Raw genomic sequence first — 71,727 nt, forward strand, 5'->3', positions numbered from 1 at the left:
AAACTCCGCACAGAAGGGCTCCCCCACCCTGGATTCGGACCAGGAACGAACTTCGAACCTCTTACTGTGAGGTGACAATGCTAACCACTGCACTACTGTGCAATTCTTTTTTTGTTGACCACCGTGTAGTTTTTGCACGCAAATAAAATTATCTTTGGTAGCATAACATTAGTTCTTCATGGTTCTCTCCTGAAACTTGACCGAATGCTGTCAGACTGGTTTCAAACAAAGTGGATCTGACGAATTAAGTGTCGACTTGCTGGAAATGAACAGCGCTAACGTACGTTGAATCAAGAAATAAATCAATTTGTGGCTCTCTTTTTAAATAATCTTTGGGTTAGGGGGAAGGTATCAAGTATTTTGAAGTCAGGCTCAAGTCTAAGTGAAATCACAAGTCATAGGTGTTAAAGCTCAACTTAAGCAGCAAGTCTTTTTTGATTTTGTCAAGTTGAGTCTTAAGTCATCAAATTAGTGACTTGAGTCTCGAGTCCCAGTCATGTGACCTGCGTCCAGAACCTCTGTGGAATGGAGTATTTTTTATTGTGGTCTCACAACTGTGTCAAACCCACTGCATGCATTTGTGTTACAACAAAGTAAATCTTCTTCACTCACTTCAAAATGTGGACCTTTTGTTGTCTTTTCTGCAGTTAAGAATGACCCTGTACTGTTGCTGCATCACTGCTGGCAGGAAAGATCTTAGAAGTGGCCAAAGGTTTAATGTTAAAGGCATTTGTAAAGTTAGTCAAGACTAAGGGGAAACAAACATGATTAAAATATCTAATGTCAGCCTTGCCCACAGGTAGAAACTAAAGGCTGATGTCAGTATCTAAGATGAACAGTGAAGTCGTGATGCTTCTGTTGTGCTGCGGGTTACTGTGTGCTGCTGGTCCAGTGGCTTCCTGAATCCATGATCACATTTGTTACCACAGACTTCACAGACAGCGGCATGAAATATTGTAAGCAAACTGTACAAAAGCTGACCTTCTTTAACTCTTCACAGTGAAACACAAAACTTTCTCAAAAGTCAACACCTACACCAGAACAGGAGTTGGAGCACGGGCTCTTCGTGAAAGTCATCCTTCATACTGACTTTAAAGTTATGTGGATGAAAAGTTTTACAGAGAATACCTTCAATCCTGACTGGAGCTCTTCACTTTAGAGTCTTTATGTGTCACTGAAGCCTGATAAACAATGCCTCAGTGCTCATCTGTGACCGTAAATGAAGATGTATTCAGTGGCTGGGCGGGCAGAAAGCGCAGCTGAGGTGTTGTAACGAGAAGTCAAAAGCATGTGGCGAGTTTGAGATGAGCCCTTCCACTCACGACTTGATTAAAATACTGAGTCCATCTCAGTCAGCTGCCCATAGTGTGGCTTTCCTTTAGTCTGTCTGATTGTCTGCCAGCGCTCATGCGAGCTCGGGTCTCGCTTCCATTTCTCCACGAGACGCCGTGCGTGCTCGCATGTACTCGCTGGTCTGAGCTGCCCCTGGACACCCATTGCCGCGGCGCCATCTCCGTACCGCCAGGAAGGTGTTTATTCCATACACACCTGTCACCAGGAAGCCGAAGATCTGCGTGGAGACAGGAAGTAGAATAACAATGTCTGAATTTGAATGGGACCCAAAGGACTGAATACAACATGGCCACACAAAGTTGATTTAGGCACAAAAAGCAGACTAAAAAGCTCACTTGATTATAAGTGCATGAATAGACACACACAGATAAATGACTATGATCATGCTTGCTAAAAATACAGACAGTGGTCTAGTGTTAATAAATGTGCATGCGGGTTTATTTTGGCAGCTCTCTGCTAACTAATCAGAGAGCATGTGACTCAGATCAGATAGTAACTGGAGCTACCAGGCAGCAGCAGTCAGATATTTCAAACAGAACCAGGAAAAGTTCCTCGGTCTCCTCAGCTCACCCACACACACAAGATTAAATAGTCTGATACCTAAAAGAGACGTCTGCTGAACTCTTGGCTGACACTATTCAAAAGCATCTATATATTTCTGCTTTGAGAGGAAACTTCATGCCTGATAAAAGGGAGTTTGTAAATCTCTGGCAAAAGAGGACGGCTCTGACGACTCACCACTGCTGCTATTTCAGCTCCAGTGTTGTGGTTGATGCAGGCCAGCACAAGAGATGACAAGAAGAAGAAGAAGGTGCTCGCAGCTGTGTTAACCAGGTCCTGTAGGAAGACACAAGAACAAGCAAGATAACATCAGACTACAGATCAGTACTACAGCACAGTACTACATTTTCAGGACCTGAGTACAGAATATTTCATGATGGGAGCAGCTGATGCAAAGAATTTAACTTTAACCACAGTCACAATATTTAATTTTCAGTACCAATCATGGACTGTACAAAACAAGTCGACCTAGCCTTTGTGACATCACCCACTGGTTTATGGACTCTGGTTTTGAAGCCTTGAGTTTGGCATTTTGGCCATTGCAAGTGGCCATATTTGGACGAGAGGGTGGAGCCGTGGAGGAGCAAGGGGTGGATCTGACTGAGAACCTGAGGAAACCACCGTGGTAGGAAGCCAAGCCCTAAGACATACCCTGCTTGGGGTATCATAATTTCCATCATAATTGAGGTATCACAATTTCCAAAATGAAAGTCATGCTGTACTGAAGAGGGCTTAGACCTAGTGATTAACACCATAAAGTCATTAGGAAATTGTTTTCTGAGGTCATGAATCAAGTCTCTCATGGGATACTACAACTGGACTGCTTTATGCAACCAGTGGAGTTGTCCTCTGCTGGCCATTAGAAAACATGCAGGTTTAAGGCACTTCCCCATTGGCTTCACTTTTCAGACCCACAGGTTGCCGCTTAGTACTGATAACAAAACTTATTTAGATACCTTGTTTAAGGAATACAAATATGTTTTACTAAAAAAGTATTTCTTCATTTCACAACAAGAAAAAATCTTGAAATCTTGACAAAAACATATAGTCTGAAAATGGTAAAGAAGAGAGCAATATATGCCATTTTTCAGTACTTGTTGCTTTATATACATTGTCATTACCCAAAAAGTATAAAGGTCTAGTGTGTAGAATTTAGTGGCATCTAGTGGTGAGGTTGCAGATTGCAACCAAAGGAAACTTCTTCCATGTGCCAAGCATTTAGGAAAACTACATTCTGGGAACCCATCAGCTGTATTCAGCGTCGATTTTTTGGCATTCCGGTTTGATCTGAACGGAGGAGGCGAATTTCCGTTTCCAACTTCCTTTTATAGATAAGTAAATATGCTGAACCACTGCGATGGATTCAGAGTTTGCTGTGACGCCAATTATGTTCCGCCTCGTTAGTTCACCGCACGGACCGTTGAACCTGGCAACAACTGCAGCCGGCTCAAACATGATTGGCGAATATCACGCGGGCTACAAACAGCCTACAACCGGAAACCAGGGCTCTTCCGCTCTTCTTCCGGCGGCAAGATCTCCGGGGTTTGCCTACAGACTCTACATTCACTGAATGTACAGTCTGTATATAGAGACTAGGAAAACTATGGTGGCCGATGCAAAAATGCAAAAATGCAAATGGCCCTATCTAGAGCCAGTGTTTGGTTTGTTCATTCTGGGCTGCTGTAGAAACAACAAAGCGAACTCTGTGGAAGAGGACCCACTTCCTTTGTAGATATAAAAGGCTTATTCTAGGGCAAGGACACGCATGTCCAAAGTCCAGTCCTGAGGCCAACTGTGTCTCGCGGAGAGATGTTGGTTAATATTAATATTATTGGTTAATCAAGTAGGACAATATTTTTTCCGTTGACTTTACCATGGCAAGACTATCATATGGTTTGTAGACATACAGCAAGTAGGACAGGCAGAACTAATGTGTTTTCATAAACACATGGTACAGTAAAGAAGCAAATGTGCATGACAAGCATATCATGCTAGGTACAATACATAGCCACAGTAAAGAAGCGTAAATTCGACAGCAAGGGCCGCCGCTTTCAGGAACGGTGGAAACTTGAATACACTTATAGATGAAACAGTTGCGTTTGTCTCATTTGTATGTGATTTTTTTTAATAGCCTGTATGATGTGCGAAACAGCTGGCTCCCATTCAATTAAGTTTGGAAACCCCCTTTCTAAGGTAATGAAAACACATTTTTTCAGGTGATTACACACTACTGAAAACGTAGTTATGAATATTATATTCCATTTCTGCCAATATAGCTCTTTAAGTCCTACACACTGGACCTTTAAGGTTCAATACCCAGCCCCACCTGAAGTATATAGCATATATAAATTCAAAGAATATGTAGAGAAAATATCTTCTAATACAGTGGTCTTTACATAATCCTGCAAACAGCTGCCTCCTGCATTTTACATTTCAGTCATTTTTATTTTTCCTCACAGCAGGAGATGTTTGCTGCACCAAAGTGTATCACTGAAGTATTAAAACGATGATGAAATTTAAATTTCAATGCAAAAGTAATGCTGCAGATCAGTTCAATGATGATACCAATCATCTTTTGTAGAGTCCACAAACATCAAAGGTCTTTCTGCAACTATTTAAACCCGCATTCGTCTGAGCAACAAGTCTGATGCCACCTCCAGGTAGGACATCCTGCATAATGTCGTACCATGTTGAACAAACAAAGAGTTTGCTCACACTCTTCGAACCAGCCAGACTGCATACTGACGCTTCTCCATGAGTTTAAAACTGCAGGAGGGCAAAGAATCCAACAGCACATAGTTAAAAGCCACCTAGCACCTCGTATTACACACAAACACACATAACTCTCTCCATCCCCCACCATTTTACACAGGAGAATGAAAGAGATACTTCCCTTTCATGTTTTACTCTCCTGTTTTCAGCAGCTCAGGCAGGCAGCGAAGGGTTAATAATGAAGTGCTCAGCCTGACTGGGGCACGGCCCTCGTGATCACATGCGTGATTGTGATCACGGCAGACATGGTCTCTCATATGACACACAATGCTCAAACAATGGCGACTGGAACAGACACTACACACAAACGTGCACACACACGCGCACACACACAACAGATGAGGCAGACAGCTCAGCCGGGCAGAAAAACTTTGCAAGTGATCCTGCAGTTTAATCAGTAACGTGCTGATATGGAACCATGACACCTCCTTCTAACTGGCACAGTTAATATGCACCAGCATTATAATCCCCACACACATTACTCACAATACACACACACTGCTGTCTATCTAGCCCAACCGGTCAAACAGGAAATACTGTGTATTCACCCGTCAGTTCAGCTCCTGCAGTTGACCCTCAGCCTCTCTGTTTCACTCGTTTCCCAAATTCCAAGTTTTAACCAGGCCAGCACTCTGTGAAACCTTTAATAACACGAGCACAGACACAACCAAACCACTGGCTCTCCGGCTTATTATTGGCTCATATCTTTGTTTCAGAATCTTCTCTATCTGCCGAGATTCAGAGTATTGGTCCAAACTAGCATGGTTTAAAAACAAAGAAATTAGTTGAGCTTTAAGCTTTTCCCGAGCCAGAACTGAACCCAGAAGACCCCAAAAATAAATGCTTCTCCCAGTCAGGGAGTCAAACAGGCAGACATACTGTCCATGACACTAACAAGGAGAGGTGTAATGCACTTGTAGCAAGCAGTTAGATAATATTCTCAGTTAATATTGACCAACATTGTCTAGAGGAACAAAGTCTTGTGACTTTACCTGTGTAAACTATTAAATAAAGAGTTGCTTATTTTGTAAAAAGAGTGCTTCCTGTGCCATGTATGTGCCTAGTCTAAGAGAGAGTCATCTTACAGGCTCACCACTGCCATCAAAAATCAGTAACAATTGTATTTTCCGCTTCTATATCAGGTTTGCGCACTAAAAGGAGGTGCTTGTTCAGGGGTAAATCATATTAAAACACACAATGTTCCATGTAACTGTACGTTGTCCTCTGTTTCTGTTTTGCTCTTAAGATAAAAGCTACGAATACTCAATGGACTGCAACTATGGAAACCCTAGAGGACAAAGCACAATACTAATTATAAAATCTCTTCTCCTTACAGTCGCAGCGAGTCCCACTGGGCTCCCAGAGAGCTTCATGCAAAAAAAAAATCTCTCTGGCTTTCATATCTACGCCTGATTCCTTCTGAAAAGACAAATAAAGATAGCAGGGAAGTATTTCATGTCTTTTGTCTGCCTGGGTGGCAGACTTCAGCTGTCAAAACCCAGAAAGCTTTTATTGGATTCCGCTTGTAGGTAAAGTAAATACAACATGAGGAAAGCGGTCTCTGCTCTGAACTGATGATAGATTAATGACTATAGCTAATAATAACCACAAACCTCAGCTGTGTGTGTGTGTGTGTGTGTGTGTGTGTGTGTGTGTATGTGTGCGGATTCAGCAGAGAGATGTAGATCATTACCAGCAGAATAACCCAGGGTTAAACATAGAAACAAGGTTATACACATGCAAACACACTGTACATACAGACAACATACAGGAACTGGAAGTTCAAAGAGTCAGGTTAATCCTTTGCTTGCAATATGATCCTGTACACAGTGGTACTGCATGGATGCTGTGACACTGGTGTGTGTGTATTAGGGATGTAAACAAATACATTATTGAAAGATAAGAAGATAAATAATGCTCATTGAACAAAGACAAAACAAACACCCATAAATCTGATCTGTCTGATCTTGGTTCATACCCATCATATTCTGACCTCATTATGTCAAGTACTACACCACAGTGAGAACAGGAATGACTTTCTATGATGCAGATTTGCCAAAACATGAACAAACAGGCTATAAAAGACAAGATGCAGGCAGTCTCAAATTCAACGCTGCTTGGGGTTAAAGTACAAATCAAGTTTTTTAAGCGCATGGTTAAAATATTGTGGTTTTTGTGTATTTTGTTGGCAGCTAAACCTACACGTACGAAAAGTATATATTAAAGTAGCAAACAATTTGACAAAGAAAACAATCTTGTTGACATCTAACATTTTTAGTCAATAGACTGCTTCAGGGATGACATTATTTTGTAGGCTGACCTGGAAGATAGCATTGCCCTGATTCCCTCGACAAAAAGCCAATGGGATATTTTCGTCCAATTTTGGATTACTGCAGAAAATAAGCTTGGTGGCAAACAAAAGTTTACAATACTAACATGTATTGTTCAGCACCATAATGTAATGTTAGGTGTAAATGCAATCACCAGAAGTAAAAAGCTAATGTTAGGCTATAAACAAATTACTCCACGGTTGCATGGCTTCAACATTAGGTGTTTCTCAAAGTCAAGGACAGATCCTTAAATGGCTGACTTTCAAGGATGCTACATCATCAATTCTCGCATAAGGACTGTTCCAATGTCAAGGATCCTTCAAATTCCACCAAGGACAGAGTCCTTTCTTTAGAGAATTTTCAAGGGTGCAAGTGTGTACCCACAGTGGGTATAAAGTACCCATAATTCTTTGTGCATGATTTGGTGAAAGTAAAGCCGGGGCCTCTTCAATGAAAACTACACGGCAGAGCTCGGCAGGATTTAGATATATATGTCATTTCTTTGGATTAATATCTCTAGGAATTTATAATCCAGAAATATATTTGCCCTTAAAGTCACGAAAGTCACAAATGTAAGCAGTATTTTTGTGACTTTCATGACTTTAAGGGCAAATATATTTCTTTGGATTAATATCTCTAGGAGTTTATAATCCAGAAATATATTTCAAACTAACCCCCTCAGTCCCCAGAGGGTTAATAACCCACACCTGGGGGCACTCCCAAGCTTGTTCCAATGAGTGTTCCCCGAATGCTAGGAAGGATTCTTGCCTTGCCTCTGTAGGATCCTGTCCTACCATGGAAGGATCCTTGACTGTGAGAAACACCAACTGTCACCACAATGAGGCTGTGATGACATTCCGCAGTCTCATTTAGCCTCTTGTTAGCAACCATCTTTTTTAAGACACATGAAACCTTCAAAATTCACATGCGGGGTATTTACTGACGTATTTTATGTTGTAGAACAAAATGTGACCGTCTCTTCAGCTTGTGTTAACCACAGACATTATTTCAGGCATCTCTCCGAGAAAGCCATTCATAAAACCCATTGACTTCCAGACGAGGGAACCGGGAGCACTAAAATGCTAACTCGTTTCCGCAGCTGAAGACTCATTCCTGCACCCCTCTATACAGATCTTTTATGTGAAACAAACTGAGACAGACAGTAGCTAATGTGTGAGGCTGTGACAAGCCCATTCATTCATAACCAATTCATTCATGCATTAACTCTGATGAGGTCCTGTCTGTCCCCACAACAAAACCAACCTGAATATATCAGACACACTGGCAGGGTAAGCAAACCGTTGCTCTCCTTTCAAAAAGAGAATAACAACACTAGTATCTCTCTCTCCCTCCCCTTGTGAATGTTGTGCAGTGTGTGTGTGTGTCCTCAGCATTGCCCCATTTCTTTCCCAGAGCCCCTCAGCATGCCCGACAGTTATTTGGCTGTGAGAATTAGGACAACAATACACCGTGTGGTCTGCCGTTATCTCTCTTTCTAGCCGGTTGAGCAAAGCAAGCTCAATCACGCAAAGTAAAGTTCAACAAGTCACCGAGTGGCTTTACAACAGGATCCCAGGATTGCAGTCACTTCCTTGTTGAAGGGGTGGGAGAAAAGGTCAGGACCTGTGTTTCCCCCTCCGTGCTGCCAAAGTCATCACAGAGGGTGAATTGGAGGGGATGGGATCACATAGCACATAATTGTACGATCAAAACCACATTATAAAACAGCTCAGAGGAGGGATGGCTGCATCGGTCGCCGCTTTGGAGTTTGGAAACAGGGAGAGGCAGCAGAAGGGTTAACAGTTGGTTAACACTCTGAAATGCTTACTCATAGTGAAAATCCCAGGGGCCTAATGTGACTGGAGCTGCTTTGAACTTGACAGACATAAACAGCGTGGGGTTCGGCCTACAACTGTGGAGTGGAACTGAGCATCATGTGCTTGTTAGCCACAACAGTTTGCAGTCGGGGCAGACTGTGAAATCAAACTGATGCTGCAGTTTAATCACCAAATGTAGACTGCAGAGGCTTTTTGTGTTGTCAACACAAAATTCGTTGTCCTCCAAATATAGACTCCTCTTCACTAGATATGAAAGACTGAATATTTTTGCACATACCAGCATGTTTCCAGCAATAACAGTGAGCCAAACCGCAGCCCACCACAACCTCTTTGAAGAACAACCTCCTCTGTGAGTCTAATGGCAGCCCACAACCAAACTTCTACGCAAGCCTGCGCACACAAATATACATGTTAATTGCATATTTCTACACTATTAATCACCTGAGAGGAAAAATAATTAACCAGTCAGAGCTGACATGAGGAGGATCAGCGAGCTTCAGGAGAAAAGAAACAGAATGTGTAAGAAGAACAGTAGGATTTTAGGTTTTATAGACTGCCACTCTGAGACTTTAAAAAGCATTCGTTTGGCGTCATTCAGCCAAAAGCAGAAGCCAAAGTCACTCCCTCTCTTCATGTATGAGGTGGAATACCGTACCAAGGATGCCATAAAGCAATCTGATAGCTATGGTTGGATTTGGACATCTGGCTGAACATCCATTACTACTCTACGTACGCTGTGTGGCCTCTGGAAATACAGTTTAAGACATTTTTTCCACTCCCCTCTGTAGAGGATACTTGGCTGCAGCTCAGAACACGCCAACGTGTGTATGTAGGCAAATACTGAGAGCCAACCAGTATCTGCTGGAGAACACCCACCAGGTCATTTGCTTACAGCTGACAATGCATATCCTGCTGGTAACACTGAAACTGTACGCCTCCCCCAACTGGCTCCATACTCGCTAAAGTTTCACGTTTCATTGGTTTAATAAGCTCCTTCTAAGCCTCATAATAAATACAAGACTACACACTTCAAGCAGACGTCTATTTCAGACTGTTCTCATGCACTGATCAGACATATACCTACAAAAAGTAAAGCACCACAAATCTTATAAAACCCACGTAATCTGGAATGCTACGATCATGTGACCGATGTGCTGATGGGTGAGAAGAAGGAAGTAAAGACTAAAAGTCAGCGTAAGGAGGCACGTTGGGGTAGTGGAGGAGTCAAACAACACAGGACTTTCCCCAAGAGACCAGTGTTCATGTCCCATGTGAAACAAAGTGAACTCTGAGCAATTTTAAGGTCACCTGGTTTGTTTTCCTTCACCACGCCTACATAATTTTCCTTGCCTTAAGAAGAAGAAAAAGAGGAGGAAGAAGAAGATATACTTTATTAATCCCAAGGGGAAATTCTGTTTTTTCACTCTGTTGTCATATACAGACAGGCCCGAAATACACACACGTACAAACAAGACATATACATGCATTAAATGGAGAGATGTCAGATTAAGGGGGCTGCCCATGGACAAGTGCCCCAAGCAGTTGGGGGTTAGGTGCCTTACTCAAGGACACCTCGGCGGTGCACAGGAGGTGAGCTGGTACCTCTCCAGCAACCACTCCACGCTCCATATTTGGTCCGGACAGGGACTTGAACTGGCGACCCTCCAGTTCCCAACACAAGTCTCTATGGACTGAGCAACTGCACCCTAACCTAACCTAACCTAACCTACTTAACTTTACATCCATAATATCATTCATTTTTTGTAAGATATCATATGAACTGGTGTATAAGGACACGTTTTCTATGTATAGCTGTGCAGGTAGATCAGCTCATAGAAGAGAGGAACTGCATTTAGAAAGACTTGGTCTGATACATAAAATAGGTTCAAACATTAATGTTACCATGACATTTATGACAATTATGGCACTAAAAGTATGAGACGAGGGAAATAAAAGCAAGAGTGACAAGCAACACTGTGACTACACATTTTCTGTCTGTTAAACTTTCACAGTTTAAATAAGAACATAACATCGACGTAAACATAGAGTAACAAGAGTCTACAGTCATGCTGGCAGCTGTACCCCTAGGCTCAGAGGTGCCTTAAATTAAAGCCGAACCTCAGTATGTTAAAATGCAAACAGTGCCGATGCTATTATGTCCATGTTTGGCAGGAATAATGTTTACTATGTTCACCATCGTAGTTTGGCATACTAGCGTCTGAACATCTGCGTAATTGGCAAAAAACACACAGTACTACTGAGGCTGCAAAAGTGAGTACAAGATAATTCAACTAGCCAATTTACCACCCACTCAGAGAAATTCAGCAAAAAGTCAAGCTTGAAGGAATACTTTGCAGAGGTCCTGCAAATGTTTAATGTTGTTATAAGGACTTAAAGGAATACTTCAATCAATAACGCACTTTTTTTTATGTTGAACTGGTGAGGAAAACTTTGTTTTTCTCACATGCCTCCACTTTGAACGAAGAATCTGACACGGGAGAAAATTCTTCATGAACTGGAGTAAAAGGGCTTCACATTTAACAACAGCAAAACTCTATCAAAACACCCAGTAACAAACTCTCACACAACTCGTGCAGTATTACTCAAGTCTCATTTATCCGGTTGTATGCTCAGTACTTCCCAAACACATGCATTTTTGTTAAAACTTTACCATTATCATACTTCCATAACTGTCTCACGCACAGATGATTTATGTGCCTGGGCAAGCATGTAAACGCACGTGTTTGCTCAGGCATGCTACTCATATGGGTAAGGGTTTTAAAATTGTACGGTTTAAGCAGAAATGCTTGGGAAATACTGAGCATACGCCTGGATAAATGAGACTTGGCTTATAATACACAGGTTGTGTAAGAGTTCGGGTGATTTGATATAGTTTTGCATGGACCCCTCTGACTTCGATTCAGTCAGGAATACTCGTAATACTTTTAACCATTTATTGCGACAAATGTAAATACAGCTTGGTGTTGAGGGCTTCGCTCTTGAGGTGCTCCCTGGATTAGACATGCAGCATGCTAGAAGTCCCATAGTACACAAGAGTGGGCCCAATCAAGATGTTAAATACCATTTTGACCTCAGAGCTATGTTAGGATTCTGAATTAGAAAGGTGGAGGCTGGGGTGGTGGAGGTAAAGCTTTGCCAGCAGCAGCAGCAGCAGCGGTGTGTGGCAGCATTAGTGTAGCAGGGATCACTGAGTAGGAAGCCATACTCAAATGGACTGCCTTGTGTGGCAATGGGCTGTGATTGGCGTGTGACTGATTAGAAACAACGATCCAATCAGCTGGCTGTCAGCTGATTACAGTATGACGACGTATGATTCCTGCATGCACTAAACTAAGCTTCATTTCATCAAGAATATTCTTGTTTTTGGATTCTCCATTCACCTTGGAGGCACACAAGAAAAACAAGTTTTCTTCACCAGTTCAACATAACACACAGTGCGAAACTGACATACAAATGATCATTTTGTGGGTGAAAAATTCCTTAAAACCATATGAACTATTTGCAGGACCACTGCTTTTCAATTTGCCATTATAAGATGAGGCATGCTGCTAGATTGTTGACAACCTGTCATCAGACTCTCTGACAGAATATGAAACAAATACAATAAGGAATTACCTTGACAATAGTGTTTTTGTTGTAACCAAATACTTCCACACACTGTTTTTGCAAATTCACTGATGCCGTATTCCATCCAATTGTAGTATTATGTTCAGTATAGAGACACATGTAGCCTGATGATCCAAGCTCAAACTCCCCAGCCTTGCAATCTCTTCAAAGCTCAAGTGTGGAAACTTTTCCAATGTGTCAGATTCTACAGTTTCCAACTCTAGTCGCCCCTGTGGTTGTGTAAGAAAAAACACTGCAGCAAAAAGGGAACGCTTTTACCTGCTGCCATTTTCACTCTTGTCACATCCCTATCAACAAGCTTTTGTTCTAAATCATTCAAATGCATCATGTTTCAGGTCCTGAGACACTTCCTGTCTGGCTGTACCTACCGTGAGGCTCCAGTTGACGTGGGGCACCTTGGTGTGCAGGTTGAGGCTGAAGATGAGGAGGAGGACTCCTGTCACCACGAAGGCACTGCAGCTGACAAACTCGAAGAAGTAGACCCCCCCGCAGGGAGAGCACATCATGATGGTCTCTATGCAGATGAATCCAATAAGTGATAGAACCTGAGGTGAGGAAGAAGAGAAGGATATGTTGAGTATACTGTGTATTTTAAATGGAACCTGGATAAATCTCAGTCGTATGAAAGTTTGAGCGAGACACTGCGTAATATAAAAATGACAAAATAAATGCTTACACCGCTCTTGAGCTTAAAAATACTGTAGGTTGTGCCATTTCCGTAGCTTTATGTGTGTGCCTGTTAGTGCTGAAATTCCAAGCTTTCCAGATGATGAAGTGATTGTCCTATGAATAGACCAGAGGCTGTGAGCCCATCTCATGAGTCCCACTCCTGGCAGCCTGAAGATGCCTCCCTCCAGCCAACATCCATCAACAAACCACAGTATGGGAAGAATTCTGCTATTTAGGTGTTCCTCTTGCCATCTAGACCCCGACAAAACCACACACAGATTACCGATTGGCTCAGAGCGGTCCAAGACCCAGAGACATAACAGAACCAGGAGAATGCCACTGTGATATATTACCGACCTGAGGCAGCCGAATTCAAACCAGTTTAGACCAGATCTGCTTGGTCTACCAGAGCGGGACAGGTCTGACATTTTGTAATAAATGTTGATACAATATATATTGTATAATAATAGGTTTGAGCTGAGGGGATGATTGGAGGTTTGACTGTGAGAAAAAGTCCATGGCGACATTTTGAAAGCTCAAGAAGGCAAATGGCACAAACACTTAGGGCCATTAATATCTAAGCTTTTAACTCTTTGTATCAGACTCACTATGCACTGTATCTGGATTTTTATTGTCAACTAAGGTATGCTTTTTGTCTTATCTGCATGACTGCATGCTATCTATCCTGCACCACAATAGTGTTTGATCACATGGGATTTACAAATGTTCATGCAAACTGGAAGGGCCAGTTTGTTTTGCATGAGCAGATGGGATTTTACAAAGGTGTTAAAAGGACGTGAAGGTTTTCATTTCCTTTTCTTTCTCCTTCATTTGCAGAAGGTGCCTAGAAGTTGCATACAACCCCTGTTAGTGTAATTTCACGCAAAGTAAATCAAAAGTGTCATGGCTGATTTAGAAAAAAAAACAACAAATGGTATTTAGTCCCAGGCTGAGTGGGAAAAACTGAAAGGTTGTGCAAAATATTTTGTTGACGCATGCTTTCTCTAAGACATAGGGAAAACCATCACATATGTTTCTAACAGTTCATGTTAAGATCACCAACCGGTTCACAACACTGAGAGAGCAGAAAACACAGGCGGTGTAAAGTTTCCAATAAACTGCAGCAGTCATTTCTTCCATGAACAGATGACTGAAGTGCTGCTTCATTAGCTGCTTCTTCTCCATCAGCACGACACTTGAGTGTCTCACTGCTCTAGGTCGGCTTTGATACAAGGTTGCGAGTAAATGAATTGTCCTCTGATGATATTGAATTTTTCAATAAAGTTTATAAAGTATCAGAGAAGCGTGTGAATTGCACAAGCGGTGGCTTGGTGATTAATTCTGCTTTAGTTTCAATTTGTTTTCACATATTAGTTGGATAATTAAAAGAACCCCCGGCTGCAGAGAGGGCAGGTTTTTGTAATGCAAAGTTATTATTTCAGGCAACTGAGCTTGGGTGAGCGTCATTTACACTCAAGCTCACATCAAGCAAGCTTTAAGGCCCACAGTCATCATTAAACAAGGGTGCCACCAGTTTGAAATCCACTTCCTCTGTGTCATTGGGGCAACAAAGTCAGGGGAAATGGGCAGGCATGAGTTAAGGGATGTGGTTAGATTATCTAAAGAATTTGGTGGGCAGAGAGAGAAGGAAGAACATTAGAGAAATGATCACAAGGCTGCTACATGTGGAGGAGTAACTGTCATGGGAATGGGGAAGAGCAATGGAAAATCACATGGACAAAATGATCTGACGACAAAGAAGTGGGGAAAACTGACTGTCGTAGATGAGACTATGCCATGCACCAGTAGTTTAAAACCAAAGGTACTGATAGAACACATTATTCCCTAACTCCTTGTACTTGTCCCTATAATACATGACATAACACTAAGTGCCCCAACATGAACCCCTTCTCAAAAGACTTTTTAAACCTTTACAAATGTTTTACCACCATAACAAATGACTTGACACGTATAGATGGACACAATCGACCAAGCATAAACCCACCGACACACATAGCACTGGCCTGTAAGCTCCCCATGCAAAGCTATCTTCAAACTGCTTTTGATATGGAGATGAAGTAAGAGCTGTCACCCACGGTTTGTGTATGTGTGTGTGCAGAAAAAGAAGATGCAAGAAGAACAGTGATTCAAAATCGCAAAAACTGAAAATCTACTTAAAAGGAATGGGTATTTACTAGTTTATATTCTGCCTGTTTTGGTATGCCTATTCGGGACTGATGCTTTTTTGCAAGTAATGAATTCTAGTTGAGATTGTCTTTCCACCACAGCTAGTTCCATCTCATTACTTGACACTGCTGAAAAAACGCATTTGAGAAGCAAAAACCCGAACAGTCTCATTAGCAGAAGACCCCCCCCTCCTCTTTCCTGGCTCTCAGCAGCTCAATAGTCGGCCCTATTTGTTCACTTTAATGAGCACAGTCTACTGTTTCTGACAAGCATAGTGTTGTTGTGTGGTGACTGGCACTGGTGAACTGTCAGCAGAGAGCTCTCCTGTTTGTGACAAGACGCTTTGTCCAATCTTCCAAATCTCCGGCTGAGACATCACCTCACAGGAAACACTTAAAGATCCACAGTTAGTGGTGGGACTTTCTGGGCGCCTCACGATTCAATTAGATTCCGTGTCAGAGATGCAATTAATGCCTGCTGTTCACTGCAGGTCTTTTAAAATAATACTTTCAAAAGGCTAAACTCTGACACCCTCTCACATCTAAAGACAACGTGAGTTTTTAGTCATGCACTGTAAGATTTTGCAAACACTGCAGATCTTGCAGGATCACATTTATAAGACTACAACTAGATTACTTTTGAGATGATTTCCCATTCTGCTATTGGTGGAAAATATTACGCCAAACTACCTTTAAGAAATATGAGAAATGAACAATTCCTTAGGTTTCTGCAGAAACATTTAACTCTAGAAACACAAGATAAAAGGCGTCATATGTCAACAGTATTCTTGTCAATTCGGCATCTATGTAACCCATAAAGTCGCCTCCACTTGCCACCAGCCTCCGTTGGTTAGCTGCCCTATTGGAGACCATAGTAATGAGAGGTGAACCTTTTCAAAAAGTAAAACTTCTCACTAAAGTAAGTGCTGGTTGGTGGATCAGATACATGCCAACATATAAACACAGACTCTTGTTGACTTCACAGCTCCACCTGTTTCTCCTCCTTTTACACAGTACAAGAGAACCGAGACTTGTTCATGTTCTTTCCACCCCAGAGTCCCCTCCATCTGCATGAGCCAAGACTGAAAACTCACGACAACATTCAACATGTTTGATTTTATCGAAATGTCAAGATAACAAAAAGACTCAATTAAGACAGCCCTGAATGAGTTTTATAACCACTTCACACCAAAGATCGAGATCATGGGAGCACGCACCGACTGAAGTGAAACTCTCATGATTTTATTGGGACATTGGAAATTTGTCTGCAACAAGGAAATCGCTCGAAAAGTTGTTTGGTGTAAGGCCAGCATAAAACAAATATCGATGCATCTTGAAGCATCTTTATAGGTCAGAATTTTTTATTTCTAGACATAATTTATTTTCTCTCCTTGTGTGACTGCTTAGTAATTTTAAAACATGGCATATTAGTAATGATACTAAATTAAAATAAACACCTGAATTTACTTCCATTATCTTTATCAATACAAGTAAGTTATTTCACCATTAAATTGGTTCAGCCATTAGGAACGTACAGCCCAGTGTTATAAAATTGTTAAAAGATTATTATAATGGCAAGAATTTAGTTTTAAATTTCTAGGGCAGCCCCCTAATAGTCGACCAAATGTTAGTCGACCAGGTCATTAGTCGGCAAGATTTCATTAGTTGCTTGGTCGCAGAAAAAAAAAACATTTTTTAAAATGTCAAAATAAATCAAAACCTGTATGTTACATTAATTCAAGGGGCTGGTACCTGCGGTTATTCCACAGGCTAGTTAATAACATGTCCAAAGTGTGGGATCATTTTGAGAAGGTGAACGACGAACCCAAGGTGATATGTAAACTCATCTTCATTGGTCGACTACAAACATGACGTATCATCTGAAACATGGAAGTAGCTACATGCCCATTAGCCCACAGCGTCATTAACAGGCGGCTCGCTCAGTGTGTGACGTGCACTTGTAGATAAAATATAGGCCTATATTAATGAAGGTTCATTAGTACGGTTTTGTATTTCTCTGTAATGTAGCACAGTGTTAACAATGTTACTGATACTATTCTTTCTCACACCTTCAACTCAAACCATTGTGTTGCCCCGCCCAAAATATATCATTTAATAATTAAATTAATATCGTAAATGTGCGGGCGACTAGTCAACTAAATGACGACTGTTGGTCGACTAGGAAAATTCTTAGTTTGGGGCAAGACAGTATCTGTCAAGAGAGAATCGTGATGCATTTTTTAATCAATTTTTCCCCCCACGCCTAACATGCAGTGATGCGTGTACACAACAAGTCCAGCAGTCACACTGATACACTGCAGACAAGAGAAAGCAAAACCACCATCAATACGACAAAGGTTTCATTTTCTGCAGCTGCTGAAGCCTCATTAGAGCATGTAGTTGGATAGCAATCTGTCTGTGACTGTAATACAACCAAAAAGGTTACACCCAAACAGGAGTGAGGGGCTGCATGGGCTGAGGGGTGATGTCATGTCTCTTAAAGAAAGCATATTGCTTTCCCCGAGTCCCTGTGTAGCAGGTGTCAGGCAGCCACGGGGGAGGAGGCGGAGGATCACAAAGCACCACACTGGATAATCTTGTAAGTAATGATTTTATGTCAACCTTCACCCCTACACACACTATTCATCCTGCATGTGCAAGCGCACAATCATACACATCAACTCTCTTTCTCCTCTCTCTCCAACATGCACACAAATCCTTATCTTTGGGATTAATACACATTATTAGTTGCCTTTAAAGGCCTCTTGAACTCAGATCCCCTTCTTATACACCATCTGTTCCAGGCAGAAATTAATGGAGGAGAAAAGAGGCCTTGCTGTGGAGACTATGCAACATTATATGCTGCACTCCGAGTGCTATGGGACCTCATGCACACACACACGCACACAAAAAAATTACCCAAAATGTTGAATATGCTTCAGCAGCAGCCCACAGTCGTGTATGTGACGGAAAATGTAGCCTGAATGTAGGTTCTATTTCACCCCAGAGGATAAGGTAAGTGTGTTGTGTAGGCAACGGCATACATGTCTCCCCACATGCGTGCACAACGTGCTTGTTGTCTTTACATCTCTCTACAAGCTCTCAATAAGTAATGTTCCAACCAGAAGAGAATGGAGCATATGGCGTCTCTCTCAGAGCAGGAAGTGCTCACTGACATTTGGGAGCATCTGGTAACTTCATTACACAACATCCACAGACTGAAAAAAACACCTTATCATAAGATTTAATTACCACTCCATAGAATAGGACTTAAAAAAAGGGAAACATGGGTTTGCATACCACCATAAGAGCATTGTTATTCACCATGAAGGCATGAGGCTTGTTGGGAAACAATGAGGGTTTGATTAGTGTACTGTCAAGTCCTATAAGGTATCAAGTTCCCATCAGTGTAGAGGGGCACAGACTGAATATCAATTGGTCTTTGTTGACCCAGTCACAGCAAAGAGACAAAGACAAACCTGCTGTCAGGATGGACACACCTCGCTCAGGTTACAACTTACTGGGGGTTGTCTCTGGTCAGTGCGCGGCCAGGAGCAGCCGGCGTTTCCATTCATCCAAGGAATGACAAGTCAACTGGCTCTATAAAAAGCCTCTGCAAATGCATTTTAGTGATGTGGTGTGCAACAACAACACAGCTTTATTAGCACTCAGCACCTTGGTCTGCGCATAGGGAAACAGAGAATTTCTCAATAAACAAGGGTCAAATGTTAAAAATGTCTTCCAAAGTGCAAACAAGACCTGAATGTAACTCACTTTAGCAAAGATATAAGGAAGTATGAATATCACCAGAGGGGTTTTGTGAGGCATTTAAGGCCCACTAACTTTTTAGTGACGACAGGCAAATCTGACATCATCGCACAAGCTTTACATTGAAGCCTTAATTCATAAAGCAGAACTCCTTATTCCTCTGTGTGTGCAAAAATCTGTAGTACAATTCAGCATGTATTGTACCGAGCCAGTCCTTTCTGCATTGATGCTTATCATTACTCCATTTAACTTATTCCTCTGCAAAGATGATCCATTAACAACGCATCTGCCCTTTGAGCCACACAGCAACTCCCCTGTTGAAATAGTGATATGAATAACAGGCACAGCACCTCCTTCCTAGTGTTTTCCAGATTAACTGTGTCACTGTGCTTGTACGGAACAGAGCACGCAGTCATTGTCATCCATCCACTCTAAAAAAGATCATTAAACGGCCTCAGCTGGCACGGAGCTAAATGATTAGAGGGCAGAACAGTAAAAATGTGAGCCAGTGAAGCTATTACCGTTTGGCTGCAAGCCTTATGGGCCTCCTCTAAGATACTAAATGTAAACTTGGATGACTTTCAACGGTCCTGTCCTTGTCGGTGAAGGAGATACGACTAGCTCAAACTGGAAAGTCAGTATCAGCGCTGAACAAACCATAGAAAGAGCAAACAAAAGGAACTTAGATCATGTTTATACACCTGTATTTACCTTAGCTGTACTATACCTGTTAGGTTTTACAGCATATAATATATGTGGGAACCTCCAGGCACAGAGATGGGTGTGCCCTTGCTTTGTTCTTTATTGTTTTACAAAGTATATCTGCAATATTTGCATGATATCTCTATCTTTTTTTGCAGCTTTTTCATTCTATGTGTATCACTGCCTTTGCAATGTTGTGTGAAGGCTCAATTTACTATTACGTTGCACATGTGGGCACTGGTGGTACGTGTTCTGAAACAAAGACTCACCTGTGGAGCTGGTTATTGAACCTAGATACTTTTAAGGTGTCGCATATTGAAAAATGGCATCAAAAGTGTTGTCAAATTTAAACTGTATTTTATTGAGGCAAAGTTTTGAATGGCTGTTGAGAAGAAACTTAAAGCTATAGTGCGTAACTTCCACAGGTCCGTAAATGTCCGTTTCACCCAAGCCACTACCAGAGGAGATGACACAATGCTGATTAAGCCGATCGGCTCCTCTAACATCTCGCGGTATTTTTCAATATATATCATTTTTAGTATGCGTGTTGACCGGCGACATTCCCGCGCTGGCGCACAGGAAATGCTTCCTCACAACAAGAAGGGAGAGGGAGGAAGAGCGGAGAGTGTCATAGCAAGAGGTAGAGCGCAGGTAGAAAGAGAAAGCAACATGGCGGAGAAGCGGCCGAGACACAGTTCAGAAGTGGATCCTACCACAAAGGCAAGTGTTACTCTGTGTACGGTGTGTGGCGACTGGCGAGTGTTACTCTGTGTACATGGAAGTGCCGCCGGCTTATTAGTTGTAATAACGCATTATCCGCTGGGAGGCGACAGAAGTTACGCACTATAGCTTTAAAGGTCCAGTGTGTAGGATTTAGGGGGATACACTGGCAGAAATGGAATATAATATAACAAGTGTGTTTTCTTTAGTGTATAATCACCTGATAATGAGAATTGTTGTGTTTTTGTTACCGTGAAAGAGCTGTTTATGGGGAGCAGGTCCTTGTCCACAGAGTCCACCCTGTTGCACAGCCATGTTCCTACAGTAGCCCAGAATGGACAAACCAAACACTGGCTCTAGATAGGGCCATTCCCAACAACAGCATCGGAAAAACACTGATTTTTAAAGTGAAACTGCTTTATCCAGTGTTTTTACTAGTTTAAATCAGTGGGTCTGTTTGTTTTAGAGAGGACGAGACCTCTGCGGATAATTCAGCTCCTGGTAAAAACCTCCTGAACGACTGCATCTTAAATTATCAGAGAAAAAAAGGTGAGCACACATTAGCACGTACTGGACTAGCGGCCTATCTCCGACATGCTGAACAGCATTGCAAAAACACTCATTTGTAACATGAAGCTGCTATATTCAGTGTTTGTACCAGTTTAAATCACTTGGTCTGTTTGTTTTGGAGCAGAAGAGACCCCTGTGGTTAATTCGGCTCCTGGTAGAAACCTCCTGAACAATGGCCACTGAAGGCATTCTAACCAGGAGAAGTTTCAGCTGGTTGCAATTTGCAGTCCTCACCACTAGATGCCACTAAATCACCCTGAATCTTACACACTGTTCCTGTAAGAACTTCAGCATATTTTGTTAAATGTAATGGGTTAGTTGAAAAAAAACATATTGTTTTTTTAATGCAAGGTATCAAAACAGTACTTTATCAGTACTGAAATTCAGGTTTTGTATCAGCATAAATATTAAAAGGTTTTAATGATATGCAGCCCTACTTGTTGGCCCATATCACTATGGTGTTGCATGAAAGGAATCCCTACTATTCAGATATTTAAATAATCATGTGCATGCATTATACATATTAAAGCCATGAGGCCAGGCACCAGCATGATCGCACACATGAATAATGAGAACATGATTTTTATCGTATTGCATTTCTCTCTCTGTGGGCAGCCTCTGCAGCTAAAGGAATATTCAATACAGAAATAAAATCATTTTTGTGCTGTCAAAGACAATGTTCTATCATTCTGCTGTGAAACAGATGAAGGCTGCGAATATGAATCTCCCTTTTAGTTACCGCCTGCTCCAAACTTCTCCCACGCTGATGACAGATGGCTCCCTATCCTAACTTCCCACGTACACAGAGGTAAACATTACAGGTGTGTGCAACAGCACAGGCTGACTGTACTCCTCTGTGAGACCGGTGGGACACTCAGACACCCACAAGCTTAAAAATGTTTTCAAACTTTATCTCAAGTTAAACAAAAAAGTTTTAAAAGTGGAGCAGAGAAGAAGCCAGCAGTCTGAAGGATTATCTTCCAACGGTTTGGACTTCTAGTTTGCTTGTGCTCTCCACAAACATTGTTAGAGGTAATTGCTAGTTTCCTCAACTCGATGGTTTTTCCTGTTGTGGACACACTACATCATGTGTATGAATGTGCAGGCCTGCGTCTGACTTTTTTGGCACCAGAAGAAGAGAAATTGCTCTGGCTCGATAGATATTTCCTCCTCTGGTGAATTGTCAGAGCTTTGGGAGCCCTCATTTCGCTTTGTTGGTGCCTCTGTCCCGGCTCAGACATCTGGTTTAGGTGTATTGATATGAAATAACAGAGAAAATGTGTTTTTCCAGTAACCACTACATCCTCAAAAAAGTCCCTCAAGAACGTCTAGCTTATTACAAGACACAGACAATATTACAAAAGTCAATGAAATCACAATAAATGCACTGATTGCACCAAAATGTACCATTGAAACACATTTGAGTCAATGTGCATCCTTCAAAATAAAAGTATACTGAAAAATATGCATGTCACATGTTTGGCCAGGTGTGCAAAGCATTACTAAACACCCCTACACCTTCACATGTCAAGGGGTAGGCATGCTCAAGGGTGTTGGTTTCATTTCAATACTACTGGGGACACATGCATGGGGGGGTTTGGAGGTGCCCTGCCAAAAAAATTGGAGTATCAAACACTTAATTTCCTACACTCTGATGATTTTATACACACCAGTTTTGCCTTTTCAGCCTCAATTACAGTGTTAACATCTTAAATTATGTCAAAATAAAAGTCCTCTGCTAGTGTCATGGTTTTATTGCACATATTCTAAATACTGAGGGGGGTATGTCCCTCCCAAAAAAATCTACGCCTGTGAGCATACTGTATGCGTGAAACCTGACTGACCACTATTAGGGATGTGGTGCAGGGTAAACCAGGACCTGTGGAGCCACAAATGAACATTTGGGTTAACCACTTGAAGGACAGGATTAAACAGTAAGGCTAATGCTCAGAATACAGTACAGATGTTAAGTGAGAGCTTTTAATAATAATATTTTCCCTTAAGATATTTGTCCATATGTTAGTGGCAGCTCAGATGTTATCCACCAATGGTGCGTCATAGTTTGTTTTACTCACTTTCCCGAGGCTGCCCATCTCTGAGTATTACAGTAATGTACGGTCGTGCTCAGACTTACCACTTCCACCACCTTTAAAATCCCAAAGTATGACTTGAGGTACTCCACGTCGCACCTTATCCCCCCCAAAACGTTCCTTGAATGGACGGGCTCGGTGGTGGGTTGATACGGACTGCTGGCCCCGGAGATCATGGAAGTGTTGGAGGCCTCGCCGTCAAAGCCCTCCGCCTCCTCGGTGGTCCTCATGATGACTGTCGGGAGAAGCTGGACTCTCGACGGGCAGTGTTACCACATATAACCCCACGCTGACAAACCGCCTGGATCCACCTCACGGGCGCAGGTTATGTCTCGGAAAGCACACTTTGTTCCATGCAGGTCTGGGAAGTGGATGGAGAAAACAAACCAGACAGTCCACTTTTCTCACAGCCACCCCACGGGGAAACAGCCGCGGAGGGTGCGCTTTAACATTACGCGCAGTCAAATCAGGCTGGGGACGGTTTAATGTAACCCTGCGCTGCTTCCTCCTGCGCGTAATGTTGCGTCTCTGCAAAATAGCCGCACTTCTAACTATGTTAGGCGGGTCACTTGTTCGAATCCCAGTGTCACTTCACCATGGACGATTCTGGATAGTTCGGCAGCACGGAAAACAAATGCCTACCGGGCTGTGGGACTCGTCTCTGCGGCCGAAAAACATCCACCCATTATGGCCCAGAAGAACCGAGAGAGAACCTTATTGTGTTTCCTATTGTAAACTTAGCCTGGTCTTTTACAGCAGCAGCCTACAGTGAGGCTGCCTGTATGCTGCTACTCGCTATGGATGCGAGGCAGGATTGTCTCCGCCCCTCTGAAAACTGCACATTCTTGTGTAGGCTCTGCGCCCCGCTTTAAGTGCTCCCAAACAGGCTGCAAAACGAATCCAGCCGGAACCACGCCGACAGGACCCAGATCTGCTGCATTTTTTCTGTCTCCTACACTGCTCCTTTCTCATCGTGTGTGCCTCCAACCAGGCCTGATGACATGATTTCTCTATCTCTCAGAGGATTGCAGTGTGGAGTTTATACTGTACTTAATCTTCCGGGGCTGCCTATCACTGTAATGATCTCTACAGTTTTCTCTGTTATATATAAAAGCTTATTATCCCTCTAAAACAAAACTTTAAACACCAGCTGCTTTGCTGCAGCTGTTTATCTTCAATTATAATCATGCAAGAAAAACATCCTGCATTTCTTATCAATGTCAGGTCAAGTAAACTTTCAGAATTCAGGGATAGGCCTAATTTCCAACCCTGCTTCCCTGTACCTCACTGCCCTCCTATGGTAGTTAGTGGTATTAAAAGGTTGCCTAGGTGATTGCAGAGGGATAAGAGATGCTGCAAAAGTCCATCTGATACTTGAGTGTCGCATCCAGCAGCTATTAGACTTTAATGAAGTGGAGCAGATGCAAGTGGATGCTCAGTATTTTCAGCCGGGGAGAGTTCAGCTCTGCATGTGGCCCTGCTGGGTATCGACTCAGCTCAAATGCATGATACGAATGTGCAGATTCACCCTGACACAGTGGTGGAGTGGTAGTTGATGAGGTGGGTGTATTACTAGGTAGAAAGGTAGGTTACTGAGGAGGAGGTGGGTATACTCGCCTGCATATACCAATGTTTTTTTGGCTGATACGTGGGTATACTGTAAACCAGGGGTGTCAAACTAATTTTAATGCATGAGCCATACACAGCCCAATGTGATATTAGATGGGCCAGACCAATAAAACCATTGCACAGTAACCTGTAAGTACCCATCAGCTCCAATATTGTCCCTTTTTTGTGTTAAGATTTACAGGTATAGTCATCCTTTCACAAAACAGATGAACAGCCTGAGTCAGTCTACTTCTCACTGTCATTACATGTGCATTTATCCACACATTTCCTGATTCTTTTGAACTGAAGCTGCTGATTGACAATATTTTGCACAATGTTTATTATCTTTAAACATGGTCACAATGAGTATCCTTTGTTATATCAGAGAGCTGTATTCTGGTCAGGGTGGAAAAGCCTCTGAAGCAGACACATTGTTTTACCTGCTCCTGAGACCTGGATCCTTAGTCTATTCTTCTAGTGGGTCGGATTGGACCCTTTGGTGGGCTGGTTCTGACCCATGGGCCGTATGTTTGACAGCCCTGCTGTAAACGGACAGAAAAAGAGGTGCGTGTACCCTCCGCTTCACCACTGCTCTTACAGTGTTTGCCAGGCATTGCCTCAGCCAATAAAATGTGCAGTGTTGCAAACTGGTGTGGCTTTAACAAGGGGGACTTTGGAGTAGTGGGTTGGATAGAGGCAGTAAATATGTTGGCTGGGTTAATTAGTTTTCAGATTTGAATTTGCTGAATTACAATACATAAAAGCAAGGGGCACACCATCAGAAGAGCAAACCAGGCAAATGTTTGGGCCTTCCCCCCCAAAAAACTGGGAAAAGGGCCCCAATGGCCTCTCGCATTGGCACATTTTCACAACTGTTAACTCCCCTTAACCTCCCAAAAAGGCACCATACAATGCAATTCTGCTGCCCCCCAAAAAACCAAGTGAGGCCCCTTTTAGCTGCCCTATGACAGCTGGATACCTGTTGCTGTCAGCACAATGAAACTGCACCTCAATGGGCTTTTTTACCTTTCATATTTGACAAGTATAAAGCTTTGTCTGTCTGTTGGCACATTTGTTACAACTAAAATATGAATATCTATTTAAAATACTTTAATCTTTGGTGATGCTGAAACTGACTGTAAACAATATTTCATTCTTTAAATAATTACATTTCTATTTTTTGTTGAACAATTGCCAGCATAAGTGTCATCACTTAGCTATGTACAGGGTTCCTACAGCTTAGAGCACTTTTTAATGTCACTTGGAATTAAGACCAATTTTTCTATGACCAAAACTGAAGGAAAAAAGCATGAATTAAAATCAGTTACTTAAAGTTAAGGAGTTTTGCCCAAATGTTTGTTGTAACATGCAACATAACTTTTTTGGTCAAGTTAAAAAGTTAGATGAAGAACATCAAATTCATTTTTTAAACTTATTAAGTGACACAAATTGAAAACAATGAACATATTATATTATCATAAAAGTGTCCATTTGGTTTGCCTTGAATAAAGTTTGTTCATTTGACTGATTATAGTAAATGTATATATGAGTGTTGTTGGTTCCTCTATCCTGATCTGCGAGAGGCACTCAGTGATTAATTAAAAAAACAAACAAAAAAACAACAATTTTAATATTTTCAAAATGCAACAACAGTAAAAGATTCATACTATGCTACTTTCCACGTCTTAGCATTTTTAAGACTTTTTTTAAAGGTTGATTTAAGACATTTTAGCAACAATTAAGACCTTATTTTTAGACTAATAAATTCAGTGCCTGGGAACCCTGAATGTCACTTTGTCATATTGTTTTACTTTAGTGTGGGGGTGGAGTTAGAGGTTGTGGAATAATTAAAGTCAGTAAATCAATCAAATCAATAAACACTGTCTAAACAGATGCAAAAACAAAAAAGTGAAAGTCAACCACAGTTTGGATTCTTGGTTTTATTGAAGCCAGGGGTCTGATAAACATTTTCCTTATCTTTGTCGGCGTAAGAAGCGAGAATCCACATGGCAGCTTAAAGGCTACAGAGTTGTGTTAAAGTTATACAATCAAACTTCTGAATTAATTCAGGACACAAAATAAAAATGCAGCCAGCCATGTGCTTACAATGTCTTGATATCCTGAATACAAAAGGACTGGAAGCAGAAGCTCATAGTCTCACATAGATGTAGACTGTCAATAGTGGTCGAAGGCAATTCAGTTAAGAGGATGTGAGGAGGCAGTTGCTTTCAACTGACATCTGAGTATAAAAGTTACAACAACTGTTCATTATTCAATCTTGGGAGCAACATCCAACCTTTTACAAAGAGCGAGTGCAACTTTGAAACCAAGCAGCATGAGAGCACTTCATTCCACTCAGCTAAATGCCAAATTTAACATGTGGGGCCATGTTTTATGAGGAGATATCAGTGTGGTCAGTCAGGTCAGGGTGGCATTTCAAAATTCTGTGTCTAAAACACAAACACAACATGCCTAATTTGGATGTAAACATAAACAAAGGGACGTTTCATGGGCATAAAAGGTCAAACCTGAAAATCAATGGACATTTATTTGGTTTATCTACTTCAAAATGTCCCCAAAAAATATCCAAATAAAGTCGTAATGACAATGTTTCCTAAATGCTTGATTAAATTTACACTATCACCAGCAGGAAGCAGTCATTCCATAGTTAACCACCAGGGGCACCTTCCATAACTTAAGCAGCAAATGCAGATAAATAATGCAGATTTACGCTGTAGATTAACTTCTAGGTTCATTACTAAATGCTCTAAAAAAAAAAAGGCAAGGCAAAAAGAAAAATAAGCATTCTGCTTCTTTAACTGTAGCGACAGGGAATTGATACAAGTGTCCAAGGAAAAGTGCTTATTTCAACATGTGGCGGTAATGCTCCTGGCTGTTCTTAAAATTGTGCTTCATCCACTTCAGCGACAGACCCTCCGGTGCACATTCCACCCAGTCACAAGAAAAGCAAAAGTAAAAGGAAAAATAAAAACAATAAGAGCTTCATTTTGATCTAACGTAATAGAACAGTTGTGTGGGATCATTCTGATGACAAATCATGCGTAAAGCAGAACCTGGTTTTGTGGTTATTCCCTTACAGAGTAAATTTAAAGTTAAGCCCTAATTGCATTGTTTAGACCAGTTTCAAGAATGAACCATAATCTACTGTGCACAGTTTGACTGATATGGATGAGTAGAATAAGGCATTTCTACTGTTTTTACAGGGTGTTATTTAAAACAAGAGTTCATAGGCAGGTCTGAAGTTTGGAATGCAAGGGCTCCATGCAAGAGTGGGACAAAAACGGCCACTGGTTAATCTTATGGATGATTATCAACTATAAAAGCAGAAAATAGTGACTAATATGTATCTTTGGTTACATGTCCCAATTCACTCATTTTCCTTTTTTGCTATTATCTGAATAGCAAATAGCTGCTCTCTTCACACGTGCCATTAATTCTGTGAAAGCTACTGACGTACACTATCCATAAGATTAAGTAGGGCCTTGCATACAGGTTCAATGATAATGTACACTTAATTCATTTTTGATTAGTTTACGGTGTCATGAAACCATAAATATTGTTACAGATTATTTGATATGGTACAGTATAATGGTTTCAATTAAAAAATAAAAAATAAAAAAAGAGAAATGACAACACAATTAAGCAACCCCTTAAGGACACACATATGAGTTAGGAGCATTCCTGTGAAGGCAGGGTGCCCAGTGTGACAAACTGTTAGCTGTACATTGAAGGCAAAGGTTGTGGTTTTTTAAATGGGCACTGAAGGAGATCTAACAAACAAAACAAAAAAAGCCTTGACTGGACAAACAGGTTTCACTACAGGGGTGTGTTTCTACAGCTACTTCATGTAGAAACTGGGAATGTTTTAACTGACATGCAAAGTACAGTGTGAATAAAACATGTGAAACCAAAAAAGGAGGACAGTGCTGTCAAACACTGACGGATATAATATCTCATTTTGTTCAAACCACAGCAAATCGTTGTGTCTTTTGGCTGCAAAGCGAGTGGTTTCAGCCACAGTGAGTGTTCGTCTGCGGGACCCAAAAGTTCCGTCATGTGGTTTTCTTCTTAATATCAGCAGCCTTTAAAGGTTTGTATAAAGGCATTCAATCTATTGCTCTATTGAACACTATTAACTAGGCCACAGAAATCTTATTTCTGAAAAAAAAAAAAAAAAAATACAGACCACAGGCTTGTTGTACATTAACAAAAATGTAAAACGAAATAAATTATTTGGATGACAAGAAATGGACCAAAAAAAAACCAACTTTAAACCGATGGTGCTACAGTGCATTTCCTCTTACGTAGACAAGCACCTCTACTATGACACAAACAGCTAACTGTGCGAGGCACTTAGGAGTTATAGTAGGAAAGATGCTGCCCAAACCCATCCCCAAATATACACACCTGTAGCTAAAGAAGCGATTCCGTTGCAACCTCTACGCCCGTCAAATCCCAACCGGTCTCATTACGTCAAAGAAGCTATTTTCAGATTTTGGACAGAATTGCATTTTATACAAAATCAAAGTTAACCTGAATAGATTTCCTTGTATTTATATTTACAGAATCCTTCGAGATGAATAGGGCAAATGGTATGATATGCTATCAGCTATCTGGACTTGTCGTAGTAGTGTCATGACGTCAGTGGCATTTTAACATGTTATGCGATACAGATGAATGTTTTCCACAAACCGAAAGATGGTGCACAAAATAAAATAAAAAGGCGAAGCTTTGTATAAATACATCAGTATCGTATCCAACATTTTTTTACATACTACATACTGTATGTTTGCAAGTATTTTAATTACTTTTCTCAATGAATATATTTAAAGTTTAAATACCTTTCCAATTCCGACCAAATTCCTTCCATGAGATAAGATGAACCAGAGGACACGACCAGTATATTTCCACTCTTTAAACCCATGAGGAGACGGTGTTTTACCCCAGAAACTGGGGGGCCTGCAGCGCAGCACATCAGGCTGGCTGCCAGGGAGTGTGCACACATTTCCATAAACTGACATCCCTCACAAAATAGCATTTGCAGTGGAAGAGAGGACAGAAATAAAGCCAAGCCTTCAGCACTTATCTTATCAACACCTCCATCTCTGTTATCTCTCTCTTCCCATCTCACCACAACACCAAAATATGTGATAGCATCTGAAACTCATTTTGGTGAAACCACTGTGTGTGCTGACTGATATAGACATTGGGAATTTGGTCAATTTTTTTTTATGCTCACATGTACATGTATATTTCCAGAGTATTAACGCAGTGGACGATGCAGCTGTTTTCGTTGCCTTCACGCTTCGTTCTCAGTCGGCGGTGGTATGTTGTTAGCTGAAACCATGGAGTCTTGTTTGCGAGTCATCCTGTCCAACTCCGCCTGGACGTCAGTCAAACCCGGCTTCTGCCCTTGGGAAAAACAGGAGACAAAGTCCAAAAGTAATCTCCTGTAGCTTCTGTGTGTATTCATAAATAATAGTTTACTACGGCCAGCAAGCGGATGGATGGAGCTTGGATGGTGATGCGGTCCCATGCTGGAGTTTGGCGGCTCGCTGCCACAGTTAACACACATGCAAAACTAATCATCAGACACAGGGAACATGTACTCATGCATTATCTTTTCAGCTGGGTCTCAGGGAGATGTTAAAAATCGGCTCAGAGCTGGAACAAAAAATACATGTCAGTGGTCCCAGACAGAAAGATGAGTTATGCAATGTTTCCCTGGGTACATTCAGCCATTTCACAAACAGTATTTGAGCTTGTTATAGTTACCTGAAATAACAAAGTAAACAAAAAACTTAGATTAAGAATTGTTGACATGCAAAACAGCTGAGGTTACTCAAGCAAAATAACAGGTAAATAAATTAGTTAAGCAAGAGAGCAGCGGGATATGACATGGAGTGAGTGACATTAGTGTCATGGGGGCACTTATGATTGGAGGTTTGGTGCATACAGGCCTGTTACAAGTTTCCTCGGATGTCAGAAGTTCAGTCAAAGAAGACAACTTTTCTTTTTGTCTTGTTTTAACCTTCTCTCTTTCTCTCAGGCTGTAGAGATAAAACTCCAGACAGCAAAATGGTCCACAGCCTCTATCAACAAAAGGCTCTGCTTCTAACACCTCTTGTCTAGTCTTCAGTGTGCATGCAGCCCATGCCCTGAGACTGAACTAAATGCACAGGATGCTACAGTCAACAATAATGCTTTCTAACTGTATTAATTAAAGAGCAACTGCTAACCTGTAAGAAAGAAGGATTGAAAACAGGGAGGATATTGTCGAGGTGAGAGCGCACTGGAATGAGAGACTGTACCTGTTTTCTTGGCGGACCCTTGAACTCCAGCTCCAACTGCTCCACTTCCTGGGCTCCCTGGGGCTCCAGTCTTTTTACTCAACAGACTGTTGAAGAAGTTAGCCAGCACTCCCTCATTGGCAGCCCCTGCTGTAAGAAGAAGAGAAACATGAGGCTTAAAGTCACTTCTGTATCAAGCAAACCTCCTCTCTTGTAAAAATGGTCAGCTAACAAGACTACAAACAAGAGTTTAAATAGGTAGTACATGTTCTTACTTGATACCCATCATACATAATTGTTAAGTTACTAGTTACCATCTTAACACTAAGACTACTGAGAACACAGACTGATTATTAACAGATTATCTTGCTACATCTGGCTCCTCTCCAGATTAACAGTCCTGGAGATCTTCAGTTTCTTAAATATCTATTGTTCCTGCCACATATAATCACCGTATAGCAAAATAAAGCCACGTCTTTATCTTGTGAAGTCAAGAACAAAAGCCTTGGCAACGGGTGGTGTGGTGGACCATCCTAAATCACTAGTTTATCTCTAGCTTAAAGATATGTGCAGCATGTGACTTCCTCTATCTTAGGATCCTTCATTTGGATAAGGAAATACCCTAAAACCACCCTTTATCAGGAAAAAAAATGTGTTGATGTAGTTGCTATAAACAGAGAACTTTCCTTTTTGAGATCTAATTTGCTTTGACACAGAGTAAAGAGAAAATGAAAAAAATGTAATTTTAAATCCACTTACAACGCTGCAATTCCCAGCCACACTTGGTGAGGGTTAACAGACCTCTGTTAAATCCAGTACAAACCCACTCTAGTTGGAATGCACTAGCCCCCTCGTGCACTTAACGAAGGAGACAAAGTCAATATTTCTGCTTAAGGGTGGCCAGCTCACGAATCTGTTGTTACATTTTAATCGTTGCCTCTTGGAGGCGTTATTGCAGCACATTAGATCAAAGACAAATGGAAAACACTGTGATCAAAACCTTTTTTTTTTTGCAGAGGTCCAATAAATGTGGATGATTAAAGAGAATCCTGAACTGATTGTAAAGAACTGTACAAGCCCCTGGAAGAAATTACACAAACTAGGGAGCACTAGGGTGCACAGCGTGATTCTCAGTTATCAGGTATGACACTTAATAGGGGTGTAATGGGTCACAAAATTCACTGTTCGGTTTCATACAATACTGTGATTACATGATTCAGTACGTTTTCTATTTCCTTGATTTTTAAAACTTTAAATGTATGAAAGAAAATCAGTGATTTCTGTCTAAACACATTATACATGTTAGGAAATACTGTTGAAAACCTGTGAAAAGAACTGTGTGATATTGAAATGTGGAGTTAGATCATTTTAGTTTCTCACCATTTCTGTGTCCTACTAAACTACTACTGATATTAGAGCCCACAGTATCATTGTTTCTATTGCCCACTGAGTGTCAGCAACATCCCACAAGCTCTCTGAGCTTTTACAGCCTATTAAATACATGAATAAATATCTCTGTTAAATGCCACAATAACATAAACACAAGCTAAATATCAGTCACTAACCTTTAACTCTTTCTGGCCGAATCAGCTACCAAGCCCACCTGCAGTTACTGCTCACTGCTGTGGATCTGTGCTTTGTGATAACGTTAGCTACTGTTAGCTTCTGAACGAGAGGCTTTAGCCTCGCTGCAACTCTCATTCCCTGGTTCAGCGGGTGTGTGTGCTGTGCAACCATGCAAAGGCTGCTGTCTTAGCTGTTGAGAAGAATCTGTGGCCATGCAGCTGCTTGTGGGGGTCGAGTATGTTACTGTGCTACTGGGTTAGCTGCTAAGGAGAGCGTGCAGCTGTGCAGTGGCTCACTCTTTGGCTCAGTGTCTTTTTATCCACCACTCTTTCTCCCCATCACCCTTGTAATTCACAGCAAAACCAGACCAGCCAGACCTGTAGGTTATTGGAGGATCTTCTGTTTCTGGTCTGTTAATAGTGTTACTAACCATCTTGCAATGAGCTAGCTCAGCGAAGGGAAATGTTTGGCTTGAAGACAGGAAGACAGCATATCGCCTGCCTTGTTCAGTGCAGTAGCACTGAGAACATTATAACAACCACAGTTAAAGCTGTATATTTTATTTTTCAAATGTAATAGGATAGTTTAACGTATTGTTCGGTTTGTAATGCATACCGAACTGAAAGCCTCATACAGAACGGTTCAATACAAATACATGTATTGTTACACTCCTAACACTAAACAGGCATTCATGCAGCTCTTACCTTTCATGTTGGGGTCAGGCTTTTTGACAGCAGCCATTGGTGAGCTGCTGGTCACATTTGGTTGGCCGGCGCGACCCGCAGGCCTGGGTGACCCTGAGGCTGTCCGTCCTGGAGACTCCTGCAACACAGAAACCAGAGCAAGACTGTGGTCACACACGAAAAGCTTGGTGTGGCTATCCAGGAGGAAAAAAATCCACTTATTACTAAAACTCTACATTTGAGGGATGTTAAGACACTTACTGTTGCTCCTCTTGTTGATGTGGCTGGCTGCTTTGCTAACAAAGACTGTAGAGGTAAAAAAACAAAAAACAAAGTTACAAAATGAACAGCTTAATTGAGATGTGGTTTATGATTCCAACAACAGGTTCCTATGCACACAAATGGCAAGCACTGGACAAACACTGTTGACTAGCTTTGGATTTTCTGGACAACAAATTATAATCATACATGTTTGTACTGTTTCACATTTTGAAAACCAGTACAATGTTTGCAAGATGAAAGTTGACAGTTTCCATCAGCTTCTGTAAAAACCTTTATTTAGACATCCATACACAGAGGAGCAGTCAGTGGGTATAAAAGTAAAGGAAATATGGCAGAAATAAGCCTCAAAAAACAATGAAGAATTATCTAACTTGCCAAACTGAAACCTCAGTTCAGTGGGGGCTTTTTTTAGACTGCCTTCGTGGTTTATTTTTCTACAAAATGGGAAGTGAAGGCAATGTCATGTGGAAGTTTCAGATGCTCACAAGCACATACAGTATGAAAAAACATGTTTCCTAGTGAAAATGCCAGTTCAGGGTCACCACAAAAATCTTACAATCTTTGTTTTTAAAGATATCCTAACAGGGGTGTAAAATATCTTCCTTACAACTTAATTTTCTTATGCTACCATGCTCTTTGATTGTGAAAGCTTGCCTTCAAAATGAACACAGGGAGGTATTAGACACACAGTCAATCTCAGCAGCTGGTGACAGAAATAATAAAATATTCAAGAGAGGTTGACACATACCTGTTGCTTCATCAGGAATACCTGCTCATCCTCTGCATTTATCTCTTTGTCATGAACCAGCTGCAACGAAGAGCAAAAGAGGAAGCATGTACGTGTGTAAATGGCACTTTGGGCTGTAATTTCATCCTTTAGAGTTTCCATTTTGTCTGCATTTGCATCGCCTTACCTTTCGTACTGGAGGCTTTGTGATAAAATCTTCAAATGGATCCTCGGCTCTGACTGTTGTTAGGTTTTCATGCAAAATCGCAATTTTCTTCTCATTATCCCATCCAGATGGACTGAAAGGAGAGAAGAGACAGTTCAATTACAGTGGGTGCAATGGCTTATATTTCCTTGAGATGATTTTTTTTTTGCATGATAACACTGATGCTGATAACTGATAACATAACAAAAGGAAAGATAGCAGTTGGCAGCAACAATGACCCCTTTTACACCCTGCATTAAAATTCATTTTGGGTGATAAGATTGCAGTTGGATAGTGCTTGATCACATGAAAGTATAGGTGTAAATAAGCTCAAAACACACTGAGGACAGAGGACAGACCTGATCCACCAAACCACCTCTGGAGGTGATTGGGGATGCATTAAGACCCCATTGAACAGAAGTGTGAATGAAATTGCATTTTGATTCCACAAAAAAACTTCATGGGCAGAAACCTGTTATCTTGGCAACTGTTCCAAATCAGCGAGGTAGCAGCCATTAGCCAGTTAGCAAGCTAAGCTACTGTCAAGATAGCTTTTGGTTTTTCAAGAAAGCTTGTGGATGGAGTCAAGACGAGTCAAGTGTCTGCTTCCAGTTTGGTCAGACCAAAGTATTGAAGCAAAACTTGGCCTAGCTGCAATGTCAATGAAAAATTTAACACATGAAACTCGCATACATTAAAAAAAAAACAAAAAAAAAAGACAAGGACAGCAACAAGAAAAGTGTCAAGGGCAGGATAACATGTCCCTTTTTTAATGAACTGGGTGCAGTGTTGGGTGATTGACCCATGTTTTGCACTGGTGAGGGGGTGTCATAGACTCTAAAGATGCCAACTTTAGCATAGATTCGTCAACAGTACCAGTTCCCACAAGGACAATGTGAGTGAAATCCACAGTATGCTGGGATCTTGTCTCAGTCGGATGTCAATGTGGAAACTGGAGACACACATTATTACCAGGCGTATATGTAATTAGGTTAAGTCCTATCTAGATACAATCTGGATACATGCCACATTTTAATGGAAGGTGTAAAGGGGGTCAATTTAACTAAATGTTCCAATTATGGCAGTCAGTAATAATTGAGACAGCAATGAAACATAAACTAAAGTAACTATCTTCACTTACATGAACACTGCATCCTTCTCCACCACTAAGGCAGGTGTGGTGAACTGGAAGTCATACATCTTATGCAATATATATTTGTAAAGCAGATCCAGGTTCTTCTCCTCTTTGACTGAAGTATAGATCAGGCCAGCTCCATCTGTTTCATTCAGTTAAGGCAGCAATTGTTGGGGTAACGGCTTGATTGATTAATTGATGACAATCAATATTATAATGGGCCATGTAAAAATTAATTTCTGTCTGAGCCGTCAATGTTATTTAAAAAATGACCATTGTGATACAGGTACAAACAATTACTTATTATAAGGATACACTGTAAGCAAAACTGCCTCATGTGCGACTGGATGAAATCAAAGTGCTCCTCTCTGTAGTCGTGCTCCTTCTCTAGTACGCTGACCGCGTCACACTGAAAGATAAAAGATTCAGAGATAAATATTTTATTGACACAGACAATAGAATGTCAGCATTCACAAACATGAACAAAGTTACACTGCTCTCTGCATCTAATGCCTGTCCTACAATGACAGTGTCTTCTGTTGTGATATGAGATTTTATTCCTAAAAAAGTTTGTCAATCCACACCGACTGTGAGAGATGCAAGTGCGATGCACAATTTAGTACATGTGGCTGTTTTTAAGCGCTATGTAAAACATAATGCTCCTCAGATGATGTTCACAGCACACAGACTTCACAGACCAATTGTTTTTGATATTAGTCCGGCTAGTGACAACCATACGGCCAGCAGCTGTACAGCGACAGGCAGGTGGTAAGAGCTAGTATGGACTGGATTGACGGACACCTCCACAACACCCCTAAGATGACCACCTCTATTTTCCCTCTGGTGAGAGGGCAGATGGGCAACTGGATGTGGTGGTGTGGCAACGCCAACACTGAAATACCATACTTCCTGTCCCTATGTCTCGAGTTAAGCTGCTATGATAAGTCATAACAGAAGAGGTGATATTTAAAGAAGACTGACAGCATAGTTTTACTAGTATTAAACAGCAAATAATGCTCTTAAATAATTACTTTTTCTGCCAAGCTGAACACTTTTTCTCTGACGATCAGACAGAGGCACCAATAAGACTCAAAAAAAAAAAAAAGCACAGTTACCATTTTCTAGTCACAGCTAGCATGTGAAGCTCTGCTGATGGCCACACTGTTTTTCCACACTAGCCTTTGCCTGGAGGGTTAACAAGCAAGTATAATGGCAGCTTTTTATCAGAGGACACAGCCTTACAAAGCACAGCATAAAAGCAGAAGTCCATTTTCCACTGATTATAAATGTATCAGTAGGTAATGGACAGACTACAAAGGGTCTGAGCCCAAATGTGATCATCATGAAGGCAATTCAAGAACTCATCAGAAGAAACTAGCAATGAAGTCAGCTGTCAAGGTGTTGAAGGGGATTTTCTGTGCCCAGCTATATATCAGACAACTCATAGCTAAGTAGATATACGTAACTATAGGCTACAAGGAGTGTGGCAGGAGAAGTTAGGAAAGCAGGGCCCAAGGTCTAAGGGGTGTTTTAAGAAGCTATGGATCATGACCACAGGTAGGCAGAAACAGACGGTCTGAAAGAGGTTCTTGAAACTGTCCCTGGGTGTACAGTTTTCATATCCTAAAATAGGTAATGTTAGACTTTTCTGAGGATACTGTTTTAAGAAAGAGCACTTTGAGGACCTGCTTTGCTTAGTGGCACAACTCTAAACAGAAGGCACTGGCTCACTAGGGGAATAAATAGCATTTATTTACCTTTTTTTTTCTTTTATATGATTTATGAGAAGTACTTTTTAAATAGTGAGAATGATAATGATATAACTAACCTAAGGCTTTATGACAACTGTCATAAGAAATAGGAGTTGACACTATATTTATATAGACACCAAAGCAAAACAAAGAACAGACAACAGTGCTCTTTGTGCATTTGTACAGGTTGTTCTGTTTTGTAGCAAACGGAACAACAGCCATGCACTGAACAGCCATGAACAGGTTTTCAATTAGATATTATTTGGTATCATACTTTCGGCCCTCTGGTTAAAAGGATGTAGTGTAAGTCAGAGAACTAACAAATGCCCCACGTCAGACAAAGCTTTGATAGATTGGTGAACTCGTATTACAACCCCAAGACAATAGTTGTCAGGAGGCTATGGCTTCAACCATGAGACTTTTTGGGCTGTAGAAATAATTTACCTTTGTGCAAACTATTAGCACTGGAATGCCCAGGTTGTGTGTGAGTGTGTTGTCCCCAAGTGGTAGCACAACGGCCTCGTCTTCCCCTGCTGTCGGGGCCCGTCTCTGTGGGGAGGATGAGTTGGCATCCTCCGGTTCTGTGTACTCTTGGAACGCTTTCACCACTACGGGAAAGAGACATGGAGCAAAAGATATTAATTATGACCATTAGTGTCTGGCAAGTGTGTATATTCAAAGATCCCACACACAACAAATTTAACCCAAGGTGTTTGCGTTAGTGTTAGTGTATGCAGACTCAGGTTAACTTGCTCATCTGCTGCTCTTATCAAATAAGAGTGCCTTTCTTTCTCCAACTGGAATCAGTTTGGTTTGCACTGTTGATGTTCTCTTGCTGCGTTATGACCCCCAATATAATATAGAGATAACACAGAATAACACTCTGATGGGATATAATAGACAAGTCATATAAAGTAACTAATCGTGTGCAAAAGTTGTTCAGGTGCCCATCAAAAAAGATTAAAAATATAAATGCATCATTAGCAACACATTTAGCAAGATTACTGAGCCTTTCTTAATTTTGCTCTTTGTTGTCTGCAATAAACTCTTCCAACACTGAAAAAAAAACACAAGAGACAAAACCTTTGGTCTCCACTTACCATCTCTGCAGCCCCAACGTGTAATTTCCAGAGGTGCACCTCATTTTTGGTGGTGCTGTTAAAGCTAAGGAGCCATTCGAAACCTCTGCAACACCCAGATGCAACTGAATTCCTAGTTTTACAGCACAGTGTCAAATGTTGTTCTCAGCGTCAAACTATGTCTCTAAGATTAGATCAGAGGGTCAAGACAAATGCATGTTGCTCCTGCCCAATAAATAATAACGACAATTCCAAACTTCAATGCACCTACATTAAGTCATTGCTGTTATAGTTCCCGTGTTAATCATGCTAATCCACTTTTACATAACAGGCCTTAGGTGAAAGGTAGAACAAAATAAGTACATGGCATCCTCCACTTTCCTGTTGTGCTGCTGCAGCTGTCCAGACATTTACAAAGCTGCGGTGTGAGGTGGTGGTGGTGGTGGTGGGGTAATGCGCAGGAAGCTTTGGCCTACTTCCTCAGGAGCTTCAGAAATGCAGTTGGGGACAGCCCACAGAGCCAGACTGACTTGCCATTTTGAGCCAACTCCTTCACTTTCAAACATGGGATTTAGTATATGGGCTGAGAACTAGTGTTACAAGCAATCTAAAAGGGAACCCTCCTCGGACACAGGATTACACAAATCCAGGGCATATGTACACTAGGAATTTAACATGCTGATTTTAAACCGTAAGTCTCCGGCCTTTTTCAGCTTAAGTTTATATGCATAGGACATCTGAACCTAATTTGACAAAAAAATAGAATAACTGCTGACAGAAGTCAGATTTCCACCTAATCATTTCCAGTGCAGAGACATTTGCCTCAACGTGGTGCACATCTATTGATTTAAAACTCAGAGAAGAAAACATAAAAGAAACATAAAATGGGAGTCGCTACTAGCAAAAGAAGGAACATTACTCAAACATTATCTTTCCTGCAATATATTAATCATGGTGCTGTTTTAGCCACAATGGTGTTTGAGGAATCAGAGCAATAGATTATGCTCAATAATGAGTTGAGCAGTTCCTATGGACATTCTGATACTTTGTTTTTGCCATGAAAACTTCAATCTCTGATTTCAAGCACGCTGGGGTGAGCAATTGATGCTAAAAAGAGAATGTCTGGGTGGAGTATCGCTATAAAATACAAAGTGAAAGAGACAAAGACAAACAGGTCTTAGAGGGACAAAGTCTGTCCATCTGTTCCACAAACAAAGGTGGGGTCAGAAAATGTGTTGGCACACATAATCAAGACGGCTCAGCCTTCAATAAATGAAATAACTGTACCTCAAGTATTGAAACTGTAGCTCAAAGATATTTTTTCAAATCGCAAAAGACCAGACATGCATTAATCATTGAGAATAAAAATAATTATAGATACATTTGTTTCTTTAAATGTGTTGCAAGTTCAGCTCTGAATAAAGGTGGCATTTCTGGCCAACTAAATGTCACATAAGCAACCTTGGTCAAACTGGCTATTGTAAAACAAGCCCAAGTTTTACATGAGTCATAAAATGTTTACAAGTTAATGCTATTGGCTCATGACTAAAACATTATACATACTTGTCTCCTTCATTTAAAAAGTGCAGCAGACCTAGAGTCAAAACACTGAGGCTACAAAGTAAACTCCCTGTCATGTCACTACCACAGAAGTCACTGAGCCAAATATTTCTGATTTCAACGTGTGGTCCAGGCAGCAATAGGTTGATCCTGTAATTCAACTTGAGACGACTCCAGCAGCCTGGCTACTTCAGTTACAGCACAGCAGGAGTCAGACTGTCCGGCCCACTGACTGAATTCAGACCCACTCAGTTTACGTCCCTTCCTTTCCCTGACGCTGCTGTTGGGAGGGGAGGGAACCATGATGCAAGACGCCTGCAAGACTCCCTGGACAAAAGCCACTTAACACTCACTTCCAGTCTGTCTGTCAGTCCGTCTCTCTCACTCACACACTCATATCTACAAATATGTAATCTGACTAGGTCTCACCAATCTGCTACTGACATCACAACTGACATGCTGGAATATACATGATTTATGAGGATGACATGCTTCGGCTAAACTGGAAATCTGACCACGTCAGTGGGTGGGATCAAATCTTTTGGCCAAAGAGAGAAAGTAGGAGGGAACCCCGGAGAAATCTGACAACAACATTTTAAGTTAAGCCTCAAGAATATACCAAATTGTGAAGGCTTTAAGAAAAAAATGTCCTGCAGTACAAACAATATGATTGCATTTTTACAACTGTAATGAATACTCAAGCCAACAGCTGCTAAATACAAGTTATAATGTATACACTCCATGCAGTATTTCCTTTCAACTGCAATATATAATCAATTTCAGTTATGCTCAACTAATACAGCCACCTGCACTAAAGCAAGTATACAGTTGAAAATGTGCACCCATTAAAAGTCATTACACCCAAGTGTTAGCAATTAACAATGTGCTTTAGTCATCACTTGGCTACCAGCTTCCCTTTTCTTTCTCACATGTTTGCCAGCAGACGTGTTACCACTTGTCGCTGTGTTAGCATGTTATATGTTGAGAACATCTTAAGACCTGTTCTGTCAAATCCACTTTAAATCATTAAACAATTTGACTCTTTTATAATAAGTAATTTCAGACTTGTAAGAGCAACACCAGCAAGCAATCTCTGGTGGCAAGACCCTGCAGGCTGAACTAACGCGCAACCTCCACAAGTACTTTTCCAAATACAAAAGAACTCTTCATAAGCAAGAGATGATCAGTGCTAAAATTAACGGGAGAACAACATCTGAGTGCATCACACTCACTGATCTGCAGAACTCGCCTCCAGTCAGAGCACACAGCTGAGGATCATGGGCCTCTCTGATGATGACCCAAAAACATTCATGACAATGTGTAATGTTATACAGTGCTCCCATGCTATGCAGCAACCAATCTCTTATTTTCCCCGGCAGCCAGTCAGCAAGGAGACTGGCTTTTATTATGTAAGACTCCCATTCACCCTGGGATGCTTCAGGCACCTTTTCTGAGTGCAGCTTCCTTTAAATTCTCTCCCAAGACATACAATTCAACAAAATGTATGCATGTCATACTTCTATTTTTGCCTCAGATTTTTGCATTTTGAGTCACTAAATGACTGTCTCATAACAGATCACCACCTTATATCAGTTTTAACCAACTATATGTTTTAACTAAACAAAGACCTGTTCATAGTTTTGAATGCCCACTAGGTCTGGCAGAATAAAAACCTTTCTACAACAAGCTAAGAGCTACATTTTCAAAATAAAAGCCTTGTGTTCATTATCACCACACTCATCATTGAAGGCTAATTAAATTTAATGTTAAATTCCCATACCGTCCACAGTGCGAGTTCCAAAACCAACATTACTTACTCTTCTGCTCCATTTCTCTCATGTCCTCTGGAGGGATCTTGAGCTTGTCCACATGGTCACGTAGAACACTGGCCCACTTCTGCAGTGACTCCATAATGGTCCAGGGCCGTGACATATCCGCAACGAACATAGCTAGACAGTCGGGTAGTGACTGAGCTGAAATGGCAAACTTAAGTAGGCCTTTGTGGTATAGGTCTCCATCCAGGATCCACACATTACAGCGAGTGAGGTCTGCAAAGGAAAAACAAAAGACTAGTTTAATCCAAGATTAAATTATTACTGTTTAACATACTATTATTTTATAAAGACTGCTGCTGTATAACAATCACATTACAGCTAAAGCAGGAAGACTCACCATCTCTGTCTTCATCGTTGACGTTTAAGTACAGATACTCCAGTCCTCTCCCTCTCTTGTTGTGTTCAACTCCTTGAAGTTTGGCCATAAGTGATGTTTTTCCTGATCCATCCTCACCTGTAAGATATTTTATTCATCAGCTTACATGACATTATTCATTATCATAGCAGCATAGTTATTTTAGAATAATAGTGGGTGTGATGTAGCACTACAACTCACAGCTTGTATAAAAATATATCTGGACTGTACAATCTTTCCGCCTCAAATGCAATGACTGTGCTCATGTTCTCATGACTGTCAGAGGCTGCAGTGTCTCACACAAGTCTTTTTGGTCAGTGGCGGTATCTCTCACATTTTTGGAGGCCCAACCTAAATAAGTACGCCTCCGCCTAAGATGACCTCTCTGAATTTAGTGCTTATTATGTCCTCCTTTCAGGAGTGTGGGAAGAAACAACATCGAAAGTGATGTTTGAAAAATCAGGGGAGTTTTAATTTCCAGTCATCAGCTTTTGCAGTTTGCCCATTCGCCTCAGGGTTGGGCACCACAAACACAACCCAAACACTGCAGAAGCACAGACTCTCACACATGCAGGTTAAGTAACACTTACCAAATATCAGGATGTTTTTTCCTGATGGCAACTTTGAACTCGATCTAGTCGAAACTTCACTCAGTATTGAGGTCCTACAAGAAACAACAGGACAGATGTTGAGAAAAACAGATGTTCTTTAGACTGACAGTGAAGTGACACATTGACAGCTCCCTATCTCAAAACATTAACGTTAGTCATACAAGCTAATGTTGTTGGTCAGCTAACGTTGCATGATATAAGACTTAGCTGTAACGCTGAAGAATATTATTCCCCTCTTCCAAGCCCAGCTAGCCCAGTGATGTGTCCACGACAATACAAAAAGGCAGGAAATGATAAGTCATTTCCACCGGCCGGTGCGTTTGATATACCGTTAAGTAGCCAGGGATCTGAATCCAAACCTGACAACACTACCATAACATAACCATAACAGCACGAGCCCTTGTGAAAAGCTAACATTATTATTTTACATACTTAGTTACTCGGTTATGGTATTAGCTTGTTAACGTCCCTGCTAGCTTGTTGTACCCTGCATAAAGAAGCTAACGTTAGTATTTTAGGTGTTGTCTTGACATGAGCTGTCAACGCTACCATGAATGACTCTTCAAAACTTAGCTCGTCAACTGAACATTTATTTTATCAGTAAAACTAATGGGCTATCTTGTCTGACAACAATGTTAGCAATTCACCAGTAGCCCACTTCGCTGACGTTAGCCGAGCTGCTAACACAAGTAACGTTAGCACACTGACCGCCCAGCTTCGCCTGCTGCTAACGTTACTGCTAGCCGGGCCGGTGTTTGACTGTGAGCAACCGGCAGTGACAAAGCAGAACCATGACGGCTGTGCTCCTCTAAGGCAGACCTCGGCAGACATGGGGCCGTAAAAAGAGTAACAGAACTTGCCAAAGGTTTTGTCCTTCTTCCTCTTCGTTGTTATTGTCGCCTGCCCCGGCTGCGCCCGGGAGCTGTTTCTCCAGAACGGGAGCCATCTTCTCTTTCTACAACCACAAAGGCAAGGCCCTGCTGCTTGGGCACCACTAGCACCGCCTTCATCCAAGTAGCCAAGGGTACGTTGCATTCATTCACAGCGACGCCGCGACGGGACCCAGCGTGTACATAAATTAGCTATAAAGTATAGTTTTTGATTGTTTCATTTTTTTTTATTATAAGGAAATAACAGTTTATGTATACAAAATGTTTTAAGAATACATGAAAATTATGTTTTTGCCATTTTCTTTGTGGTTTAAACGTGGGTTGAAACACCGAGCACTTCTGGCCACATGCCAATAAGTGATGTCATGCAGATTTTTGCCCTCTAACAGCTGATGTAGAACACTGTGTGACATCAACAATTGACTTGTGACCAGAGAGTCAACACAGCAATCTCAGTTTTCTGTAGTGTGTGATCCAAAATGGATTTAACCTATTGATTCCTGACCCTAGAAGCCTAATTTTACCAGTAAATTTAACCGGTCAAGATGAGTCCAACTCCAAGTCTGTCAGTTTTAATCATTTAGGGAGCAGGGGTTTCAAAGGGTCCAATCCGGCCCACTGGATGACTTTGCACATCTAACAGTGATGCACTTGTGAAGGTTTTAGGAGCAAGTTAAACAGTGAGTAGCTTCCTTCTATCTTAAAACAATACTGGTGAAATCCTACTACTAAGACACTGCCAAAACTTTGATTTAAAGATTGTTTGTAAGGCAGGGGAATATTTAAAATGCTTCCTAAATAGCCTCCACTTTACTTTGGTGTGGTGATATCAGGATTGGTACACAGGAGAGGAAATGGATGGGAAAATGGACCTGTAATGACAGTGAGTAGGAAACTGACTGAATGTGGAAATATTGTAGCTTAATATGTGGCATATTGTTGAAATTGCATTTGTTCTTCTGGAGAAATCACAGACTATCTGCAATCTGATTTGTAATGGATGTGTGTTTTTAAAATGCACTTAATTAAACTAAAAAAAGGGGAACATTTTTGAGGTCCAGCCCACTTGCAATCAAATCGGACTGTGTGTGCTCCCCTGATCTATAGCTTTCTTAAAGCACATGCACTTGTACTACTTCTGCTAGTCTTCAGTAGCTTGCATGCAAGAAAAAGAAAGACCTGCTCTGAGGGGGTGTCATGGTTGCCCAGCAGTCTAATAAACACATACCAAGCAGGTATCCATAGATACAGCTGAACACACATGTCACTGATTCAAGAACAATTCTCTGTCAAAGGATGCTGATTTGTAAAAGGTCATTTAATGGGGTCAAGAATTATAAGAGGAGTATAACAGACAATGTGCACAGTTTGAATTGTTTATTCTCTCAGCATAGCAGGGCCAATAACCTTGTGTGTGGACAAAAGAAATGTGTGCCGAGCAGCCCAGCTCCAGTGCTGCCATCAGTCCAAAGGTTAAGTCTTATTTTAGGGTATGTCACTGCAGGCTTTTCACTGTGGAATCTGGTCACATTATCAATAAACAACTTCTTTGAATTATGATGAGTCTGATAAATATAAATTGAACCCATTAATTTGGAACTGTCATACATTTGGTCATAAATCAAATCCAATACTCACCAACATTAAGCAACCAAAAACAAGGCTGTGTGGTATGAATTTTCATTCATATTATTTTATACTATTGCTGTAAAAATATATTTGCCTCCAGTAGAGGGTGCTATTCATGTCTCTCTGAAGCTGAATGGATAGAAACTATAAGCAAACCATAGAGTGCACCACTCCTCTCTTTCCTGTAGAGGCTGATATTTTACACATCTACAACTGACATTATAGATGAAATCACAATTACAGTGACGAAAGTTATGGTTATTATTATGGTTATGCTGTTAAAATGTGCCGAAAATGTTCAAAAAGCACCAGTTCACATACTGAACTTTCACCAAGTTTTGTACTGAAAACCACAAACACTATTAGCACTACTTTGCACTTTCTAATTGTATGTTTGATTTGATTTGATAAGGAATTTAAAAGCACACCAACTCAAAGGAGTATTATAACTGAAAAATCCCAGAGTGTAGCACTTTAAAGCATTGCTAAAAACACTTAAATATACGCATATGAGCATGTAAGGAGCACAAAGTATTCAGGTTTCAACAACTTCTACTAACATGTGTGTTACTGCAACTTACGTAGGAGTATGTCTTGACTGAATGGTCAAACCTGAGAAAGCCCCCATACAAGCCCAACAGTTTGACACATTCCTGCACACACTGTGAGCTATGGGCTTGTAGCGTGTTGCAGCACCCAACACCTGTTTCTAAATTTCCCCAGCTCTTCAGTCTTTGGGTCAGTCCAGGCCAAAGGGGCCAGCACTCGTAGACAGACAAGCTTTGGGCATTTTCCTGAAAACTCTGGGGGGGGGGGGGGGGGTTCCAAGGCCTCCCCGTATGTCTGTGATTCCTCTGTCTATGTGGAGCAGTGTGGTTGGCTGGTGGTTATACTCCTGGGAATGCATTCCAGAGCTTTTGCATCATGTGAAACTCAGCCTTTGCTGCCCCTTTGTCACTGTTTAGCTCTGCTGCAAGCAGGGAAAATAAACAAGGTGGATCTTATTTTCTTGTTTCCTTGAACAGATAGAAACTAGAGCGTTGGGGCGATAAAAGTAGATAGCAGAGCATTTTATAAAATTCAAGACACAGGTTTAACACTCTTGTTTGGGAGTTTTTAATTTGTCCTACGCAATTTTAAACGGATATGTCACAAATGTGTAATGTAACCACATTTTAGTAGAAAACATTAAAATGGTGTCATTTCTTCTTCTAAAATGTTTATGGTGTATCTTAGACATATACATTTCTCTCCAGATGCTGTGTTGTGCTATGAGCTCTTGTAACAGCAGGGGGTGCTGTCTCCTCAATAATAGCCTACTGTCAGTTTGGTATTAATTCTGAAACATGAATGATAAGTGTATTTATTTAAAGATCCCTGCGTGGGAAAATCACAAGAGGGGGAAAGACAAAGAAAAAAAAGTCCCTCTAAACTACCAAAGCCACTGGAGTGTATCACATCCACCAGACAACATGTAATGCAAATACTGTCTGAGTTCAACACCTGTTGTGTTAAATGAAAATATATATTAGATATCACATATTAAATGTGTCTCAGTGTTGCATGCACTGAGCCATATTCTTTCCTGCTTTAATGCTTAAATTATACTGTACACTATTCTCTTAAGTGCATTAAAATCTCCTTAAACATCACTCTCAGCAAGGCCTAAAAAAGGGCAAAAACCTGTTTGGCTGCTCTCCAAAGTGCTTTTCTAACTAAATGCCAGGTTAGTGATTTTTGAGTGATGTAATGAGATCGTCAGCCCTTTTGTTGTGTTATTCGTAATGCCTGTCTTCCAGTTTCAGCGAGAGAAACTGTAAAGAAACTGTGGAAAGTGGAAACAAGTGGACTGCAGCTTGAGGAGATATGAAGATACTGAGAAAATGAAATCCTAGCAGTTTCATTGAGATTGCAGGAGGTAATTCATTGCTAATAGTGGAGATTAGTGTTGGAGAAAGATTACATGTCTTCACCATTATGCCCCAGCTTTATTTGCTCACACTATCTGATGGTTTTCAGTGTGTCAGTGGCATACCGTGTCAAATTGTTAAAGGAGTCAAAATGTTCACCTGAGGGGTCAGTTGTTGAATTTCATTAAGTCTCACCCGTACCAACCTTGTCCCATTAACACATGGAAGGCAAATAGCAAAGAGGCGCAATGCATCAGAATACTTTGTACTGGTCAGAGTGAACTTTTGGTCCTCTTTATAACCCTAACAACAACCTTATAGTCATTTAAAGCCAGACATTGGATAACACATACTTCAGACAGAATGTTCCTGTATATATTTATAATGTCAAATTATTTAGATGAGTTATTCAGAAGATGATCCAAACATTGATGTTCACAGCTCAAGAATAAAACACATTTTACAATCATTTAGATGCAAGTCAGCATGTGTTTAGTAGGGATGAGCATGTATCTAACAACACAAGAAGAAAAACACACAAAGGTAATTTACTATGGAGATTTGTGTGTGTGTGTGTGTGTGTGTGTGTGTGTGTGTGCTGCACAAGTGGTTTCACTGAGATAATGCCTCCTATGCATAATTTATGTTATAGTAGTACTCCTGTGGGGAGGGGGCTTACATGGATGCCTATAGCACTATTCCTTCAGCAGAGTAAAAAAATGGACATTTTACAAAGTGAAAATAGTGCCAGTCAGCTCATAATCACCCTCAGTCGGCAGATGTATTTACACAACAGAGAAAAATGCACCGTGCGCTGGAGTGGGTGTGTTCGGGAGAGGAGGGGTTTCGGATTGGGAGGGTATAGATTGCAGCCGGGGCAGTAGTGGGGTAGGCTGGATTGTGATAGCGACAGATGTCTAGAAAACTGTAAGGGGGCACTCCTCAGTTACAACACAGTCCCAGACTGCACCTCGGAGAGCAGGGGCGGAATCTGCAGCTGTCACTCCAAAGGTTTACCTCCATTATCACATCCAGCCGGAGCCTGGAAAAGAAGTAGAAGTGATCACTCTCTCGACACACAGGTCGGTCCCATTAATATTAACATTTGTTTTATGTGTATTTTTAAATTGCAGCATGAGTAGAATATGTGTTGTGTGGGCAAAAGGGAAGAAAGAGAAAGAAAGAAGTGAGTAAAAAGGAAAGATGCCTCTGAGCTGCAGCTCATTGTTCTCCTTCTTCTTTCTTTGCCTTTCTCCTATCATGCAAATTTGTACATTTCAAGGCTGCCACAATAAAGGCAGTTTTTTTCCCTTTTCCAGTCCCCAGCGGTCGAATTTGATTTAGTGCGTCTTCTCAGGCAGCAGCGCTTTTTTTTATAAGTAGGCCAGCCGATTAGAAAAACCATTGGGATGAAGAAAAGCGCAAAACTAAGTTGTGAAGTTGATGCGTTTAGTAGGAATTGAAGCATTACTGGGATGGTTTTCTTTTGCATGTCCGACATTTTCAAATGCTGGTGAACAAAAAGGGCAGAGCAGCTGAGAGAAGCAGCGGTGGGTGGGTGGGTTGAAATGGGGGATGGAGACCCCTCTACAGCTTATATCACTCAAGTGTTCGTGGCCAGTGTATAGTGTAATAATTCTCGTGTGTAGCAGCCTAAGCGTATATCTTACACTGGTACAGATTACTATCAGTGTCTGCTGCCAGTTTAGCCCAGCCCATTACTTTTGTCAGTGAGTATCTGGTGGTGAGGAATCTCCATCCTTTGTTACCGGCCGGCACATGCTGCCGTGCCTTCTTCATCTTTGTGTAAAGCTTTGTGTCTACTGTACATCTGATTTTCGCATTTTTATCGGAATTTGGCTTGAAAAATAAAAAGGTAAATGAAAAACCAGAATGATTTGAGCTCAAATTAGGAGGTTTTTATCCTAAACTGTACATTTTTGCTTTGTCTGATTCGGAGGCCGAGTATACCAAGAGGGTTTTGGCGAAAGATAGGCAAATAAGAAATCAATAACATGAAAAAAACAGTCACATGATTCTTAAGAGCTAGTAAAAAGCAGAATATGGCTGGCATTGATGCAGAAGAAGATTGATTTTTTTTTTTTACAGTCATTTTACTGTAAATTGGTGTAATGGATGTGCAGCCAATCCCATCTTGGTGTGTGGTGCATCCTTGATTGCTCCATTGCAGCACTAAGGACAGTTCCCACATTGTTCGTACCCACATTCTGCCATGATGGGTGAAAGCCTTAATTGTGGCATGTTGGACATAAAAACAACCCCATGTTCCCATAATATTTCCATCTTTTCCTGTAATAGCATCCCTCAAACCGAGATAGGCTGAACAGAATATCCGACTGTGGCATTTAAAATACATGTAATATAAACCTGTAGCCTTTATTATGCAGGACCATGGGCTCTCTTATATTCACACAGGTTGATTTGTTTAGGGTCATCTGACACAACATCAGTAAGATAAAGTTGAACTTCCAGTTCTCTATTCTGTCACCGAAAGGAAGTTGCATTCTGTTGCAATCACACTCTCTTCCCCTACAGCCACAACAGTATTGACATATTAGCACAAAGAACTACAGTAGTTTGCTTTAGTCACTGAATGTGTCAATGGCATTGGATTTTTTTTTAACTGAGCAGGGGATTATACAGAAAATCCACTCCTGTAATTCATTTTTTGTGTGTGAATGTAACTGCGGGCTCTAAATGATGTGTCTTGTGAGACTCACCACATTATAAAGAGTGTAGTTTGTCATGCTGAGGGAGGAATAGTTGAACGTCTACATCATAGATGTTCAACTCAGAGTTGTGGGCTCATTTGGCACTGAGCCTTACCCAACATTCCTGAAAGGGTAGAGAGTCTATGGAGTTGTCTGATCTCAGTAAGGTTCCCATGCATTTACATTTGTTTTCTGGCCAAACTTTGCTTGGCAGAGAGCAGTTTCCTAATTGAACTTCTAGTTCACTTCTAAACAATACAGTTCTCTTCATTCTCCCTTTGGACTGGATGCTGTTTTACATTTGAAAGAATGAAGTCGTACCCATGCTGCATTTTAGAGAGTATGACAAAATACATTCCTAATGTTCACATGCGAAGTCTAAACTTAAAGTACCTAAGTGAAGTAGGACCAACTCTGTGCTTGGGTGGCTAGTGGTTGAGTGGTTAGGACTGTTGCCTCATGACGCCAACATCCTGGGTTTGAACTCAGACAGCTGTGGCCTTTTAGTTTGCATGTTCTTGGCATGGTTTGGATTATGTCCTCATACAGTCCAGATGAATATGAAACTCTAAATTCCCTTTGTCTTTCTTTGTCTTGAAGATATATCATCTGTAAACAACATATTCTAGAACCATGAAAGTGTTTTAAATATTTAAACAACACAGAAGGCCAAATAAATAATGTTTTATCTCTCATATTAAAATACCCTCTTGTTCACTTGTCTCTAGGAGAAACCATGGGAGGCAAACTGAGCAAGAAGAGGAAGGGATATGATGTGAGCGACCCCAAAGAGGCAAAAGATGGGACCGCAGCGCCGGCTAAAGCGGAGGCTGGAACCCCACCCACAGAGGCCGAGGTGACAGCTGAGGCAGGCAATGTGGTAGAGGAAGCTGTGGGGTCAGCTGTGGCAGCAGTCACTGAAGCTGTTAACGCTCCAGAAGAGCCCAAATCTGCACCTCCAGAGGAACCAGCTCCAGTAGAGGAACAGGCTCCCGCAGCAGAGAAGGCAGCTCCAGTAGAGGAAGCACCTGTAGCAGCAGAGAAGGCAGCTCCGGTAGAGGAAGCACCTGCAGCAGCAGAGAAGGCAGCTCCGGTAGAGGAAGCATCTGCAGCAGCAGAGAAGGCGGCTCCGGTAGAGGAAGCACCTGCAGCAGCAGAGAATTCAGCTCCAGTAGAGGAACCACCTGCAGCAGCAGAGAAGGCAGCTCCAGTTGAGGAACCACCTGCGGCAGCAGAGAAGGCAGCTCCAGTAGAGGAACCACCTGCAGCAGCAGAGAAGGCAACTCCAGTAGCAGATGAACCAGCTGCAGCAGTAGAGGAACCAGTCGTAGTAGCGGAGGAATTAACTCCAGCAGCAGTGGAGTCAGCCCCAGTAGTAGAGGAACAAGCTCCAGTCGTAGAGGACCAAGCTCCAGTCAAGCTCCCAGAGGTTACAGCAGCAGCAGAGGAACCCTCTGCTCCAGCACCAGAAGAACCCACGCCTAGTGAAGTTGAACCTGAGCCTGCAGCTGAGCTTCCTGTAGAAGAACCTGCTGCAGCTGTAGTATCTGTGCCAGAGCCAGAGGTTGCCGCCAGCCCAGAGGAAGCACCCAAGGACTCAGAGCCAGAGCCCATCCCAGAGACTGTTACTGAGCCAGAAGCCACTGTGGAGGAGACAGTGGTCCATGCTGCTGTCCCTGAACCAGAGCCAGCTGCAGAGCCAGTGCTGGAGCAAGCCCCAGAACCAGAGCAACCCCCCAAGCCAGAGCCAGCAGCAGAGCTTGAGGCAGAGCCAGAGCAACAACCAGAGCCAGAGTCAGTGGAAGCACCAGAGCAAGAACCTGTACAAGAGCAAGCACCAGAGCCAGAGCTTGAACAATCACCAGAGCCAAAACCAGAGCAAGTACCTGAGTGTTTAATAGAGACTGATGAACCTGCAGCAGCAGCAGAAGAAGAAGAAGTTGAGCCAGAACCAATTGTGGCCACATCTGACGTTACTGAACTTGAGAATGTGGAAGCAGAAGCACCTGAGAGTGCCACAGAGGAGGTCCCCGCTAAAGATCAGCCTGTAGAAGAGGAATCTATTGCAACAGAGGCCTCCAGCACTGAGGCGGCACCTGAGCCAGAAGCAGCAGAACCCGTCCCTGAGATTGTCATCTCGGAGTCAGCCTCTGCCAACGAAGTTAATGCTGAGTCTGAAGAGGTAGCTGAAGCCTCTGTGGAAGAGGTGCCTTGCCCAGAGCCTGAGGTAGAAAGCAAGATGGAGAATGGAGATATAGAGAGCTCTTCTGTTACAGAGGATGTGGCAGAAGTAGATGCACTTCCAGCTGTGAATGGAGAGTGTGCAGATTCTGCTGCCACAGAGACAGAGGAATGTGTTAATGGTGATGAAAAGCCCGAGGAGACGCCTATCAAGGAGCAGAGTGACTTTGAACTGAAAAAGGAGGTGAGCCTGAGCGGGGATGTCCAGGAAGTTCCAGACGCAGTCTCCGACTTGGCAGACGGTCTCAGCACTGAGGTCACCCAGGCAGTCTGAAAAAGAAGCCATCTTTCTAATCAATGTGAATTCATTTTAATCCTCAGATGGTGCGAGAAAGCCATCAAGGTATCACAAACACAGCTAGGCTTTCTGGAATGCTGTAACCACCGCAATGTCTATAGTGGTGACTCAGGCAAGAAGGATGTTTTCTTTTGAGTAACCAAAAATGAAATGCAACCACTTGAGGATAGAAAGAGACAGAGACAGACAGACAGAGAGAGACAGAGAGAGGAAGTGAGACGGAAGTGCAGAGAGCAGACGTGAGTTAATTGGAGGGGGAGTTCAGGCAGACAGAAACTGCACAACATAGCAAAAATACCGGACAGCAAATATGATATCAATGAACGGAGTTAATAAATCTGTCTTTGTGTGTGGGCCCGATGAATATTACAAAGTGGTTTATTGGAACAGCATTCGTCATTAGTATATTATCTGATTTAGAATGTCATATATCCTTTCTATTACTATATGCAGAGACATGACATAAATGTTTTGGCCTTTTATAATAATGGTACCTGTGAGGACTGCTCATTTTAAATTGATTGTTCGGAATAGAGAATAAAAAGAGATTGTTATAGCCTACAGTGATCTTCTTTTCTTTTCACGCATTCCCTCAGCATCAAGTGTGTTACAATTTTCTGAAGCACTGGGTCACTAAGATTCATTGTGCTGTAAGCCACGGGTCCGATGTTCTTATTAAAGGAACAGTGTGTAAGATTTAGGCAGATTTAGCGGCATCTAGCGGTAAGGATTGCAGATTGCAACCAGCTGAAACTTCTCCAGATTAGAATTTCCTTAAGTGTTCAATGTTCAGGAGGACCTGAATTATCCGCAGAGATCTCATCCTCTCCAAAACAAATGGATCACGTGATTAAAACTGGTAAAAACACTAAATAAAGCCGGCTAGTCTCTCTGACGCTGTTTGACAAGTGGGAGCCAGGCTGCTATTGCCTACCACCTGTTAATGTGTACTCACATTTTTCCCTGTTAACTTAAGATCTAGATGTTCAGGAGGTTTTTACCAGGGGAGGGGGGGGGGCAAAATTTTCCGCAGGGACTCTTCCTCTCCAAAATAAACAGACCTGGTGTCTTATTTATAAAACATAATAATCCAATAGGATCCATACTAGAAATTGACTTACAAACAAACGCCAAAACATATTTGACAATTTCTTCAATCAGGCTTCTAACTCACCATCTGAGTTGCCAATTTCCCATCTCCAAAATGATCGTAAGCATGGCTCGAAGTCTTTCCCATCAAGTCTGCTTTTGTAGATCAAAACTTTTGCGTGAGAAGTGGCGTACGCTTCTTTTAGGCCTACCCTTTTAGGCTACAATCAACAGTGGCCATTGGGAAGACACATGAATGCAAGAATGCAAATGGCCCTATCTATCGCCAGGGTTTGGTTTGTTTGTTCTGGGCTACTGTTGCAACATGGCAGTCAATCTCTGTAGACAAGAACCAGCTCCCTGTGTTGAGTTAAACGGCTCACTCTAAGGTAATGACAACACAACAACTGTTTTTGTGGTTACATTTAAAGAAAAAATATTTAATTTCAGATGGTATATCCCCTTAAATCCTACACACTGGACCTTTAAATAAATCAGAAAATTCTCACCCATTTCAAACCATTAAATCCAAGAATCAGTTTTTCACAGTTGTTGCAACAGGAGCAGAGCGACATTATTTACAGAACATCCAGGCTCTGTTAATTTCAAACCACTTGTTGACATCTGCTGCCACCACAGCTCGTATTAGCCCCAGTGGGTCAGAGTGTGACTGATTATTCATATCTACGAAGAGCAATGTCCTTTAGGTCACTGGCCACTTTACACACGTGTTGGTTGGTGGAACATGGCTGCCAATCATTGTGGCAGCCTCATGATTGGTCAAACAAAAGGATTTCACTGTACACAGCGAGATAAGTCTTATTTATCTGAGGTATTCTTCCTCACCGCTTTCTCTTTCACATCACCATGCCTACAGCTGAGGCTCCATGCCATAGCAGCACACCCTGCCAACATTTCACAGATCCATACCGGCAAGGGGAACTAAAGGGGGGGAGGGGCAGGAATGCTCGCAGGAGGCAGAGAAAAGGAAGAGGGGGTAGGGGGGAGGGCGCTGGGGGATGAAAGCAAGTGCTCTGATGCTGTACAGACGAAAAGAAGATAGTTACTCTCGCTTATGGCTGCACAGATTTTCAGACAAATACAGATTGAACTTATGCAAGCAATGGGGACGAGTGTAGCTGAATGGTAATTGGCGGGGATAAACATGTTTTGACACCTACCTGATTCCTCCTTGTAGAATGCTGCCACGCCTGCTGCTCACACTCATGTCAGAGACTTGAGGGTCCTTGTCGTGGAGGTGCTAATGCACATACATTAGCAAGAGGGAGTAAAATGATATTTGTGTTTCTGTGCATCTGTGTGTGTACGGACAGTGAAGGAGTATGTGTGTGTGCATGTGTGTGAGGTGGAGGGTGGGCCCTTAGTAAAGTATGGTCATCCAACCTTGAAATAACTACTGGGCCATGGGTCAGAACATAAGAGGAGATCTGATAGTGATAACGGTAACCTCCCATAGAAGTAGCTCTATAATGGGCCCATCCACATACCAGCTCTCTCCGGTTTCTTAAAAAAAAATTACTCCAGCACTGCTCATTTATGAAAGGAATGTTGTGGAGAGTGTTCGGGGGCCAGGAGGATGAAGTTGCTGGCATGTTTTCATATTTCTTGCTGAACAGTTTAGCCAAAATGACTTACTTTGTATGCATGTGGGCTGCTGCCACAGGTTTCTGGATAGGAAGCTATTTAATCAGGTCTGCAGAGAGATGTTACCTGAAGGTGCAGTACACAGTGATCTGAACAATTATGACAACATTCAGTTAGACATTAGAAAAAAATATTTATACAAGGGGAAGAGGGTTACACTTAAATACAGTATATGCCTGTGTTTTTACTAGCAATGCTGTATTGGTTCAAAGTTTCAAATGGCTTTAATTTGAAATTGGTAACTGCACTGTGCACTTCTAAAAAAAAGTCATTTGGCAGCATCATGACCTGTAAACCTTCAATGAACAATAGATATCATGGGATAGCATCTTAAAAGAAAGCAAGACCCTTCAAATCAAGCAGAGATGTATCTTCAACAAGGAATTTTGTTGGTACAGCTATTTATTCTCGCCAAAACTGACACTGATATAGCCACTACTAAAGTCCTAAATTGAAGGCTCATCTTTTACACATTTCCCTGTTTCTTTCTCTCCCTTTTATGTGTGTGTTCATGTGGGAGAACAGGGTTCTTGTCTTTTGCATCTTGATTTAAACACTGCCCTAAAGTTGCATAGTTGTGAAAGGCCAGCTGCACTGCCTGGTTACCCCAACACTATGCGCTCTATATGCAAGCCCCTTGCACAAAGCTCAGACTGTGTTCCAGCTTCTTTTTTCCCCTGTGTGAAAACTAGCCTGCAGGCTTTAGCTATCCCCGATTGATGCCTCTGAGAAGCAAAGGGAAAAAGAAAACGTGAACTAAATCCAAAGGATATATTATGAGGAGATTCATGAGGCACTGACCGAGGTCAGGTTTTCAAGTTTGTGTTTTTTTAATCTTTTGGGCAGAGTGTGGAAGGGACAGATCTAGAAATCACTGTTGATGTCTTTATTAACAGACTCATCCATATACAATGGGTACTTTGACATGTAGTTGATTCAGAAGTAAACAAATAGACAGAAAGGCAAATTTATTACTGATTATCGAAAGCCTCTATAGTAAAAATAACTTCCCATTTACTGTACAGTATGTTGCTCAACCCTCTGCAATTTTATTAAGGAACCTGAATTCTGAGTGTGAAAACTTCTGCTTCGGCACAATGTGGTGCTCTGAAAACAAAAGTGAAATGAAAGAAGTGTCTAATGATAATTCTCCTAAACCTACAATGCAATGGTCAGCATTTCATTGTAACAGGAATTACAGCGGTGCCCAAAATGACGATGATTAGTAAGTGTCTGAGAACTCAATTTACAGCTGACTACTGAGTTAACTATTGAGTGCATAAGCAAAAGCAACCCCAGAGCTGTAATCAAACTAAGATTCAAAAATGTGTGGCCCAGTCACCAGAAGAAAATGCTCACCTTATATGTCTCTTCAAACCACAAGTGTGTTACATTTGCACATTTCATTCATATCATATCAACGTTTCTAAAGTGACGTAATATTTGAGCTGACTTTGTCATCGGGAGGTGGAGGACATGGTGGATGGCGTGTCATCTAGGTGGAACACCTGCCAAGCTACAGACCACTGTTCAAGATTAACAACATTGGCTGTTTTTTGATGACCTGTCATGGCATTTCCACCGCTGTTTGTAGCACCAAACCTCTGTGTTTTTAGCGTTACTCGCACATTTCCCAGCAGCGTTTGAGCCACTGAACTCATCATCCCGTCCCCGATTTTCTACCAGCTTTTGTGCCATCAAACATCAGAGTTTTAACCCCAAACATGATATTTTCCTAACCATAACCAAGTGATTTTGTGCCTTTTGTTTCCGCTACAAAACAATGTACAATTGTAACATATCTGTGGTTTGCAAAAACATACGAATATGAACATTTCTCCTGCAATTGACTGTAAAAATAATGGATGTAGCTACCATGATATCAACCATTAGTTTGAGGACTCCCATTCTGAAACTGAAACTCTAGCCATCTCCATCTTGGTTTCTTGGAGCCAGAAGTGGCCGTATTTGGGCAAGAGCCTGGTGCTGCGGAGGAGTGAGGTGTGGCTCTGACTGAGAACAGCCTGTGACAGCTTGTCGCTCAAAGCAGCACGCCCTTGATTTAAGCTTTAATAAAATGTAAACCAGGAAGTTACTAAAAAAATCATCCCTGTACAGTTGTCATGAATGCTTAAATTAGCTAGAGACCAAAACCGTTTTACGTACCAGACTGTAAACATGTTTATTTCTGCTATAAAGTTGGACATTTTAACATCAGTGTCTATGGGGACTGACTGGATTCTGGAGCCAGCCTCAAGTGGCCATTCAAAGAACTGCAGTTTGTGGCATCTCCGTATTAGCTTCATTTTTCAGCCCTGTAGATTGCTGCTTGAGCCCTGCCCCACTTCTGGTTTGAAACGCAAAAGTCACTCATGTTAAATAGCCAAAACTGTTTTCAGGGCGTCTGAAGTTTTATTGCCCACATAGAAGACTGAGGAGTTTTGCTCTGCACTGAGCTGGCTCCACCTCATGACAAACTTTCCTAATACAATATTTAACACCACTATATTTACACGCCTTTCCCTATCAAGAGGGCTGTTATATTAAATGTCTCTGATGCTCTGCATGCTTCTAGGAAGGGATCTTTTAGTTTCCTCTTGGTTATTACCGAGATAACAAACAGGGAAGAAGTAAGTGTGTGATGGAAGACTGCTCAGACTCAGATAACAAGAGTCAGGTGGCCAAATTACAGCAACAGCTGATCACTATTTATTATTCAAGCAAGAGGGTGTCAGAGCAGAAGTACAGACAGGAAAAACACGCGTAAGACACAGTCAAAAACAAACAACTTACTTCCCTTTTCATTCTCTCTCATCCCAGACACGAGCACACACTGATGTCAAATGCTCTTTACTATGATGGATGTGCAGGGACTTCCTCTCCTTCCCATTATGTTCTCTGAAACGGTCAGTCAGGAGATGATGCACTAAGTGACTGACATGCTGAAAGAGCAAGAGTGTGTTTTATGGATTCACCTCCTGCTTCAGACTGTGCCTACATAAGCAAACTGATTTTTCTGTTTTTTCTGTCTGGTTAAATCTCTCACTCTTGATTTCTGTTTTTCACACATCATCAGCCTTACTGTCTCCTGTTCTTTCTCCTCTGGAGCTGTAAATCTTTTTAGCCTCCTTCTCACTCTACCTCTCTTGGCTGTGGTTCACCCTCCCACCCCCGAATCCATCCATCTGGATATGCACGCTAATGCTGTCATTGTATCAGAGCGGGCAAAAACCTATTAGAGCTCGGTGGTAGTAAGGATCAATATTGATCCATAGGGTAAGTCTAATGGACGCTGAGAGTAGCAGTGATTCCCCTTTGTCTGCTCAAAGATCCCATCGCCCTTAACTCTACACACATGCGCACTTTCTCTCTCTTTTATGCACACACACAAACACACACACACACACACACACACACACACACACACACACTGAAACAAAGACACTGCTTTCTATTCTGTCTCACTCTGCTGATGCAGCTGCTGTGCTGAGTGAGCACTTTACAACTACCCATTTTCTGTGTGTGTGTGTGTGTGTGTGTGTGTGTGTGAGAGAGAGAGAGAGAGAGAGAGAGAGAGAGAGAGAGAGAGAGGGTAAATGTGAAAATGAGTATCTATGTAAACAGTATCTACCTAAACATATAAGGGCCTGTGGATTCCCAGGCATACCTATATGTATTTCTCTTTCCCAAGCATTCCAGCCTATTAAGACAAGAACAACCAAAAGATTCAGGGCCACACACACACACACACACACACACACACACATGCACACACACACACACACACGCAGAGAGAGAGTTTGGCGTCAACTATAACTAACACAAAAACCTATTTTTTATCAGAAACCTATTCAGGTTTTCATATCACAAAGTGAAGCAGGTGTAGCAGTATGGATGTCATCTCAGTTTTCATCTTGGCTCAACACCTGCTGAGATTTTCAGTGCCCAGCAGTTGTATCAGCAAGTATTCAATGTCATGGTGTTTGCTGGGTAGCACCAAAATGTAAGTTGAGACAGCATCCACAACCTCTACATTCATCATTCTTTGAAATTCAGACACAATAGGTGTTTTTCGCAGCAGACATTTTGACTTGTCATAACAGGAAAAACACACAGGTGTTACTGATAACAATAACAATGGCCCAGTTTTGTTCAAGTGTCCCAGTAAGTCATGACAGTGTGATAGTGAATGCACAGTATCAGGACCCTGGCTGCATCCAAAATCACTCATTCACCACTCCCTATACAGGCTGGTCTCATGCACTGTTTTTGCGTGCATCCATAAGTAATGCACCGCAATTCGTATATAACCCACATAATCATGAGCCAGCAATTTGTGCATAACCTAGGTAAACAGAAAGGCTGCGATCACATGACCAATGCACTGCTTGGTGTAAAGGAAGTAGTATAAAAGACCGAAAGTCCAGGTAAAGAGGCAGGTTGGGGTGGTGGACATGTCGAACAACACAGGGCTTTTCACCAGGACACCAGTGTTCACAGCCATGTGAAACCAAATGAACTTTAAGTCATTTTAAGGTACATTGTCACCATATTTCTTTTCCTGAATCTAACCCAGGTAACGTTACTTGCCTGAACCTAAAAATGTCATTCATTTTTTAAACCTTCATATAAAAGTTCCTATGTCAACAACATCTAGAAACGCTGATGACTTCTCTGAGCCTGAGCTCATTGGAGATGGACGGACATAATGTAGAAAAATGTGATGTTGTCTGATGAGTTTACATTTCAAATTGTTTTTGGGAATCATGAACATCATGTCCGCCAGGCCAAAGAGCAAAAGGACCATCCAGATTGTTACCAGCTCAAAGTTCAAAGCCAGTATCTGTGATGAGGGTGTGTTAGTGCCCACGGCATCATGGGTAACGTGCACATCTGCGAAGGCAACATGAACGCTGAAAGGTATATACAGGTTTCGGAGCAACATATGCTGCCATCCAGATGACATCTCTTCCCAGAGTGCTTATTCCAGCAAGACGCTGCCAAGACACAATCTGCATGTGTTACTTCGTAGTAAAAGAGTACAGGTACCGGACTGGTCTGTCTGCCATCCAGACCTGTCTCCCACTGTTGGGAAATTTCAGTTGTACATCAAGCAAGATCAGGAAAGAATTTCACTTTCAGAACTTCAACAATTAGTGTCCTCAGTTCCCAAATGCCTACTGAGTGTTGTTAAATGAAACAGTGACGTAACACAAAGGTAAACATGCCCTTTGTCCCAACTTTTTTGGAACTTGTTGCAGGCATCAAATTCAGAATGAGTGTATATTTCCAAAAAACAATAAAGTTTATAAGTTTGAACATCAAATACCTTGTCTTTGTTCTGTATTCAACTGAATATAGGTCAAAAGGGTATTGCAACTCATTGCTTTCTGTTTTTATTTATGTTTTACAGATGCATCCCAACTTTTCTGGAATTGAACATCGAAGGTACAGCGCTCTATCAGGACAAACAGTTGCCCAGATATTATGTCTACGCATGATTTGCCCCAGGGGAAGCATGTATGCTGTAAATAAAGGAGACCCAGTATAGTTCCCTGGGGAGCATGAGATCTCAAAGCAGAACAGTTTGCTTGCCATGAATCCTACCTTTCTTGTTCAAATGTGGGATTTTGTAAGGGCACTATATGGACCATAACATTCACACTCTGATTTTGGACACTCAAACAGATGTTCAAGATAATGCACTAGTAAGTAGGGTGTGGTTTCAGACAAAGTCCTGAAACCAAAGCAGCCAGATGGAATTCAGCCACCATCCATTTTATTATGTAGACCTGTGCTTTTCCCACATACAAAAAAGGCCTGTAACCCCTTTATAAGTCGGTACCTCTCTCTAAACCTGTTGTGAGCTTCTTCAGAACTATACTTGATATTGTATTAAAATCAAATCAGAATAACTTTATGTATTTGTTAGGAACTTCTTTTGTGTAAAAACGTCATCCACAACACATAACCAGACAAATGAAATATACAGTGCAGCTGCAAAGTCACCTCTTCATGTGTCCCCATCACAGCACCACTCCTGATAGTCACTTCCCGAATGTCACTACAAAATCAAATGCTAATTGGGTTAGCTCAGCACCATCCAGTTTTTCATAAACACACATCCAGTACACACAAATACACTTGTACACTCAACAAAACCACAATTAAGTTCAGATTTTTGTATTCCCAAAATAAAAGATTAAGGGAATGACACACTCGGTCCATGTAAAGGCTTCCAAAAAAAAAAGAATTGTACTGAAATCTGCCCTGTTAAATTGTAAAATGATGCTTATATATATTTTATTTGCACCATAGATAACATGACAGTCATGTGATATCAGTGCTCTTTAAACCGTCCTCACAGAAAAGAAACAAATCTCCATACAAAGCTTTACACTGAAAACACAACTGTTATCTCAGCTCAGTCAATGAAGTAGAGGTTGCTTACGGGGAGCGCGTAAGCCCAGTGTGTGTTTTAGATTAGAGATGGAAACTCATTCTGTGTGCAGTCACCTTGATCACGCCTCGGGGCCTCAAGGAAACATGCAGAGAGAAGTTCATTCCTCTCTGTGACTTCTTTAGCCTTCCTCTGGTGTAAGGTACACTCTACTATGTTTAAAATTATACTAAAAGTGTTTTTCTTGATTCAAGCACTGGGCACTTGCCATTTCATTTCAGCGAAGAAACAGTTACACAACCACACTCAGACTGAACAGAGCACGGTGTACTTTATTCAAGTGTTCAACCTTTTTACCTGAAGATTAATGGGAAGTTACATAAACCACAAAATAAAGCGTACTAAAAAAAATAACAATTTAGAGGAGAACCAAAAACAGTGAGTGCTTTTCTGTGAGCCAGCACAGTAAGTGTAAGAGGAGGCAGATTTCCTTACAATAAATATAATCAGACTGATAATGAAAAGATGGTTATAAGATATAGGTGCTGTTTGCTTTTAGTGGCAGCTGAGCTACGGGAAAACATGTCATATCACACAACCTGGCTTTATATCAAAAAATTAAGACAGAGAGCACTTTGGCTGTTCGATTTTTATTTTAAAATGTACTAATACAGTGTCTGTGCCCTTGTAATACAACTCCAGCTGTAAATTGTTTCAGCCCCAGCCACCATGGCTGCAGAGGAGTGTCCATTGGGGAGAGATGACCTTCACTGTGCCTCTGGTGACAGAGCTAAATCAAAGCTGCTGCTTGTTTAAGACAGCCACTGCACACTGGCTGCATGGCCCCTGGTGAATTATTTATACGTGAAATGAAATGACCTCTGGCACTTTGAAGACAGCAGGGATAGGGCAAGGACAAGACAGGCGGAGTGAAAGGTGGGGGTGCGCAGAGAGAAAGTTGCAGAGACAAAGAAGGGGTTTTTACTGTGTGTTTGTACATACGTGAGATTTAAAGCAGGGAGGGAACGGATGGAGAGAGAAACTGATAGCTCAGCTCACAATAGGAGTCTGCAGGAGTTCGTATTTGAGGTCTTTCCCAACCTGTTGGAGCACCGATTCACTATACTCTCTTGCTCTGTATGTTTGTGTGCTCTAGGATGTCTATCTCTGTGAGAACCAATATGACTTTTACCCCTGGAAAGTGCATGGATGATCACTGAATAGGCCTACGGGCCACAGACGCAGGGGCCCTGCAAAACGACCTTCACCTGTCACTCAAATTAACACATACAGACTAGGAAGAGATTCAAAATGATCACAAAAAGCAATAAAATAACAAAAAATACACATAAAAACACAAAAAATACACAAAATGACCTCAAAGAGATGCAAAACAACTACAGAGAGACACAAAACAAGCACAAGGAGACAAAATGACCATGTACAAAATCACCAAAAACAGTTACAAAACCATAAAGAGATGCATAATGGCTTAAAAGAAACACCAACAACAGTAACAGCAGCAAAAAAAAACACCAAAAAGTCTGAGTGTCTTGCTCCTATGTAGGAGAGGTGGTGGGGTCTCTTGCATATCTGTGCCCAGGGGCCCATTGGCTTATAATTCACCCATGGGAAGGTGAGGATGTTTTGGGAAAGTCAGGACATGTGAGCCATGTATTTAAAGGAATGTTTGAAGGTTAAGACTTAGTTTTGGGTGATAATATAGCTGAGAGGGGTTAGGGGCTACACAATGCAATATGTCAGTGAGGGTTAAAGTACGTGTGTGTGTGTGTGTGTGTGTGTGTGTGTGTGTCTGCTTGAATGAGGCAGTAGTCTACTTACAAGTAAAGTAGTCAACTCTGTCAACATCCATCTGAAAGCTATTCAAGCAGGATATTCTGTTATGTAACACACACACACACACACACACACACACACACACACACACACGTCCTGCACATTCCAGTTATACATAATTATGCATCAGTGATTAATGTTGAAGGTCTGTGTTCAGTCAGTGCCAGTGCAGAAGTTCATATCGCTCAGTAAAAGTAAGGTGACAGGTCAGGACAGTCGATGAGCATGTGAGCTTCTGCTTTCGCCTCCACACTCCTTTTCATTCATTCATTCATTCAACCCTTTTTAAATCTCAAGGAATCATTAAGGGCATGCCCTCATTTACAATGATGTTGAGAGTACACAGAAATCAACTAAAGAGTAAACAAACAGATAAACAAAAACAGAACACAGTTACATTTAAGAGAGGAGTAGTTTGTCATCATGGTTGAAACACACCTATAGGTACAACTGAAAGTTTTAATGTGTGTTTCAACTGTTCCAGGTGTGTCCAGCACAAAAACTAAAGACAGTTTACCCACGTTTCAAGTTTTTCAGTGCTTGCACAAGGGATTTCAAACGTTAGCCAATCACTTGAACGAGATAAATAATGACTATGCAACCAGTTTATGAAGGAAGTGATGAATAAATGCATGTTGTCAGAAAAACATTGGTTCCTCACTGGTGCGTATGCTTGGGTTAAGGTGCTTTATGGCACTGCTGCTACACAAAGGCCCTGTATGGTTCTGTAGAGCTTCTCTACTGGTTCTTTCCCCAGTGAATTAAACTAAATTGTGTCTCTCAACCTTTTTGCTCTATGTGCACAGAAATATTCCAGGTTTGGAAAGGTAACTTGTTGTGTTTCTCAGTAAGCATTTAGTACAGGATTCTGAATCTTTTAAGCAAACATCGTGTAAGAAATCATCAACAATCATTCGTATTTTAAGTAAACAGGTCATTTAGAGGCTTATGGCTCGTGGTCAGCATTATCTGGCATCATTTATGGGCCCTAGGGTAGAAAATTTAAAAGCAGTATAGTGCTATATGGCACCTTTAATGGTCCTTTATAGCACTATTTGGGAAAGGCGCTGTAGGCACCTTTAAGAGATGGGTGCCAGATAGTACCAAAATAGGTTTCCTAGAGTCAAAGAACCATTTTGGGTAGTGTTTAGTGCCATTTTAGGCTTTAAAGACAAATAAAAACCAATGCCTATCATGTCCTACTGTTAGAGATGGCCACTTGACCAACCTTTTTATACAAGATGACAAGATGCAATGCTGAGTAGAATAATAGTTACCTGTAGTAAATCTTAGGGCGGACTGATAAACTGAATCTTGGGGTTGAGAGTGGAGGCAGAGGCGTGTCAAATGATAACATCACCGTGATCTAAGACAGAAACAAGGACAGCTTCTTCTCATGTTTGTATCTTACTGACATTTTTATTGTTTCACCCTGACCGTGATCTTCTCCCGACCCTAACCATTGTAGCTGTAGCTGTGACCTACACTGTCATTTCTGTTCATAAATATGTTAAGGCAGTGGTTCCCAACTGGTCCAGCCAAGGGGTCCAGAATTCTACTGAGTCATTAGTTCAAGGTCCACACAGTTATATACAGTCAGCGTCATACTTATGTTGGGCCACACTTAAAAATGAAAGCTCTGTGCCGGAAAGTGACTGTCCTTTAAAATAAAGTGTGTTTTTTTTTTACAAACGTGACACATTTACAATTCACCTGCAGTCCATTCAGAATGGACCCCTGACCCACTTTTGGACAATGTGTAGGGTGAAAGCTGATAAGGGAATAAACAGGCCGCAGAAGAATTTTCTCCCATTTTTGATAATTTGATCACCACTCCATCCTTTCCAGTTCAAGCAAGCCCTCTGAATGACTGACAGCTTGGCAGAGCAGCTGATTTGTCTGCTGTTTGGTTGATGTGGTTGGATATAAAAATAGCAAGTGGCCGCCTACAATGTCAGAAGAGGATGAAAAAAAAGCACTAAATTCCAGTGCACAAGCTGAAATAGCTAACAGAGTCACATTTCACTGGAACTGTACCTTGTATGATTTCAACTGCCAAATAAACAAATGCTTGATTGAATGGCAGGCTGAATATGAACCCTCTCATCTAGCTGGTGTTAGCTGGTAGATAATCACACTTTAATTGAACCGGACATGAGAATGTGCCACTCCTGTTTAGTGTGAAACAATACCGCGATACTGTGAGGTTTCAATTCAATCACCATGGGAGTTTTACGAGTCAGTCAAATTATGTTGAAAACAACAAGCACCAAATGCCACAGGAAGCCAAGCATGAAACGGAGATGTATAGGACAACATTATAATAGGCAGGTTGACGGAGGGATGGACTGGTATGACAGCTTGAAATGCCACATTCTTCTTCAACCCCGACTCACAACACACTCACACCCACAAACGTTAGGGTGGCTTTTAGATAGGGTGGGAAGTACAAGTTTGAGGTCTTTTCTTTGCTGCAAATACACCCACTCCCACCTACTCCAGTGGAGACAATAGTATATTAGACACTGGGGATTGTTCTGTAGCAGGTAGATGCGAAAAGTGCTTTTCTTAGCAGCCAACTGGAAATAGAAGCTTAAAGCATCTGTCACCTACAGTCCAGCTGCTGCCGGCACACGGGCAGCAGTCACAGAGCTACATGAACGTATCAGCAGGCCTTAAATCGTGGTTACATTTCAGACTTTTCACAGAATGCTGTAGTTTTGTTTGGTTTATCTGACTTTTTATTTGACAGTTTACACAACTGTACAACAGTGTGTTTTACCACACTGGTTGAGAGACGCCGGCACTGCTTACAAACTGGAGAAAAAAGGCTCCATAAACGCATTCCAGAAAAGTTAGGGCTGAACTGGCAAAAAAAAAAAAGTATGACTCAATATCTCTCAATCTGAATTCATGCGTGTCCTAATAAACCTGAATATTGTTTTACACCAGCCGTGGAGTGTTCTTTGTGTTCCTTTTGTCTTGGCCTGTCAACATTTGTTTGACTGTGGAGGACTCTAAAGTGCTGTGACAGACCGTCATCCCAGCTTTTCACGTCCAGTTATGTCAGCAGAGAGGGAGAAGGAGAAATGGAGATAGAGAGATGTGGGATTTTTCCTATACAAATTAGTAACAAATAAGCATTAACAATTTTGCTGGGGGATTACATATTTCACCACCATAAACAAGAACATTGCAGAGATGTTTGTCCTATAAAACACAATAATCAGTTGTCAAATAACACTAGCTCTCCTATCCAGCAAGGCTCCGTATGATTTATATCACGTTAAGGCCATGCGATTTTCCACAGATGGGCCATTATATACCACTACCATGTACCTTTTAATGACTTTTTAATTTGAAGATGAGCCGTCTGTGTGCGGCTCATTTTGTATACAAGGCAAAATTCCTGTTATGTTTTCAGAATGAGGCAGACGAGACTCATAAAAAGAGGAATCCCTCCAGCTTGGATACACAGCAGATACACACATAAACACACCCCACCCCCAACACACACAACCAAATTGAGTTAATAGTCTTTTTAGCCTCTTTGTGCTCGTATTTAATAATATGCTTATATAAGTATTTTTTGGTGCCTGCGTTTGTGCACTGGTGAAAGAGAAACTGAAGTGAAGGTGGTGGACAAAAGGACTGAGACAGAAAGTGTGGGTTAGTGGAGGGTGGAGGAGGATGGGGGGGGGGGCTCATTGTATTAGCGCAACAAGGACTTCAAACTGGCCCCTCCTTCGGATGCACTTACAGAGAATCACTGGGCGAGTGCCGGGAACCCCTTCTGTCACTGACCCCCTGCACGCCTCATTAAATCCCTTAACTTTGTCATGGATTCACTCACACATATACACACGTACATTCAAGCGCGCATAAACACGCACACATATAACACACACAGTGCCCTGTGCCTCCACGCCCCCCCTTCCGAAGATGCCCCTGGCCCACGGCATAGCCATATGTCCACCACGCAGGCGCTGGCAGCTCCTCGCTGCTTTGTACTCTCGGCACACACACTTCAGCCTATTGCAACATGTGAGAAAGACCCTGCAAGAATGACTGGCAGGCAACAACAGAACACCCTAGGCTTTTATGAAAGATGGTGATTCAGTTGATCCCACTGTTGTCTTACAGAAATATTGTTCAGTTGGTATAGACATAATCGAGCACAATCTGATTCAACGCTGTTATCCACAAAACCAATGTTTGATGGCTGTTTTCTAACTTAATGGATTACATATTCCCTTTTGAGTTGTGCAAGCTCTTATTCTCAGGGCAGTCTGTGTTGCAAATGGAGCCTTTTATAAAACATTTAGTGTTGTGAACAATACAACAGCCCAGTGCTCGCATTTGTTTTAAATTCCTGATACTTTTATAAGATTCTTTTTTTACCTGAAAGCACCAAGATGTCAACCCCACGTTTTGTTTGTGCTGTGGAAAGTATTTATAAAGCGCTTTGATGTCATCTTCATCAAAACTCACCCTCTAAGATATATGCTCACTTGTCCCACCGCCTCCCACCTTTGTTTCACACTGAGAGAAATCAATAAATTTCCTTATGTTGATTGTAAAGGCTTGACGAGCCTTTGGTGTTGCTCTAATGTGTAACCATCTGCTCCCTCACCACTTCCACTGCCCTCTAATGCTATATGTAACACCTTCTGTGCAGGCTGCACTCAGTGAGACTCAGGTCTGTCTCTGCTGGGTTACTGTGTGCAGCAGGCTAATCATTTGACCGTGTTGGTTTTCTATCATGTAGGCCAGGGCAACTATTGACAAAGTGCAGCAGTGTCATATATTTTTGTCTCTTGATCTTGTTTAAAAGTGGGATGAAGTAACTTTTTTTCACAGTAACCTCATTCTACTCTAAACCCTGCAAGGGCTGCTGGTTAGAAGCCAGGGATCCGTGCGTAAATAGTGGCAGCGTCATGTTTCACATTTGCGATGCAGCCATTGCTTGCAAGAAAACAGTTTGTTCTGATAAGTGAAACGTGTCAGAATTAACGTGAGAGGAAATGATCTCATGTTGCAAATCACAGCTTGTATGTTGCAATGTTAGGCAAACGGGCCCCTGGGGCCTCATCACAGAAACTTCCTAAATCTGAAATCCTATCTCATTTAGGATTTTTGGTATTACAGAAACATGTTTTCTAACAGCATTTAGGAAAAAAATCCTATTTTATTGCAAGATAGGAATTTAGCGGTTACAGAAGTGTCTAACTGAGACCTCCCATGTTAGATATCCTATGTAAGGATGTCTTAGACCCTGTCCTGCATTCACAATAACTGTCAAATGGCAGCAGCACTCCTGTTACGCACTGACAATGAAGATAGGTAACTGTATGATGCTTTAAAATGCCCAGACCATGTTTTAATGGGTATATATCAACACCCAAGACAATTATTTAATAGTTAATTAATAATAATTAACAATTAACAACAACAATCAAGGCTTATGAACTCTCTGGCTTAAGTCTGTCCTCTGTGAATGCATGTGGCTGTTGCACTATTATGCACTTTAACATGCTGCTTGTTTTTTAACTATGTGTTGTCTTTATCGGCTTTTAGGCTATTTAATTATCTAGGTCTGTCTTAAATTATCTTAAATTATATTTATTCTGTACGCTGCTAGACCTGGGTAACAAAATGTGTTCCCTCTTGTTCTTTAACATGTTTGAAAGACAATAAACTGAACCTTGAATAAATGAATGTTTTGGATTTGATCTCCGACTCCTCGTAGCGAAAATTAAATCTTTTTTTGTCTATGACAGCAAGCTAGCTAGCCAGTGACAAGTGAGAGCCATTGATATTATGGCTTGTCCACGTTGAGTATCCCAGCGGTACACTGTAATCAAAGATACACGCAGCTTGTGTAGATTGTAAATATAGATACAGGCATGACGGGACGAGTGCCGACTGAAGAGTTGAATTTACAGTTACAGTTACGATTTCTTAAGTTGACATAAGATAGGAAGTTTGAGATAAGATAGGACACAGTCATGAGTTAAGGAATTGCTTCTGTAACAGGAAGATAAGATTTTTCATATCTGTGAAACGTATAGGTCAAGTATGTAAGATTTAGTGGCATCTCTCTCAAACTTCTCTCGTGTGCCAAGCGCAAAAGAGAACTATGGTAGCCAATGCAAAAACGCCAGTGACCCTATCTAGAGTCAGTGTTTGGTTTAACCATGATGGGCTACTGTAGGAAAACATGGTGGACTATTTCTTAAACTGGATAATGATATTTTTGTGTGTCACCGAAAATTCTGATACCAAGAAACTGCAGAAATCGTACTGTGATGTGACTTAACGCAAAAATCTGAGAAAGTGATTTTCACATTGGCTGTTACTTTCTTTTAATGCAATAGGATGGGTAACTTTGTGTTGACTCTGTGTGTGAGTTTTACTCTGTAATAAACCCATCAGATCACTATGCTGCTGTATGAAGCAATAACAAAAGATGAAAGGGGACATAGATAAAGCGATAGAAAAGAAATAACTCTCAGCACTATGTTGTTAGACTTCTTCACAGAGATGAGACCTGACAAGCTGGCTGTGAACATTTTGACAGCAACATGACCATGTCACATAAAGACATATACAGCAGAGTGTTTTCTACATACAGTCATACATGAATACATCTGTGATTGAAAACTACTTTCCTCCCATATATAGTGATAAGGACTACATACGAGACGAGAGTTTTGAGGTAGAAAGGATGCACACAAAGAGAGATGATAAGAGCACAGGTAGGATTAAGCGAACAATGACGATGGGTCTCCCTCCCTCCCCTTCACCAGGCTGCTCTATCTTCTGGCAGACCGGCCTGGCGAGCGGCTGGAACAGGTAGAGCCAGCAGCGTGACTCAGCAGCGGGCACTGGGACGTGACCCAGATCCACCACGGCTGTGCATTTCTGATGGAGAAGTGTCAGGCAAAGCAGGTCAGGACGGGCCATCACTCCAAACTATTACTGACATTCAAGAGGCAATGAAGGAACAGCTTCCCTGGCACTACTTAGCAAGACAGCCAACTCAGCTGATGCTCGAGGGAAAGCAGAGCGGGAGGGAGGTGGGAGGAGAGCTGCACTTTGTGTGTGTGTGTGTGTGTGTGTGTGTGTGTGTGTGTGTTCCCCCATGCATGTGTGTAACCTCCCAGAAAGATTCCTAATAAGTTTCTTTTCCAAAAAACAACAATGAGTTATCCTTCATAATTTCGCTGCACTGCTACAAGCACAAGCTGCTGACTTTCTCCTGACCCTGCTGCACTGCTTATTGAACATGGAGGCTTAAGGAGAATGATAAGATTACACGAGTGCATGTGCAAAAGAAGTGAGTGAGCAGCATTACACACAGTGTGCATACATATGTACTTTGTAGGCCTATACATTCGCACTAATATGAGATTACAGCTGAAAACCTTCTTAACTGTTAGGATCTCACTGTAGAAAACTCCACAAACAAAGTTCTATTATTCAGAGCGGTGGACGCAGCCTGCTGCAGAACATGGAATGTAAAACACTCCTTTGAGATGAGACGTCCTGTGTTTTTCTTCAAAGCGTGCCTGTAAGAGGGGAAGGGGTGAGGAGGGGGAGGACGTAGTGGGAGAGTGAGTGGAGGCAGAAAGTTTAGAGAGCGGAGGTGCATGGACAACTCGAGTGGTGCTGTTACTCGAGGATTTCTTATGTTGAAAACAACTCACAAGAGAACAAAAGTGGCTCTTTTGAAGACTAATGTGAGATGGGTCACCATGGCGTCCTGATTGTAATCATTTAAAGGAATGGTTCGACATAGAAATACACAGAGTCACGCTTTGGCCTCTTTCCACCAGTTAGATGAGAATTTGATGCCACTTTCATGTTTTCATGTATGGTAATTGACCTTTTGCTAAGCCCCGCCCCTTTGTGATGGTCCGAGAAGCTGTTGGAGTAAGCACGGAGCCCACACTGTAAGTAACTGCACTCCCTGAAGAAATATTATCATATTTTTGGATAAATGAAACAGTGGTTGCAGAGAGAAGCAGACAGAGGGGTCTACAGTCTGTGTTTGAAGGATATATCCAGGATGTCAAACTGACTCAGCAGCAACAACAGG

The 71,727-nt window shown here is 41.6% G+C and overlaps 3 protein-coding genes across 5 annotated transcripts; 1 reads left to right on the top strand and 2 right to left on the bottom strand.

The window, feature by feature from the left end:
• Window positions 1–316: 316 nt before the first annotated feature.
• Window positions 317–24,020, bottom strand: cmtm4 (CKLF-like MARVEL transmembrane domain containing 4). The gene is made up of 4 exons (XM_050045167.1): window positions 23,252–24,020; window positions 12,871–13,047; window positions 2,092–2,190; window positions 317–1,570 (listed from the first exon to the last, which is right to left on the bottom strand). Exons 1-4 carry the CDS (start codon window positions 23,435–23,437, stop codon window positions 1,406–1,408), a joined length of 627 nt encoding a protein of 208 aa, XP_049901124.1. The 5' UTR covers window positions 23,438–24,020; the 3' UTR covers window positions 317–1,405.
• Window positions 24,021–26,735: 2,715 nt separating this feature from the next.
• Window positions 26,736–43,920, bottom strand: dync1li2 (dynein, cytoplasmic 1, light intermediate chain 2). 3 transcript variants are annotated; one of them, XM_050042888.1, is made up of 13 exons: window positions 43,776–43,920; window positions 42,895–42,968; window positions 42,287–42,403; window positions 41,932–42,162; window positions 37,920–38,083; window positions 36,040–36,133; window positions 35,731–35,866; window positions 34,572–34,683; window positions 34,406–34,465; window positions 33,637–33,681; window positions 33,397–33,514; window positions 31,148–31,273; window positions 26,736–30,248 (listed from the first exon to the last, which is right to left on the bottom strand). In XM_050042888.1, the coding sequence occupies exons 1-13, from the start codon at window positions 43,859–43,861 to the stop codon at window positions 30,136–30,138; spliced, it is 1,476 nt and encodes a 491-aa protein (XP_049898845.1). In that variant the 5' UTR covers window positions 43,862–43,920; the 3' UTR covers window positions 26,736–30,135. The 3 variants fall into 3 exon arrangements, with proteins under 3 accessions (XP_049898845.1, XP_049898854.1, XP_049898836.1); XM_050042897.1 differs by having other exon boundaries at window positions 26,736–30,243; window positions 31,148–31,276; XM_050042879.1 differs by having other exon boundaries at window positions 31,148–31,276.
• A 4,290-nt stretch (window positions 43,921–48,210) lies between these two features.
• On the top strand, window positions 48,211–53,176 carry si:dkey-56m19.5 (fibrous sheath CABYR-binding protein). Its single transcript, XM_050044412.1, has 2 exons — window positions 48,211–48,426; window positions 50,805–53,176. The coding sequence occupies exon 2, from the start codon at window positions 50,813–50,815 to the stop codon at window positions 52,589–52,591; it is 1,779 nt and encodes a 592-aa protein (XP_049900369.1). The 5' UTR covers window positions 48,211–48,426; window positions 50,805–50,812; the 3' UTR covers window positions 52,592–53,176.
• The last annotated feature ends 18,551 nt before the right edge of the window (window positions 53,177–71,727 follow it).

The sequence above is a fragment of the Epinephelus moara genome, chromosome 1 (assembly GCF_006386435.1).
Source record: "Epinephelus moara isolate mb chromosome 1, YSFRI_EMoa_1.0, whole genome shotgun sequence".
In the NCBI taxonomy this organism is placed as follows: Eukaryota; Metazoa; Chordata; class Actinopteri; order Perciformes; family Serranidae; genus Epinephelus; species Epinephelus moara.

Coding starts and splice junctions, on each gene's coding strand:
- cmtm4 (XM_050045167.1), bottom strand. CDS start 23,437: ATGAGGACCACCGAGGAGGCGGAGGGCTTTGACGGCGAGGCCTCCAAC. Junction 2,191..12,870: donor ACGTCAACTGGAGCCTCACG/GTAGGTACAGCC, acceptor GTCTTCCTACAG/GACCTGGTTAACACAGCTGC. Junction 1,571..2,091: donor GAGCTGAAATAGCAGCAGTG/GTGAGTCGTCAG, acceptor GTCTCCACGCAG/ATCTTCGGCTTCCTGGTGAC.
- si:dkey-56m19.5 (XM_050044412.1), top strand. CDS start 50,813: ATGGGAGGCAAACTGAGCAAGAAGAGGAAGGGATATGATGTGAGCGAC.
- dync1li2 (XM_050042879.1), bottom strand. CDS start 43,861: ATGGCTCCCGTTCTGGAGAAACAGCTCCCGGGCGCAGCCGGGGCAGGC. Junction 33,515..33,636: donor CATCAACAAGAGGAGCAACA/GTAAGTGTCTTA, acceptor TCTGTGTTGCAG/GAGTCTCCAGGACGGACAGC. Junction 30,249..31,147: donor AGGGTCCGCCAAGAAAACAG/GTACAGTCTCTC, acceptor GTTTTTCCCAAG/GGCAGAAGCCGGGTTTGACT.